The 60,948-nt window shown below is 41.6% G+C and overlaps 2 long non-coding RNA genes and 1 pseudogene across 2 annotated transcripts; all 3 read right to left on the minus strand.

The window, feature by feature from the left end:
* Nucleotides 1-6,524: 6,524 nt before the first annotated feature.
* Nucleotides 6,525-13,117, minus strand: LOC112847835 (uncharacterized). The gene is made up of 3 exons (XR_003221636.1): nucleotides 13,086-13,117; nucleotides 7,102-7,696; nucleotides 6,525-6,730 (listed from the first exon to the last, which is right to left on the minus strand). It is a non-coding gene; the product is annotated as an uncharacterized LOC112847835 (long non-coding RNA).
* A 5,588-nt stretch (nucleotides 13,118-18,705) lies between these two features.
* Nucleotides 18,706-23,449, minus strand: LOC109197429 (kelch-like protein 10; annotated as a pseudogene).
* A 24,938-nt stretch (nucleotides 23,450-48,387) lies between these two features.
* LOC112847832 (uncharacterized) lies at nucleotides 48,388-60,596 on the minus strand. The gene is made up of 4 exons (XR_003221633.1): nucleotides 60,400-60,596; nucleotides 56,406-57,163; nucleotides 54,454-54,533; nucleotides 48,388-48,940 (listed from the first exon to the last, which is right to left on the minus strand). It is a non-coding gene; the product is annotated as an uncharacterized LOC112847832 (long non-coding RNA).
* Between the last annotated feature and the right edge of the window lie 352 nt (nucleotides 60,597-60,948).

Raw genomic sequence — 60,948 nt, forward strand, 5'->3', positions numbered from 1 at the left:
GCAACCAGGTTATTTTAGGTTTTTTATTTTATTTTTCCCCCCTTTAAAGGTTTCTGTTTGTTTTTCAGGTACATTGTACATTATAGGTCACATAAAGGTGGAAGAAGTTTTGGAACTATTTCACTTGCTGTCATTTTTTTACATGACAAAACCCTGGCATTTAAATATGGGTGTGTAGATTTTTTATAGCCACTGTACATGAGTTTTATCCACAGATTAAAATTATCATTATAACAAACAAAGAGAGGAGATGTGTTGTTTAAGTGGTGATGAAAATAATATTAAATAAGTCTCTTAGTGTGTCCGCTGCAGGTGGCTACGGACCTGGATCAACCCCCTCCACGAGCACAGCAGCCGGAGCAAAATGTTGTTAACATAATTGGAACCACACCCAGCCCATGTTTTGGCTGAATATTTCACAGTTTCACCTCCATGTACATCTTAACATCTCATCTTGAAGAACACGCTTCAACGACAATCAATCTCTCCCTGAAGACAAAATGCAGCTCCAGCACAACGGCGTCAACTTAAAAGAGTCAACACCAGGTGAACAGACAGCTGCACTGCCCTAAAACCTTAAAGGGTTCAGCAGCATGCCATTGTGAATGGAAGCATGCGCTCCCAATCACGAGCTGGGAGGTTCACCAGCTACATCACTGTGTGTGAATGGACTTAAGAAAACTATCTGAGTTTCACATTTGCCATACTGGGAGTTGAAATGGCAAAGGAAGAGACTGAAAAGAGAGAAAGAGATGTGGGAGAGAGACAAAAGCTGTGAGAAGTGGGGAGAAGAAAGCATGGAGAAAAATGAAGTCTGTTGTTGTTAATGTGAGAGCACATGAAAATTGAATTCAAAATTCGGGCCGACTGACTCGTGGAGGTTGAGAAGTGTCCGGAACGTCACAGCAAAAGGTAAAGACATATATACTCACACACAAGCAGAGAGACGCGAGAGAAAGGCAGCTTTTAAGAAAATGCCCTTTTGGGTGAGACAGGCCCAGAGGCCCTGCATGCAAGCGTACTAACACACATACATGCAATGAAGAACAGCTTACACTATAGCTTACACTATACATGCGCCTATATCTCTCATTGGTGTTAAAGCAGGGAAAACTTAACAGAGTTTTTGTTATCAAATGCTGAATTTATCCACTGCTGACATTTAACTCTCCAGCTTGCAGGACAATAGGTGAAACGTTTGTGAAAACAGAAAAAAAAAAAGCGAGAGAGTCTGGTATGACCAAGCAGTGATCAGACAATAAATTTAGTTGGTAATACAATGAATTGTGAGATGCTTTCTGCTTGATTGATGCAGCACAAGTAATTTACTGTATGGAGGAAATTCTCTTTTGTGATAATATTTTGAACATGCATTTCTGTTGTCCTGTCAACTTAGCGCGTTATGAGCTGATATGCAAATTACTTGATTGTTACTAGATTTGGAAAGATGACTGGATTATAAAATAAGTGAATAACATTTAGCAGAGGGTTGAAATTAGTTTCATATTTCTAGTGTTTGGAGGAAGGTTTTATCATGGCACACATCTGTTTACATGGGAGGAAACTCCTTATGTGATACGACATTAGGGTTATGTTACATGGTGTGAGGTGTGTGGCTGATGGATGAATGTTTTGGGATTAATCTAGCTGATGATTTTTCTTTTGTTGCAAAGTTGGACCTGCCAATTAGGTTTGGTATGATTTACTCTCCTGAGATAAGGAGCATGTGTCATGACTTAACTACGCCTTTTTATTCCTTATTTTGTTACTTTCACAGTGCACTGAAAGTTTTGTTTGATAATCTCTGTCGTTTGAGCAGATATGCACGATTAGAACGGAAAGCGCTATACGACACATTGTCGGGAAAATGGTTGCAAGTGAGCTTTTCCAAATGAAAATAGGTTCTGGAGAAGGCCACTTATTTGGGATGTAATCAGAGAAAGAGTCCCGGTCTAAAAGAATTCAGCGAGGTAATCCGATCTAAATTCTTCTTTTTCTTTTTGAAATGGCGTCATATTGCTGACAGTGAGAAACTTAATGCGACGACAGATTCTACTGCCAGCAATGAATAAACAATAAAAAAATGGGGACCTGACTGGACCGACAGGAGTTGACTGAGTTGCCTGACTTAACACCACCATGCAAGATCCCACTTCCACCCAGATATGACAAAGGAGTGGATATATGAATGTGTGTTTCTCTGTTTTTGCAGGAGCAGGAGGATGACAGAGTCCAGAGGGTCAGACCACAGGGTCACATGAGAATGTGGGCCCTACAGATCTAACCCTTAACTGCAATTTTTGTGTGAAGGAAACCGTGTTTACAGGCTATGTGTGGGTGATGCAATTAAACCATGCTGTTGGGAAATGTTGAATATTACTGTGAGCATGTGTATTCAATGTGAAACACATGCTGTGTTAAAATCGGTATCACTCCTTTCACAGAAAAGGAGGGTTGACCACATGATTTACAGCAGCACCTCTGGAATCTGTTGATCCAGGCCTGACCTCCACGATGCTCCAAGGCTAATGTGTTGTTTTTTTTCTAAGAATGCTTGTGAAGGATTCAGTACGGACAGACAAATGACGTTAGAGCACATGTGCAGTGATTAAAGGACATTTTTAATGTTGGGCTCATTATCTGACTACTATTGAGCTCATAGTGATGAAATGAGTAAGTGACATTATTTAAGGAAAGTCACTGATTACAGTAATTTGGAATAAACGCATGGGATGATCCATGGTTTGGGGCAAATTATAGCAATAGTAGTGGGTTGAATGACTTGAAAAAAGAAAAAAAAAAGAAACTGCATGTAACACTTGTCTTTGTAGTGCTGAATACTTTATGATCTACAGTTGTTTGCAATTGTGAAGTTTGATTTACCTTACAGATTTGTCTTCTAGGATACAGGCTCCAAGTGGAGCTGGGAGTTGAACAACTTTAACGTGAAAATCACTGGCTAATGTTTTTCTTATGACAGGGTTACAGGCTTGGAGTAAAGCTGCTCGGAGGGACAAGCCCTGGGAATCTTTAAGAGGGAATGTGCAACTTTCTTGTGTATGTCTAATTGTGTGAAGTTGACACATGGCCCTTGCCATGTGGCAAAAGAGGGTTTTCTGGTGTGGTGTCATTGTTTATATTACAGGTGGAATGAGGTGAAGTGATGGAAGAAGAGACTGAGATCCAGATGCAGACTGAGGCTATGACAGAGGCGACAAAAGGATCAGTGAGGAGTGCAGAACGCCTCCAGCTGACGACCCGCAGAGAGCTGTGCCACTGGGCTTCCTAGAGAGCATCGACAGGAGATGGTGGACAACAGAATGGGCATCTGAAGGATAAGGGGAGCATGCCAAGCTCCAACTGACAGCGCAGAGGAAGTTCAGGGATCATCATGATTCCGTAAACAACACAGAAACCAGAAGCTATGGTGGTGACGGGAAATGACTGACAGCAATTTCCCAAGGATTATCACCTAATGCTTTTTCACTGTGCCATGCTGAGGTTGACACTCTACTGAGAGTCTCCCTTTGTGTCATTGCTGTTGTCATTTGCATCATGAACACTTCTACAAGACTGCTGCTAAAATTTTGAGCCATGGGCGTGGTCATGACTCAACAGGAGGGAGCAGTATAGCACCAGTAAAACAGAAACAACTGGATCCAATTTCCTTTTAATTATTCTGTGTCAAAACTGTGCCAGGTATGGAAGGAACGAGAGTACTGGTGGATTGGTATTTCCTGTGTGGACAACAAAGCATACCTGTGACTCCCAGAAGGTTGGGGAGGACTGTGTGCTTTGGTAAAACTGAGTGATCATGTGGAAATCAACAGATATGCACTCCTGAGGCATACAAGTCTTACCAAGGTCCTGGGAACGGCCTTGGCAGAGGAACAGAAGACGATATGTACGATAGTGTTGCAAAACAGACTGACGCTGGACCTGATAACAGCATCCCAAAGTGGGGTGTATAAGCTAATTGATGAGACGTGTTGCACATTTATCCCAGAAGGATATTCCACAGGCGGCAACATCCATGAGGCCCTAAAGAACTTAACCGTGCTGCAAAGGTATGTGGCAGATCACACGCCAGGAGCCTCAACACAGGATGGGCTCGCATGGCTGACTTCTGGACCCTGGTGGCATATGCTACTGAAGATCTTGAACCCAGTATTTGTTGTTTTACTCTCTGTTTGTTGCGGTGACCTGTATTCTCCCTTGCATTAAGAGCATGGTACAAAGGATGGTGACTAATACCTTTATTTACTACGTATTAGCCCAGGAAGACCCAGAGAAGGGCATGAAAGATTGTGTTCAAATGAAGTAAGCATTGAAAATGCACCTGCAAGTGATGCTGTACTGATAGTTGACGACAAAAGCTTTTAAAATGTCAAACAGGAGGGAAGAATGTTAGGTTTAATGTATGTGTTTCCAAAATTAATCTTTAATACCTACAGAAAATTAGAAAAAATATGAGATTTTCAAGATATTATTTTTTCATAAATTTCAGGTCAGAGTTTGCAATAAGCTGCAGGAACCCAGTTTAGCGTGAGAACAGCCAAGTCTCCTCCTCTGATAAACCTCCATCTGTGTCACTGAGAACAGTTCATCTGAATCGGACTGTAAATATGTTCCTATTTGTCACTTCAGTCTTTCCTCTGATATACACAGGAAATGACATCATGGCTCAAACTATTTGTCAGTAAACTATTTCTTTATTAAACATTTACAATTTTAGTTCAACTGTTGCAGTATTTCATAAAAACAACCTGAAAAAAATAAACATTTGCAGAACATATGGATCAAAATACATTCAATAAAAACATGATAACAGGAAGCAGATTTCTTCATCCAACTGCTGGAACAAAGCTAACCACTCAACACCAGCACTACAGTAGAACAGTTTAGAAAGCTTAAAATGTAACGAGAGGCACATTTTCATTCATAGCTGCCTCATCAGATCTTTACAGGAGATTCCACCTGAACTCTGTGGAGCCTGATCTCAAGGGTTTTGAGTCTGACCCTGAAACCAGAAGAAGATCGTTCTGTCTCTGCAGATTCACTGTGATGGGAGTGATTTCAGTCCTGCATGATCAGGGGTCCGTTCTTCGTACCTCGCTAAGTAAGTTAGCCGGATTTGATTGTTGACGATTTCGCGTGATCTTGGATCATTCGGTTCTCCGAAGCTCATCCGGGACTTGCTGTCATAGCAACAGATCCGTAAGCGTAAACCTGCTTGGGAGCAGGCTTACTTTATGTAAACAAGATTAGATCGCGGCCACTCAGGTATGTCCGCTTCATTTATACGAAAGCAACAGCGATATTTCGCCACTGTTTTACCATAAATAAATATTATCAATGTAACTAAAGATAATGCAGCATTTGATTCCGTTATTGATTTCATACAGATACATACAGGTCATTTCCTAAAAAAAGGGAAATGTACTAGTAATCATTCTATGTCATGTAGTAGATTATGTCAGATGTAATTCATATTTTAGGGTAGTAATAGTAAATTACTACGTGCAATCAAGATGAGAGACCACGGCTATAGCGAAGGTGGATTTGGGAAGTCTGTCGCAGCCATGTCCTGTCCGTTTGTACGCGAGCAACCCATTGCGGAAGGTGCAAGATTGATAAGGACAGTTTTCAGAATTCAGCGTATATTGCGGGAGGGAGGGATGGAGGGATGGATGGATGGATGGATGGATGGATGGATGGATATCTCAACTTACTGTGCATGCTTCAGTCACCCCTTGCATGGGAACAGGTAGAAGTGATGGAGTGTTATGTAAAACTACACAAAAAACCCCACAATGTCAATAAATGTCACAGTACAAAAAGCATTTTAATTAAGGCAACAACCAAATATTTTACATTGTACAAATAGCACCAGTTATGAAGGTGCTGCTACTGCACCCCGGCTGCTGGTCTAAGGAAGAGCTGCCCCCAGGGATGCCCTCCACAATGGGTCTGGTGGCATTCAACCCTAGGGCCAGCTCCTCTGCCGGGGTGTGACGAGGGGGTGCAGGACCACCACCTGTCTTTATTTGCTCTGCCCTTTTCTTGGTTGCTGTTATAAACAAACAAACAGATTATTTCAGGGTCTCTTTTCAGGAGACTAAAAGCAATATAAGTGATAAATATTACTATTCTGTAGAATATTCTTATATTTCACTTTTACTTGTTCCCATGTTCTAGTGGGTCCTGTTGTGGCTCTAATGTGAAAGAGGATATAATGTAATATAATATAATAAATTACTTACGAGTTTAATTTGTCAGCAACTTTCTGCCAGCCCTCTCTCCTTGCTTTTGCAGCCTTTGCAGTGTTCCCCTGCGTTTTAATTAAACTCTGAAACTCCTGATATCCCTCAATCAAGAGTTCTTGGTCTGCTGCCGTAAAATACTGAGCGCACTCCTTCGACATCTTCGCCGACCAATCACAGGGTTGCCGATCAATGTTTCTACTATCGATGCGTAGCCCCTTTTAAGCCACCCAGTGATCTCAGATTACTTCATCCAGCTATACTAATCGTCAACAACAGGTGTGTTCGGAGAACCGGATTAGCGAGCTCAAAGTTAGCGCGATGATTTGATCTTGGATGTAGTAAGCGAGGTACGAAGAACGGACCCCAGGCTGATTTTTGCACAGAACGAAACAACGAAAGTCTTTCCCACCACCACAGTGATGACAGGGTTGAGAACTGGATCCATCTGTGTCTAAACTCTGCTTCTAAACAAAGACACAAACACAGTGTAAGTCAGTCCTCCAACATTTTTATCCTGAATGTCGCCTGAAATAAAGAGCATCTCTGCAGACGTCCAATTACATTTTACTGTTTACATTATCACTCTCAGCTCAGTTTAATGTGCTACAAAAACTATAATAGTAACACAACAGTACTATAATAATACTAATTTAATACTACAATAACAGTAATATAATTCTCAAACATCACAAAAAACCTGGGATCCAAATCTGAATAATCACTCAGAGCTGTATTTCCATGCAGTAGAATTGCTAACATGCTAACACAGTTTAATGAGCAGAGTTGTTCCAAACAGTCAGGCTAAAAATGACAAGATACAAATATAAATACATACCTCACAGTAACTGCACTTGTAGAGTCTTTCTGGTGTGGATCTGTTGGTGTGCTTTCAGGTAATGTGGACCTTTAAAAGTCTTCTCACACAGGTCACATTTATAAGGTCTCTCCTCAGAGTGGGTAAACATGTGACGTTGTAGATCTGTGTCTGTAGCAAAGTGTTTGCCACACTGATCACAGCAGTACACATCATGTCCGGTGTGAATGCGTAGGTGTGTATTTCGGCTGTCTATCCGGCTGAAAGTTTTTCCACAAATGTCACAGCTGTACGCCTTAATTCCAGAGTGGGTAACTAGATGCCTCTGTAAGTGGGTACCACGATTAAAAGCTCTGCCACACTGATCACAGCTGTACGCTTTAACTCTACTGTCAATGAGTTGGTGTTTTTTTAGGGAACCCTTCCTGGTAAAAGACTTTCCACACAAGTCACAGCTGAACGGTCTCTCTCCAGTGTGGATGACCTGATGCCGTTTCAGGTTACACTTGAAAGTAAAATCTTTCCCACACTCATCACAGGTGTATGTTTTCTCTCCCTTTCTTCTGTGAGGTTTGTCGGCCTCCTGAGAGCGCTGACTTCTCGCTCCATGTTGGTCCTGCAGTGACAGAGATACAAACAGAGGCAGTGAGTGAAATGCAGTCATGGAACAAACTGAACCTTTAAAGTGAAGAAATGACAGAAAAGAAGCAGCATCTAACTGCTTTTAAATGATACTGGTGACAGTTTATAAAATGAGAAGCTGGCCAAGATGACAGATATTTTTATTTTCAGCTATTATCCATCATGAAGGACAAAAGATTTTAAATCTTGTCCTTCTATCCAACAATTCTCTTCAGCTTATTCTTGTCAGGGTGATGGGGGTCTGGAACCCATCCCAGCTACCGTAAAGAGGTAGGGTACACCCTGGATAGGGATAAGACAGAGGCTGTATCCCAATTCAGGGTCTGCAGCCTTAACGGTCCTCAAGGGCCGCGTACTCAAAGACCGGTGAGGCCTGAAGTGCGAGGCTTGTGAAATGGGACGGTTTAGCCTCTGATGCGCTGTCCAGGTTGCCTAGCAACCATGATACTAACAGCTGGAAACGTGTCATACAGCTTTGTTTGACAGAAATGAAGGAGAACATATTTTGTTCATTTGTTTGTTTGTTTCTACATGAGCTTTGATTTGTTGAGTATCTGAGGCTGAGACCACGGAACTGTAAAACATGATTGTTGGGCTTCATTTCTGTACTGAACAGTCATTTTAAGATTAGCTAGTAAATAACAATTAGCTCATGTTGTTCATGAGACTAAAGTCATCTCACTTTGGTAATGTAAATATAATATGGCCAATAATAAAGTTATTATATTAATCATTATTAGTTATTACAGCAGTGAGTTTGAACTCTGTGTCAAATACTGAGCTGCAGTAAAGATTCAAGTTTCAGTTATTTATATTTCCTATCACCTTAAATCTTCACTCAAAGACAAGTATCTTTGACAGTGTATATGTAGATGTATTATATATAAGAGACAAATATTGTCCGTGTAATATGTTGGCATTACTAAATTTGGCTCAATGCTTACATATATGTATAAAAAGAAAATGTACGAGCTGTGATAACTGTGTCTGATAGAATGAAGAGTAGACTGATATATGAAATATTCCTTTATTGGGTGAGAAAATCAGACCATGTCATAACTGCTTTAAGTCATACAGAATAGATATCAGAGCCTTAAACAGGCTGACTTCTGCTAAATGGGTCAAACTGGGCAGAAAGTATACAAACACATAACATCCTTATAGAATATGATGTAACACCTATAGATCAACTTAGCTCAGAATATATAAAGCATATAAACAATCACAACAATATGATACAACAAACACAGCAGTGCTACTAATCCAAAATACTCAAAGCTTCATAGAACTGAAACAAACATTTATTTTTGCTCCATTCTGCTGCTGATACATACTTTAGGTTTCTGAATATTAAACTTGTTGCTGCCTTTCATAGTGTGTAACTTGAAGGCCCTGAGTACTTTCTCCCACACTGAAAACACTGGGATGATAACATTATTTGAACATTACCTAATAAGACTGATTCAGGACAGACAATTAGTTATGTTAAACTTTCCTAGCAGTCCTTCACAAACAGGGAACAGTCTGTCTATTCTCTCCATCTGTCAGCTGCTGCTGGCTCTTCCTCCTCCTCTTCCTCACACACTGCTGAGTTTGTCCTGGTGGATCATCAGGGGTGCAAAGCCTCACAGATGATGTGCAGCAGTGGGTCCCTCAGTCTGTCCTCACTCTGGACACTTGCAGTTGTCACACATGGAAATCAAATGTGTGATAAGCTGCAGGATTCAAACACAAGTGTAACTTATAAATACATGTTCATACTTTTATTCCACAATCAGAGAGAAAGAAACAGAGAGAGAGTGCAGGACAGACAGACAGGTGACAGTCTCAGGTGTATACACTGCTACAAAACAGCACAAGAGAAGGAGGATTTAGTGTTTGTGTTATTACGAGTGCTAAACAAGAAGAGTTCCCAGATGGTACAGTGGACACATGTGTGACTCCTGTGATTAAAGCATCTTTCTTTCAGCTTAACGAGTGAACCGTCAGCTCGTTCAAACACACGTTAAAGTCCGTTTGGCTCGACACCACCGAACAGAGGCAGCAATATAACATAGCTAACATTAACAGTGCAGTGAATCCTGCTTGTGCCATGATATTCAGGACTGCAAACCGAGCAGCATCACTGACTTTCAGCTTGTTGTGCTTGTGGATATATGACTGACTTTAATTATCCATAAAATCATCACATTCTCTGTAAGATTAAGGTCGACTATTGAACGGCGTATATTTTAAAGTAAAGGCTTTAAAACCAAGTAAATACTGAAAGTACAAACATCGCTAATGTCACATAACTTTGCCGACATGTGGACAACAGTAATGTTTTAATGTTCTTCATTATTCAACATTCGCACATAAATAAGTGACATAATATTCAGTACTTACTTTTAGAAGTTAGTCTTCGTTTTTTTCGGCAAAATTATCCACACCCACGGCCACACTATGAAGTCTGGGATACGTTGCGCCATGAAGGATACACCGACCCATCCTTAAAATTCAAGGAAAGGAAGGACGCATTTGAGGGCCGCATTTCCAGCAGCCTTTGAATTGGGACAGCCTTTGTTGCGTCGCTGTGACGTTATCGGCCTTAAAATGCGGCCTTTAAAGCTGCAGACCCTGAATTGGGATAGAGCCATAGAGACAACCATTCACACTCACAATCACACCTATGGGCAATTTACCATTACCAGTTAACCTAACCCAAGTTAAGCCCATTTCCCATTAGTACCTACTCGGATGGACTCGACATGGTTTGCATTGTTTTCCAAGCTGATCCAAACCTTATTAACGATAGATTTGTGGAATTCTTCAGCCAACGCTGCTCTTCTAAATCCAGTGCCAGTGACTCTGAGCTTTCCAACTTGCTCAAATCCCTTAATATTCCAGACTTTAAAGAATCTGCCAGCCAGGCGGTTGAAGCTGACTTTTATTTTATTAAGCCCATATTGATATAATTGCTCTGCTTTTGCTTAGGATGGTGAAGGGCTCCATTGCACGGGGTTCTTTTCCAGATAGCATGTATGATGTCCATGTTTGTTTTCTTCCGAAGAAGGACAGAGACCCCACCAATGTGGCTTCATATCGCCCACTTAGTCTAATAAATTGCGATTAAAAAAGATCATTGAAAAAGTCTCGTCTTCATGTCTAAATACATTTTTCAATAGGATCAAATTGAGTTTAATCCAGACAGATTTGCTCGACATTGTCAGATATACTACTGACTCTATCATTATGCCTTTCATCTGTCCAAATAAACCCTACAGACGTGAATTCACATTTGCAGAAACCCACCTCTGAGGGCGGATTAGGCCTCCCAGTTTTTAGTCACTATTACTGGGCTTTGAACACCAGGATGTGGGTTTTCTGGAATAATGTTTCAGGAGGGATGTGGTCCTTCCTGGACTTTTATAGAGTCATACAACGCTAAATCCATCTTTGTTAGATTGCCTGATGCTATTTAGTATGTTTTTACTTTGACATACCTACTTACAAACTTCTTAGTAAAGATTTTGTCATAGGTCATTTTGTTAGGGTTTTAAAGCAGGTTACAGGTGCTTTGTCTAAGGACCTTTATATCGACAATCGTTTTGCTTCTTTTTCCTCAGCTGCAAACAAAATGTATCCTCCCCTCTGCTCATCTTGTTTCGATGCTTATAAATTAGGAATTTTGTTCAACTCTCCTCCCATCTGGATCAACCCGTTCATAGTGACTTTTAAGATGATTCAATCATATAAACAGGGATTCGACATGATCTCACCCATTTGACTGCACTTTGTGTTTATATGAAGCTACACCTCTGCCGGACCCTGATTCCACATCTTTTGGACTCTGAACCCTCCATTGTCATGTCTCACTTCACATACAAGATCATTCTTTGTGGAAGCTAGCCTGTCTCCTGAACTTTTGATTTGGACTGACTAACTTTGAACTTATATATAAACACAAAAAAAAGAAAAAAGAAAGACCCCTGGGCAGGTGGAACTCTGAACCTTCTAGCTGTGAGGTAACAGTGCTAATCATTGCACCATCGTGCTGAGGAGGTTGAGGTAAAAGAGCTCCCTCAGCACGGGAAAACAACTGGACCCTTTACTAGAAGTTGAAGCTTTGGAGTTGCTAAACATGTTGAAATTCCACCAACTGTGGTGGTAGAAGCACATTACACATCCAACCAGGTGTAGTCAAAAAAACAAACAAAACTTCATAATGATTCAAACAGGGATGGCATGACACCACTTTTTAATCATACCGATATGAATGAGATACACTCCATTTTCTAATCAATAAAACAGTTTTTAATGTCTTGCTGCCTCTTGTATAGGTTCATACCCAAATTTAAAAACAAAACAAAACACTGAAGCTATTCCGTTGTACTTGTATGCAGGAAATACACTGCACCCATAATATGGCTCAGTTCAGCAGTACTGATCTTTTTATTTAAATTTTAGCACCGTTTAGCTTTCAGCAGTATCGAACATCCATCCTGAAAGTGAGCAACTTTACACAGAACTTTAAATCTAAGTATTTAAGTAATATTACACTAATATAATAAAATTAATTCAAATACGCAATTTGATGCAAATGTCAAAAAGTCTGTGGTTCTTACAAATAAATGAAGCGCAAACTAACATTTATATTCAACAACTTAAAAAACAAAAGCAATTGTAGAATCGACCGTTTTATACTTGTTTCTATCACATTTAACCTGAGATTTGTGTAATTTCTATACAAAACTTTACACAAATATGAAAAAAAGTGTTTTTCATAGTTTTTGAACCACAAAACTGTTTAGTCTGCAACACTGCATTTTACAAAGTAAAGCTTGAGTCTATCCATTGTACGGTCAGACGATGGACAGACGTCCGAGCCCCAGATATCAGCTGTTAAGCTTAAAGTGGGAATGCTTTACAAACGCTCAGAGATGAACTTACACACTGAGATTAAATGGCAGTTTGGCAGCACGTAGTGAGACTCTGATACAATACTGTATATCGGCTCGGTCCATCGCTAGATTCAAATATTGTAAAATCATGCCCATCTCTGGAGCTCGTAAACAAATTTTCATATCATGTTAAGACACTAAGAATGGTCATTAACATTTACCAGGTCTATGCTTTCTCATGTTTTTGTTCTATTATATATTTCTATGATTTTCTAATTAATATTATTCAATGATAACAAATCAAATTCAGTACTTCATAAGGCAAAAACCTCCACTGCTCTGGTCAACAATAAGCTTGGTTGATTGAAGGAAAATATAGATATAGAGTCTATTTGTAATATGAGCTTATTGATATTTCTTTGTTAACGTTGCGTTCTTAAATATCATTAAACATTTTCAGTAAAACAGCCATATTTTTCTCACCGTTTCTGTCGAGCTCATTGTTTCCTCTGTAGTGACTCAGCTGAGTCCAGATGGCTGAAAATGTTCCTCTGCTGCTCCGTCAGACTCTTCTCCTCCTGCTGATCAGCTGGGACACAAAACAGATCTTTGTTAGGCTCCACGCTGCAAGATTGACTTGTTCCAGCAGCTGCAGGATGGTTTCTACAGGCTGAAGAACAACAGTCACTGCAGGAAACAACATCTGCACATTGACTTTCTATTAGAGGAACAAACAGGGCTGGACTGGGACAAAAAAATCGAACCGGGCATTTTGACTAGAGTCCGGCCCACCAGGTATTATAGGAAAAGCCATAAAGCCTGTAAATGAAAACAAACGCTGTTGTGACAGTGATGCTGTGATGGCATCAGCCACACATGAGTAAAACAAGTCCATCCATTCACCTTATTAGTTTGCAGTTGCTTCACTAATATGATTCATTGTGGACATAGTAGCACTGTGTGTTTTTTTTCAAATGTTTTCTGTTATAATGATCATGTTTCTCCTTCTTTGAGTTACCTGGTGTGGGGCGGTGGCTGTTCCCTGTCTGGGCAAAAGGTGTGGCTGAGGACTTTGAGAACAAAACGCAGGACCAACCATGTGTTATCAGAAACAGGGGTGTTATAGGTTTACTTATGTTATTCTGTGCTTAGTTAGTATTAATGTGTGTTTTCCCCCTCTATTGTGTGTAAATGGTTTGGCCAAACCACTATAAAAGCTACCCTCCAGTCTGTTTCATTAGATCAGTTTGTGAGTTAAGTTCTGTCCACGTTTTTTCTTAACAACGTGGACAGAACTTAACTTTGTAGAAATTCTTTTTTTTTTTTTTAATAGTTATATTTAGGTGACCCCTTTTATGGGCCCACTAATCATATTTTGGGTTATTATATTGATGGTTAAAATAAAGAAAACTCATTTGAAGACATTTTTTCCTGTGTCCTCTACGCCTTCGCTGCTTAGTCCTGCACAGATGAACACTGTCTTGTTGGCATATATGTATGATTTCTATGCATTTCACAAGAGATGACCAGATAATTATTTATTAAAAGTTAGACATTTTAAATGAGAATAAGAAAGAAAAGTGTTTCTTTTTGCCCACCAGGAAAATGCGCGGTATGCCCGATGGCCAGTCCAGCTGTTGGAGTGAATGCAGACACACACGGAGACAAACCCTCAGAAATAAAGCTGTTCTGAAATGAGGCTGTAGAGGTTTGGTGCATGCAGAAAAACAGCTGCAGGGACAATGAAAAGACTTTTCTGCTCCAACTTCTCCCAGCATGCTGAGCTAATGATTAGTTGGTGTTTTTCTCCAAACACTCTCTCACTCTTCTCTCAACGTGTTGACAATAAACTGTGAACAGACACCGAGGAGAGCAGCAGAAGACCTCATTCAGGAGCTAAACTCAACATGAACTGAACTCACAGTAAAGTTAGCTCGGTGCTTACCTTTAGATGAGCCCACAAACCGAGAGAAACTCCGTGATGAAGCTGGAACTCTTTCCAAACACAGGAAACAGATCAGGGAGCAGAGACCCACGTGGTTCCCGCTGATCTCAGCTACGATCCAGGAGACAAGGGTGGGCAGATCGATGCAGATATCGATCCAAACGTTGATAGTGGTATATGATCGATACTTTAGTTTGTTTCTCTCTTCTAAGTTCACTACTTTACTGGCTGTGGATGAAAAAGCAGCTCTGTCTGTGCAAACACCTCTTCTAATGCGGCAGACTCACTTTGCTCCGCCCCCTTCTTCCTGCCCTGCTGGGATTTGTTACTGTGCTGTCACGTGACTCAGATACACACACACACACACACACACACACACAGAAAACGCATTTGGGCTGCAGAGAGAGAGAAAGAGGAGCATCATGTGGAGATATTTTATGGTTGTAAATGAAAATGCTGGAGAACAGACTGAAGGCATGTCAGCACCTAAAGCCACAGGGGACCACAACAAGCTATAGAGTTCAGCTTTCAGCTCGTTTGTTTGCAGTGTTGAAAAATAGGCAGCATAGTGGCTCAGGCCTGACAGGAGGACTGGAGGAGTTTTTGCAACCTCAGTCTCTTCCTGTGGGCAGTTTGCATGTTCTCCTTAAATTTCTGGGTTTTCTGTGGGTACTTTTTCAGCTATCCAAAAACATGCACCTTAACGGAAAACTCAAAGTCACCCACTCAAAGCTGACTTAGTTTGAAAATAAAAGAGACCATTTAAAGATTTAACCAATGCTGATTTTTGATTGTATCCAAAACATGTCTAGTTGATGGTAAAGGACTGAACAGGTCTCCAGTAAATCTAATCAGCTTCTAGATGGATGTTTTACTGGATAGATTTGACACAAAGGAGCACAGTAGTTCCATAACCCAGTTGTCCTCCAATAATTTCCACCTACACAGATATGAAAACAGATTTTTAGATGATGCCACATCCTTTCTGTCACTACTGAGTGTGCTGAACATGTAAAGATAGCAAAAAAAGTTTCAGCTGTCCTCCCTACAGACGACAGTTTGCTGAGTGAGACTTTCTGTGAGAAAAAAAGTTTGTTCATTTAAGATCTCGAGCTCTGCTCATTAGAACAAAAGAGCAATGGCAATGATTAGCATTCGGTCCCTGCTGGGATTTGAAACTAGGATCTCTGTTTAGTTACATCAGTTCTGTGATGGAAATTTCTTCTGTGTTACTCAGTTATATACATATGTAATGGCATCACACGTGTGTCAAAGGTTATTTTACACATAGTGAGGCACATAGACACTCGCAGATAACATACACAAGCGTAATAGAGCATGGGACAAGGCGAGGCAAAACAGATACTTCCACTGATTGGTCTGCTTTCAAACAGCTTAGAAATAAATGCACTTCTCTTATTAAAAAGGCCAAATCCGAATACTTTTTGTCTGTTACCACTGAGAATCTCAACGATCCACAGAAATTTTGGAAAGTAATCAAGTCCCTTTCTGTCAATAAAATGACTCAAACCTTTCCTAAATTTGTTGTAAAAGATTCAGTCTCAATTAATGATAAAACTGAAATTTTGAATTGCTTTAATGAACACTTTTTATCAGTGGGTTCCTTGTTTGATTCTGCAGAAACTTTTTTAACAAATTCTTGCCCAGAATTCTCTATGTTTTCTGGAGACCGTTTTAACTTTGTACCTTTTAGTGTTTATGAAGTGCATAAAGCTTTAAAGGCTTTGGATCACAGAAAACCTCCTGGTCCAGACTTGATGGAACCTTATTTTTTGAAGCTGGCAGCGGATTTTATTGCAGAACCACTTTCAATTTTATTTAATTTGTCAGTTAAAACCAAAGAAATTCCATCGGTTTGGAAATCAGCTTTTGTCTTGCCTTTATTGAAAGGAGGTGATCCATCGGTGTTGACTAATTATAGGCCAATATCAAATTTGTGTGTTTTATCCAAAATCATGGAATCGCTAGTTTGTGACCAGTTGAAGGAGTTTTTGTACTCTAATGATATTGTCTCTAAATTTCAGTCAGGCTTCAGGAAAAAACACAGTACTAATACTGCCACTATGAAAGTGATAAATGATATTATTATGGCACTTGATAAGAAATTGTACTGTGCGTCACTCTTTATTGACCTCTCAAAAGCTTTTGACACTGTTGATCATGCTGTCCTAAAAAACAGACTGCTCAGCCTTGGATTGTCAGAACATGCAATAGCGTGGTTCTCAAATTATCTGAATAATAGAACCCAGTGCATTAAACTTGAAGGTCTTTGTTCTAAATTTGTTGCTGTCCACAAGGGGGTGCCACAGGGCTCAGTTTTGGGTCCTCTTTTGTTTCTTTTATATATCAATGACTTGGGTCAAAATGTCTCAGACACAAATTTGCATTTTTATGCTGACGATACAGTTATTTACTGCTATGGATCATCTCTTACTCAGGCCATTGAAACCTTACAGAAAGCCTTTGTTGCTTTCCAGCATTCACTTATCCAGCTAAAATTAGTTCTCAATGCTGACAAGACTAAGCTAATGTTGTTTTCTAAGTCAAAGAAGGTCCCAGAGCCTATTCCAGTGGTGTCCACCCTTGAAGGAAATGTCATAGAGATAGTTCATGAATATAAATACCTTGGTGTCTGGATAGATGACTCCTTTACCTTTAAACCACATATAGAGAGACTTGTAAAGAAACTGAGGCTGAAACTTCGTTTTTTTTTTCCATAATAAACAGTGTTTTTCTTTTGCAGTAAAAAAACGTCTTGTCACTGCAACCTTTTTATCTGTGTTAGATTATGGTGACATTCTGTATATGAACGCTTCTTCTTCATGTCTTCTAATGTTGGATACGATGTATCATGCTTCCTTGAGGTTTATCACCAATTGTAGATATCTGACCCATCATTGTGACTTGTACTTAAGAGTAAATTGGCCTTCTTTGGCCATTAGAAGACAGGGGCATTGGTACACTTTTATTTACAAAGCTATTCTTGGATTGTTGCCTCCTTATATTTGTACTTTGGTCACAAGGACAAATAGTGGTTCTTACTCCTTGCGTTCAAATGATCAGCTGCTGCTGTCTGTTCCCCTTGTTCGCACAGAGTTGGGTAAGAAAGCCTTTGTCCACTCTGCGCCTTTTTCATGGAACCTGTTACAGAAAGACTGGAAACTGACTGAATTGTTGTCTTTAAATGTTTTTAAAACTAAACTCAAAGGCCTACAGACTGCCTCAATAATGTGTAATTGTTTTGTGTAATTTTTAATCTTGTTTGTTTGTATGTATTTGTTTGGAAATGTGCTGCCTCTTGGCCAGGACTCCCTTGAAAAAGAGGTTTTTAATCTCAATGGGACATTCCTGGTTAAATAAAATAAAAAAATAGTGGATGACTGGTTGTGTAAAGCACTTTGGGGTCCTTCGGGACTATTGAAGCGCTATACAAATACAGGCCATTTACCATTTACCATAATCTTCCTTCCCTCTCGTCCTGTCTGTGTACAAAGTGATCAGTTCCCTCCACTTATATCCTCAAAACTCCAGGAATACAACAAGCAACTGGTGAGTACACACCACTTCTCAACGCCAGAAACACTGTTACACACTTAATGGGAACTAACTGATTTCTCTCAACAATCCAGTGTCCATTGAGGCTCAGCTCCTCTGTTAAGTAGCCCCTCAGATGCTGATCAGCAACAGCTGAGTGCCTTTATCTTACAGGTGTGGCTGTTTTAATGGCGGGTAACTCTCCAAGATACCCCCCTGGAAAGCCCTGAAGACCGCTGAACGCACACACTCCACTCCCCTTAGCGGAAATGAGAGATAGGGAGAGAAACAACAACAACAAAAAAAATGGCGCCGGGGAAATGCCACTATGACAAACAGGCAGCGTGCTGCCATTTCATAGGCTCTCAGACCTCTCTGAAAACGTCAAAACTGGAATTGGCTGGGCTGCACTATGAATTCTGGGATATGGTGGGCCACGAAGGATACATCAAACCCATCCTTCAATTGGAGGAATAATTTCTGTTTTACAACTTCAAGATATCTCTGGATATTTTTGTTAAACGTGCCAGTTCATCACAATTAATTATTATTACAAATGAACTGCATGTAATTTCTTTAGTGCACTCATAAACCCATAGCAGACTGTTAGGAGACATTTTAGCACCATCTTGGGGCTTGGAAGGATGGATGGAAGGTACTAAGTACCTGTCTGGTGTGTCGATGCATCCCATATCAAAAATAACCAGTACTGTGTCACTTATTGGACACTGGATTTGAGAGTAGTGAATGTAGGAGAATATCCCACTGTACCTACAATAAATAAAACACATGGATCAGGTCAGTACATCATTACTTTTAGGATAAATTACATGTTAATTTCTTTCTCCTTTCTCCTGCAGAGTGGCGTCCCGGCTCCATTGGTCATATCCTGCCCGACCTCGACCTCACATCTCAGAAGGAAGGACCCTGGAAGACAGTCGGCAATTTGGGTAACACTTTCCACCTGGTGAAACTGGCAGATGAAGTGAAGTTGAAGCGAGGAAGCATGAAGGACAAAGTCATCACATAGACCAGGCTGCTGTCTGTGAGGGTACAGCTGTGCAGCTTAACTGCAGATGTTTCCGTCATGTCTGTGAGTTTCAGCAACAGAAACTGATGGCCTGGTCTGATGCCTGTGACTCATGTCACAGGCATCAGACCAGGCCCCAGTCTTGACATTGTAGTATTCAACATTAGGGGTGGTGGTGAAGCCTTTGTAGCCCCCTGCAACAAACAGGCAGCCATCCATCACAGAGATGCCAAAGTTGCTGCGGGGGCTCAGCATGGGGGGGCATATCCAGCCAGGTGTTGGTGTCAGGATGGTATGCCTCGACAGTCTGCAGACAAGCAGTTCCACTGAAACCACCTACCTATAAGAGGAAAACAGAAATGTGAAGATGAGGAAGCCATTTATTAGACTGACAGACAGACAGACAGACAGACAGATGATGGCAAACTAAAATATCTTCTATTAATAATTTATTTTCATGACTCTGCGTCCTACTGTCTTTGCACATGATCATTGTGCTTACTGCAAATACACGGCCTGAAAAGGTGATGACCCTGAGGCCGCTGCACCTGCTGCCCATTCTTCTGATCAGAGTCCATTGGTCAGCTCTTCGGTTATAAATTAAATGAGAGACACTTAGTTCCAGTGAAACCACCACAGATGTAGATCTGGAGTCATAAATATATGTAAGGGTTCATGTAGACAAGTATACAAAAACACGAGTTTAATATATAGCACACATATTTTAAGGACACCAGACAGCTGGCAGCAAACAGATAAAACTCTATGAAGTGATGCCAAAAAACTTTTTTTCCAAATCTTCACAGTTAAAAGTATTTTGCCTGTTTTATTGAATAAAGATGGCAGTTTATAAAATTCACTGTATGTTAGTGATGAGTGATGATACAACAAATATTAGTGTCTGTCCAATACCAAGTAAATACAGGGCCAGTATTGCTGATACCAATACCAGTGTAGATATGTTTAACCTATAAAGCCAGCTGTGGAGGAGAGCAGTGTGTCATGATATATGAGATGAATTATGAACACATTTGAATGATTTTTACTTCAAACAATAATGAGTCAACACAATAAAAACACACCTGAAATGTAAATGTGCATGTCTCTAAAACACTTTGACTCTGCTTCTGCTGTTTAATGTCCCATAGCCGAGGCTATAAATAAAATAGAGCTAAAAATCAACATTAAAAGGTTAAGCCATTTTTCATGGAGCGTGTTTGAAGTATACTTTTCTTTTACATTTCCATAAAGAAAAAAAGACATTTATATAATTCAGTGTTTAAACATCAATCCCGTCACAGTAGCTCCAGTTTCGGAAAAAAAATAAAAAAAATAATCGAAACACATAAAAGCAGCGCCACCTACTTTGTGGTGGAGGGTCGTGCAGCTAGCATCACTCCGTCGCTTGTGCATGGATGCAATTGCAGTCAACTGGTTGGTGCTTAGTGTTCAACACTCTTGAGTCTGCTGTGCCCATCAAACTCTCCCATGGCGTATATGTACCCGTCCATGGTAGTTACGCTGACGTAGGACCGACATGCATGCATTGGTGCCACCTCCTGCCAATTGTGTGTGGTCAGGTCAAACTCTGCACGGTGTTGAACCGACACAAAAGTTAGGCGCACTCAAATTTTTCAACTGCATCACTTAACACCGCAGTTTTACATGAGCACTTTTTTGTGCTTGAAGTGCTTTGTCAACATTGTAGAAAATGTTAAACTTAATCATCATCTCGGCTCCTCTGACGACCTGTTTGCTGCTGCCTGCTGCTGAAAGGCAGTGGGGAGAGGGGACACTTGGGCAGTGCATTTATTGCAGCATATAATGTGTTTCTGGATACACTGCTGTTTTTTCAGCATTCAAAGATTGATGGCACCGTGTCAGAGCACTGGCTATGAATTTCAGACGGATCAGGCCTCAACTTAACAAAAAAGTTATCAATAGTTCTTTTCTTATTACCCACAGCTACATCCACTTATGTCAGGCCTAGGCTGCTCACTAGGGCTGAGTATCATCACTGATTTCTATAATCCATTCTGGTTCTCAAAGTCCTGATTCAATTCAATTTAGCTTCAGACAGCCAGAATTATTATAATCATCAGAATTGTAAACATCACAGCAGATGCCTTTGTGTCAAAGTAACTGAGAATAAAACACAGAAAAACATGAAGGAGATTTTCCAGGTCTGGCTTTTTATAGCAGATAACCTTAAAAATATTCTGCAATTTTGCATAATTTTAAAAAGTTTAAATTTCTTCAGTATTGAACAGCAGAAATTAGGCTTTCTTGTCCGAGGTCATTTAAGTGAAAAAAAGAAAAGAAAAAGACAGCGGCCGACAGCGCTGTAAACAACAGTAGACTGGTGGGTAATAAGCGAATGAATAAGTCAGAAAACAGAGATTTGAGACGGGAAACTGTTCTTAAAGTATACAGAGAGAGAGAGAGAGAGCTGTGCATGAAGTGTGATTTTTATTGTGGTGGAAGCAAAACAGCAAAACTCAGAGGGAATTCATGACGACATTGATCAAATGTGAAGCTGCTTCTTTTGCTGCTGGCTCGGTGAATATTGGTTGGTTTAGAGACAAAACCTGCAGCTCAGAATCAGCGCAAAAACACGTAAACACAGAGCGGACCCGACGCATCAGAATCGGTGAGCTCCGACGGCGTGTCCGTCTACGGGCCGTCGGGTGAGAAAGCCGAGAAAGACAAAGCTGATTCTGATGCGTCGGGTCTGCTCTGTGTTTACGTCTTTGTGTGGAGTCCGTGTACCTGCTCTCATTTGCTGTTTGGTGGTTGTTGAAATAGTTTTGTGAGCTTTAACCTGAGATTCCGGCGTTTCTGGCAAAACACAGTTATATTTAAAAGTCAATTCAGGATTTAATGAATCGATATCGCTTTATTCAAGCTACTCACCTCTCTCTTCCAACTGCACTTTCAACTGGACCACGGCCAATCACAGAGGTCCCGCCCCTGACTATCTCTGATTGGTTTAGTCCACGATAGGGGCATAATGTCTGTCTGTTGTTGACCACACGGAGAGTTGCAGAGATTTTTTTTTTGTTGTTACCTGAACAGTTGGTCACACTGGTGCGACCAAATATTTTTTTTAGTCGCACCATTGAAAAATTTGGTCACATTTGCGACCAAATTGGTCGCACTCTAGAGCCCTGTCCATCCACGAAAGCGACACCCTGATAGGCTTGAAGTACTTCGCTAACATTAGGTATATTCACCCAGCGGTTTGCACTGATGTTGTAGGCCTCTATGCTATTGATGAGACTGTCTTTACTGCAGCCTCCAACAGCCAAGATGATAGAGGAGGGCAGGTGAGGACGGGCCAGAGGGTTGCAGAGCATGTGGTCGGATACCTTTAACCTGAGGTCAAACATAGCCTCTACAGTACGGATGAGAATTATTCGACACTCTTTACTCCTGTTCACTATTTCATGTCCAGATAAGATTCCCATGATGTAATGTGGATTAATCAAAGCCAGCCTGACCTGCACAGAGACACGAGGACAAACCTTTGAATTAAACTGTCTATAACAGGGCCTGTCATTATGTTGCCAACACATTTCCTAAACAGGAAAACATTATTAGCTAACTTGTCCAAATGTATAATAATGAATACAATTAAAAGAAGCATGAAAAACGTGAATACATACTCAGATGTTCATAACTATTTTTAAACAGTTCTCAGATATATGAAAAACTGTAATATTCATGTTTGGGCTACTGTAAATTATGAGTTTAACTCTATCCTTCCTATTATTTTAGATTAAAATCCTCAAATACATTTGAGCAGTTGCTCCCTTACTTACTTTGGACAGAAGCAGAGGCATGTACTCTCTGCGTTGATCTGGTGCAAAGGCGATCCAGCGAAGGACGGCCTCGTACACGGTTTTCTCCTGCTTCACAATGAGCCGGTCATTCTCAATGATTTTAACGAGTTTGTTTGCGGAGAGTGTCAGGAATTCATCAGAGTGGCGACGATATCCTCAAAATGGTTCAGTATGAAGAGGAAGTCCTTCTCCCTCAGCTGTGGGTTGTAGTAGAGGTCTCTAAACCCCAGATGCCGATGCAGTTCTGTGGGGTCATTTGCTTCTCCCAGAAGTCGCTGCAGGCTTGTGCGATACCTGTTATTCCAAACCTGTCTGCTGCTATTAAAAGCTCTTGCACATTATCTGTTCTCACAGGAAGAACTCCAGTGTAGGCACATTCAATGATGAGCTCCACTGCTGGTGGACTCCGCGGCGAGCTTCCTCCCACCAACCAAAGACATGTCCCACTATGTGTAGAACAACGTTTGACACACATGTGATGCCATTACATATGTATATGACTAAGTAACACAGGTGAGATTGTTAAAACATGTAAACAATACTTAAAATTAGAAGACATTTCCATCACAGAACTGATGTAACTAAACAAAGATCCTAGTGTCAAATCCCAGCAAATGCTCTGATTCATTGTCATTGTTCTTTTGTTCTAATGTGCAGAGCTCGAGATCTTAAATGAAAGAACTTTTTTTTTTTTTTACAGAAAGTCTCACTCAGCAAACTGTCGTCTGTAGGGATGCCATCTTTACGTGTTCAGCACACTGAGGAGTGACAGAAAGAATGTGGCACCATCCTAAAAACATCTGTTTTCATATCTGTGTAGGTGGAAATTATTGGAGGATAACTGGGTTATGGAACTACTGAGCTCCTTTGTGTCAAATCTCAAAGGATTTGAGATTTGACTCATAAAACATTTATGAGTAAATTTGATCTCTAGCCACAAATCACCATCTAGAAGTTGATTTACTGGAGACCTGTTCAGTGCTTTATCATTAACTAGACATGTTTTGGATAGATTCAAAAATCAGCATTGGTTGAATCTTTAAATTGTCTCTTTTATTTTCAAACTAAGTCAGTTTTCAGTGGGTGACTTTGAGTTTCCAGTTGAGGTGCATGTTTTTGGATAGCTGGAAAAGTAACTTTTACTTATGTAGTTTGTGCAAAATAAATAAATCAAGTCCAGTTTTACTCTCATATCATCCAGCTTTTTGATTAGTTGTCTTCTTTCAATATCATACTTCTGACAATGCAATAAAACATGTTCTATTACTTCCTGTTCCCTACTGCAGTCACACTCCTCTGTACAGTGTTTTCCTATTAAAAGTAATGTGCTATTAAAACCAGTGTGTCCGAATCTAAGTTGAGAAATAACCGTCTACACTCTACTTCCTGTACTTCTCATGTCTCCCACTTTCCTTTGGATCTTGTAAAACCATCACCCTTTCCTCTCTTCCTCCCATTGCTTTTGCCACCTTTCCTTCATTTTGTGTTGTTTTCTACTCTTAATCTTCATCCTACTAACACTAATAATCATATCTGTTACTCCTCTTTCTCACTCTCTGCAGCTATGTGCCTGCAGATGAGTCACGTGACAGCACAGTAACAAGTCACAGCAGGACAGGAAGAAGGGGAAAAGTGAGTCTACTGCATAAGAAGAGGTGTTTGCACAGGCAGAGCTGCTTTTTCATCCACAGCGAGTAGTGAACTCAGAGGAGAGAAACAAACTATTAGTGATGAACAAATGAAGCTTTCTGAAACACTCAAGCTTGTATTGAAAAACGGTTCATTACTCGAAGCTTTTCAACACAGTCCTCTCTGGTGACATCTGGTGGCCAAAAATATGAAGCGCAGCTTGAATCCACACAATAAAACCAACTGCTTCATTACGATTGCCCACTCTACAGAGTGGAATTCTGTCTGATATTGTACTGCTGTTGTGTTGCTTTGAACGTGTATTTTCTGGGGGTTAAAAAAATGTGGTTTATTTGTGTAATAAATAATTTTGACCAGCAAATTTTCCTTGTTTAAACATGCACCATTGTGTGGTCTTTCTTTGCTTTTCACTTCTTGATGTTGGTAAATACAATATTTGGAAAACACCACGTTACATATAATATACATATAATAATGTACAACACATTGTGGAGTATGCTTCTGCTGTGAGGTCCTGCCTCCATGCACTTATGCAATTAATTGCAAGATGGGTGTATTTATCAATAATATTATATTAGGGAAATTTCCTATACTTATTTTTGACCTGGGGGTAGAATTGATTGTGAAATGGAAAGGGAAAATGCTTATGAATTTGGAAATCAAAAACATGATGCATTTAAGGTAACCCTTTTTCATTTTTATTTAAGAAGAGAATTTGTTCCACTGTGCGATGGCCGAACCTCTTCTTTCGTGGAGATAATTTCTCCTGCATTAAGGAAAATCCCCTCACATGGCACAGAAGAGGCTGGAGTGCAGAGAAACTGGTAGAGATGCAGTTATACACCTACCTGGGCCCCACAAACTATCAGCTAAAGAGAATAAATACATTAAATTTCTGCACATTTGGCAGACTAACATTTTAAGATTAATTAAAAAATTATATATATATATACATATATATATATATATATATATATATGTATATATATCATCCGTAGTGCTGACGGAGCAATACTGGAAGAGCATATGGGAGAAGGACGCAACCCATAACGGCAATGCTCAGTGGCTAGTGGATCTGAGGGCAGACCATAGCGACCTCCCTGAACAGGGTCCAGTAACCATCACAGTGGCAGACATCCAAGAAAGGGTCTCCAGTATGAAGAGTTGGACAGCACCAGGGCCCGACATGGTTCACGCCTACTGGCTGAAGAAGCTGACTGCACTCCACGAGCGTCTGGCAGCACAAATGAACCAGCTGCTAGTTAACGAGAGACACCCGGAATGGCTAACCGAAGGTCGGACGGTCCTGATCCCCAAGGACCCCAAGAAGGGACCGGTCCCATCCAACTACCGACCAATAACCTGCCTCAGTACTACATGGAAGCTCCTGTCAGGCATCATATCGGCTAAGATGAACAGGCACATGGGTCAATACATGAGCGGGGCACAGAAAGGGATTGGCAAGAATACCAGAGGCGCAAAACACCAGCTACTGGTAGACAGAACAGTCAGCCGAGACTGCAAGACCAGACTGACCAACCTGTGCACAGCCTAGATTGATTACAAGAAGGCCTATGACTCAATGCCCCACAGCTGGATACTGGAATGCCTAGAATTGTACAAGATCAACAGGACCCTAAGAGCCTTCATCAGGAACTCAATGGGAATGTGGCACACAACACTAGAGGCCAACTCCAAGCCCATAGCACAAGTCACCATCAAGTGCGGGATCTACCAAGGAGATGCTCTGTCCCCACTGCTGTTCTGCATAGGCCTGAACCCCCTCAGTGAGATCATTAACAAGACTGGCTACGGATACCAACTACGGAACGGAGCGGTTGTCAGCCACCTCCTGTACATGGATGACATCAAGCTGTATGCCAAGAGTGAACGAGACATCGATTCACTGATACACACTACCAGGCTATACAGCAATGACATTGGAATGTCATTCGGGCTGGAGAAGTGTAGTCGGATGGTAACAAAGAGAGGGAAGGTAGTCAGAACTGAGGGGATTGAACTACCAGAAGGCAACATTGCAGACATAGAGGACAGTTACAAGTACCTGGGGATCCCACAGGTGAATGGGAACCATGAAGAGGCCGCTAGGAAAGCTGCAACCACCAAGTACCTGCAGAGGGTCAGGCAAGTCCTGAGGAGTCAGCTGAACGGTAAGAACAAGATCCGGGCCATCAACACCTACGCCCTGCCCGTGATCAGGTACCCTGCTGGGGTAATAGGCTGGCCAAAGGAGGAGATAGAAGCCACTGACATCAAGACAAGAAAGCTCCTTACCATGCATGGAGGGTTTCACCCCAAGTCTAGCACCCTGAGGTTGTACGCTAAGCGGAAGGAAGGGGGCCGGGGACTGGTGAGTGTCAGCACCACAGTCCAGGATGAGACAACGAACATCCACGAATACATCACGAAGATGGCCCCAACTGACAGTGTGCTCAGTGAATACCTCAGGCAGCAGAAACCCAAGAAAGAGGAGGAAGGCGAGGAACCATCATGGAAGGACAGGCCCCTGCACGGTATGTACCACCGGCAGATAGAGGAGGTGGCTGATATACAGAAATCCTACCAGTGGCTGGACAAAGCTGGACTGAAAGACAGCACAGAGGCACTAATCATGGCAGCACAAGAACAAGCTCTGAGTACAAGATCCATAGAGGCTGGGGTCTATCACACCAGGCAAGACCCCAGGTGCAGGCTGTGTAAAGATGCCCCAGAGACAATCCAGCACATAACAGCAGGGTGCAAGATGCTAGCAGGCAAGGCATACATGGAACGCCATAACCAAGTGGCCGGCATAGTGTACAGGAACATCTGTGCCGAGTATAACCTGGAAGTCCCAAGGTCAAAATGGGAGATGCCCCCAAGGGTGATGGAGAATGACCGAGCTAAGATCCTGTGGGACTTCCAGATGCAGACGGACAAAATGGTGGTGGCTAACCAACCGGACATAGTGGTGGTAGACAAACAGAAGAAGACGGCTGTAGTGATCGATGTAGCGGTTCCGAATGACAGCAATATCAGGAAGAAGGAACACGAGAAGCTGGAGAAATACCAAGGGCTCAGAGAAGAGCTCGAGAGGATGTGGAGGGTGAAGGTAACGGTGGTCCCCGTGGTAATCGGAGCACTAGGTGCGGTGACTCCCAAGCTAGGCGAGTGGCTCCAGCAGATCCCGGGAACAACATCGGAGATCTCTGTCCAGAAGAGCGCAGTCCTGGGAACAGCTAAGATACTGCGCAGGACCCTCAAGCTCCCAGGCCTCTGGTAGAGGACCCGAGCTTGAAGGATAAACCGCCCGCAGGGGCGTGCTGGGTGTTTTTTTTTTTATATTAACATTAAATGTAAAGAGTCAAATATAACTTTTTCTAAAGTTATTTGATGATATTTATATTATGAAAAAAAGATTTTTGACATTTTAAGTTTTTCCCGTTTCCAGATAAAACAAACACGCACAAAACAAAAACAAACAGCCAGAACACAAAGCTGGAAAACCCACCAGGTTGACCAAAATCTACTCAAAATACTCCCACACAACAGAACCTCCTCTCTTCCTCGCTGGCACCATATCAGTGGTTGATGATCAGTGATCAGTAGTTTGCTATCTGTCACCATCAAAACACTCCACAAATCCCGCGAATGATTCACTTCCTTATAAACCAGTGAATCAGACACCGAAGCAGTCACGTTCTAAGTGAAGCTTCGGACGTCACTGATCACGTGACTCTGGCCAAACGAATCAAACTTCGACACAGAGCTTCTGAAGCAGTGTGTTGATTTTTTTTGACACACGCACCGGAGCGTCAGCTTCAAGGTAGACTTGTAGTCAAGACCGCCTAATCCGAGACCAAGACAAGACCAAGACCAGAGGGTATCAAGACCAAGACAAAGACCAAGACCAGAGGGTATTGAGACCAAGACAAGACCAAGACCAAGACCAAGTTGAGACGAGACCAAGACCGAGACCGAGTCGAGACGAGACCAAGACCAAAACCAAGACCGAGACAAAAAAAGTCTTTAAACTGCAGCCAGATGCTGCTTCGTTTACAGGTGTCAGGCATATTTATGTGTTTTTGCTTTCGCACAGCCCTCCTCACCGCTGTCTACTGTCTCACTCACTTGCTGAGAGGACAGACGCACGGCTCCACTTGACTGTCGCGTCTCTCACCCTCTCTGTTTTTCACATAATGATATTATCCTATATCCTCGCATGTGATTGGCAACAATATGGAGGGATTGGAGCATAACTGAGCCACTGTGTGAGAGCTGAGCAGCGAAAGGAAATTAAGTGAGGGTAGAAATGACTGAAAGATTATTAGGCTCTGTTTTGAGTTTTGTTCAAAAAAGAATGACTTCATATAGGAAAAAAAATAAATATCACATATGCAGGACACCTTAAACTAGTTTTTTAATTAAGCAGCAAGGCAGAACAAAGTCGGGCCTGTATCAAGACACAGGGACTAAACCCCAATTCAACCAGACCCAGAACTGATCTGGAATTAAAACAGGACTACAACAGTTCAAAATCAGGACTACTTAGGACTTAACCAAGACAGAACCAGAATCAGAACTAGATGATAGTAGCACTGAAAATCATCATAGACCTGCACTACACTTATTTTTTTAATTCTACCAAAGTACGCTATTTAGATTCTGAAAAGTTTATATAATTATTTAGCCTTGTTGTGCAAACAAGCCTGCATAACTTAATAAATATAGAATTTGAAAAGTAACAAATGGTATCTAAAAAGAAACAGGTACTAGATACATGTTCTGATGAGTTTTGGCAAACAACCATTTGACTAACATGTGTGTCTCACCTGCTCTTGTTCCATCTCTGTTCTGTCCTCATTCTCCATCTCCCTCTCTGCTCCTCTCTCTCCCTCTCTGCTCCTCTCTCTCCCTCTCTGTTCCTCTCTCTCCCTCTCTGCTCCTCTCTCTCCCTCTCTGTTCCTCTCTCTCCCTCTTTGTGCTGACAATCAAGCCAAACACCAACATCATCAAATATACAGTTGAAACCAGATATTTACATACTCTTCAGATAAAAACACAAACACTTTTTTAATTGTAACATCAAATCAGACTAAATGTTTATTTTTTTAGATTGATAAATATAAAAAACATATTTGTTAACTTTAAGAGTAAAGAGAAAAACTATCTGTATTTCTTAATTGCAAATGGCACCAAATTGTATTCAAAATTGAGCCACACTTATGGAGCTCCACAATTCTGTTCCTGGTGTTTTGGTTGACATCTCTTGATTTTCACATGTCACAGAAACAGGCTCTGTGTTTTGCCTTATATGCTTCCACAGCTGTGCCACCAATTTACTCACATGGACTCTACTAACCTATCAGAAGCTTCTTAAGCTCAGAATGGAATGTCTGGAGTTTTTCTTATTAATTAACAATAAACTTAGTGTATATGTTCTCCTAAATTTGATGAAAGGGATAAAAATAGACAGCTCTGTCTCTCTTTATTCTGTCATTAAACTAATTCAAAAGATTAGTTTATTTATCTAAAACAAAAGTTTACTCTAAATTAATGTTTAACAGTAAAAAATAGTTTTTATGTTTTCTACCTAAAGTGTATGTAAATATCTTGTTTCATCTGTGAATATACTGCTGTGTATTGAAATTCCTCTTGTTTTGCATAGATATACTGAACAACATACAAAGCATAATATATAAAATAACATCTACCTGAGTTTTTTCTTTGAAAGAAGCTTCTTATGTCCATTGTTGTGTTCATCAGTACACAATTGAAACCGATTTAGAGAGTTTGTTTAGCCGTGGAGGGTAACAACTGAAAATATGAAATGTAAGCTAAGACTCTCTAAAAAATCAGCATTGTTGTTCGGCTTTTTATTTATCCATTTGTTGATTCACTCGAAGAGCAAGTAACGCAACCAACTGATCAGTTTGATATCAATCTTTTGTGATACACCGTCATATTTACATTATTAGTTCAGTACGAATGATTTGCTTTGGTACCTGGTCAAACTTAAGCTGTCCTCTGTCTGCAGCAAACTCGCAGGCAGCAGCTTCTCCCTCCTCGCTCACATGCGTGCTGTGCTCAGTCGCCTAGTGCCTGAGCTCGGATCATACCAAAATTAGGGGGAATTTACGACGGTGCCCCATGCTTCTGAAAAAATGACCCGGGCTTAAGCCCAGTAAGCCACCCCCCCGCTCCGCTAATGGTTGACTCCAAATCTCCCGAACACTATGTCGATTTGAGAACGGAAGACCGAAACAGCGAGACCAAGACCGAGACAAGACAAAAGTCCGTCGAGACCAAGACAAGACCAAGACAAAAGTCCATCGAGACCAAGACCGAGACCAAGACAAAAGTCCGTCGAGACCAAGACGAGACCAAGACCACGTAAAAGTGGTCTCGAGACCGGTCTCGAGACCAAGACCGGTCTCGAGACATCCAACTCTACTTCAAGGAAGCCATGACTACCAATCAGTAAACTTATTAGAAACTAAAGTGTGTGATTGTGTTCAAATGAAGAAATTAAAATACGCAAGAGTTACCGACTTTACAGTGTGGCCATTGTTTTAGCCATCACAGGCTATTTTATTTCATATGTGCAATATCTCTAAACATCTCAAAATATCCGGTCAAAGTGACACTCAAAAACTACTCCATGCATTTATTATTTCTAGACTGGACTACTGTAATTCGCTATTATCAGGATGTCCTAAAATCTCCCCAAGAAGCCTGCAGGTAATCCAAAATGCTGCAGCAAGAGTACTGACAGGGCTTAGTTGTTGTTCCTAGAATATTTAAAAGTAGAGTGAGAGGCAGAGCCTTGAGTTTTCAGGTCCCTCTTCTGTGGAACCAGCTTCCAGTTGGGATTGGTGATGCAGACACAATCTCTACTTTTAAGATTAGGCTTAAAACTTTCCCTTTTACTAAAGCATATAGTTAGGGCTGGACCAGGTGACCCTGAATTCTCCCTTAGTTATGTTGCAATAGGCGTCGGCTGCTGGGGGATTCCCATGATGTATTGAGTATTTCTTCCTCAGTCAGCTTTCTCACTCACTATGTGTTAATAGACCTCTCTGCATTCAATCATATCTGTTATTAATCTCTGTCTCTCTTCCACAGCATGTCTTTATCCTGTTTTCCTTCTCTCACCCCAACCGGCTGTGGCAGATGGCCCCGCCCCTCCCTGAGCCTGGTTCTGCTGGAGGTTTCTTCCTGTTAAAAGCGAGATTTTCCTTCTCCTTGTCACCAAAGGGATTGTTGGGTTTTGTATGTATTATTGCAGGGCAGGGGGTCCACTACCTCCATGATCCAATCTGGAGCCACAAACCTAAGGGTACATCTTTCACCATCTTACAATGCTGGGATTGCAGCCATTCCCCAACTCTCTGTGAATGGTACTCATGGAATTTGATCAGTGGCTGTTGATCAATGGTCATGATTTGCATATTAATGATGAAGAAACTGACCTTACAGCCCATTGTTCATTCAGTGGGCTGTTTTCCGTCATTGTGCAAATGTACTGTTTACTAGGTTTGGGAAACCTGCAGTCAGCTGAGATTGAAAAAGTCACTTGGAACACTGAAAACGCCACGTCCAGATGAACAGAATCAATTATTTTGGTACAAACAATTCATCACAAAAAAGACTCAATATTCAGAAATGCTTTAAACTGTGCAGCAAATATGTATGACAAACTCAAAACAATGTAACTTAAAACATACTGCAAAACAGTGCTGGCTCTCATTTCAGTGGGAGAAATTTTCATGGACATGTGCAACTAGAATTTTACGTTGGAGGAAATGGGGTCAATGCAGTTCTTAAGCATGTGTGCAAATGTCCGATGGATGGATGGATGGAACTTTATTAATCCCTCGGGTCGGTTCCTCCGGGCAATTCAGTTTCCAGTAGCACCGACAGAAGTTGCATGTTACAGATACGCTAAGGGAAACAAGAGTAAGGATATAAGCACACAGCCCCACTCCACTGACGACTTGCTGTTGGCCAACACCCTCAACGACTTTTACTGCTGGTTGATGAGCCATCAAGCAGCCTTGACACCTCCACCTTCCCCAACAATAGAGACACTTTGGTCCATCATCCCCCCACCTCCCCACTCCCACCAGCACAGAGCCATCACCACCATCAAAGACTTCACCCACAGGAGTCCCCTCCTCACTCCACAGCTATGAGGATTTCACACCACCTTCTCCCACTACAGCCCTTCATATTCATGAAGCAGATGTGAGGAAGCAGTTTAACCCTTTAGACCTACCACAGAACCAAGTCTGCCTGAGTTTATCTTTATATTTTTACATGTTGTGCTGCCATTTTTGGGAGTATTTCAAGTTGCTATACAACCATTATATCCCAAATTTTAATCATGTGTATGCATTAAGTCAACAGTAACTACATCAATTCCAAAAGTGGTATTTTTACACAAATTTCTAGTTAAAGAAACTTCAGAGGTTCATCCCTCAAAATTGTAAAAGTAAAAATGTTGCATAAAACAGTTTCCAACCAGACAAAATTAATTTTGAGTGTCTTCATAGTTTTATTTTTGAGATACACCAATTTGTATATACTGCAGCCACAAACTTTGTAATTCTCATTTACATGACTTATTTAAACATTCTCCTCTTGAATGCAAAATTCTTAAAAACATCTTTTATCCTTTAAGAGTAAATAAATCTGAAAGCTGTTCCATCCTAAAAGAGTACAACAATGTGTAGTTTATGATGTTCTAAAGGTTTCAGCATCTTTTTGAATTTGTCACATCTGGAAAGGTATTAGTGAGCTTTCGTAACGTACTGTGAGTGATGCTCGTCAGCACACAAACCCAGAGTTTCTCTACAGCAGGGATGTCAAACTCAATTGCACATGGGGCCAAAACTCAAGGCACACTTTAGGTCGCGGACCAAACAAGATAAACTTTAAATATTTTCCTCTTCGTAAAAATATATCCTGTCAAAATTAAGCAAGTTAGAAATATGAACATGCTGCCAAAAACCCAGAATAAATAAATGAAAGCATATACAAGGTTCGAGCCACATGTAGACGGAGCTGGAGCATTGCTTCAGGAATGGAACTAATAAACTGTGCGGGCCATTCAGTGTCGTACTTTGCCTTGAGTGTCCCATTACAGTGCAACTCCATCTGAATCTGCACAGGTGCAGTTTTCACTTAAATAGGTTGAGAAGCAGCTCGAAATTCTCTTTTTGTGCTTCAAAGTCACCAAAGCGCCGGGCGTACTGAGTGCGCTCAGTTTATCAGCAAAGTGCGCCGACTTAGTTCAACATTACTTAGCAACAGGGAAAGTGAGGCAAGTTGCACTGGTGCATTTGTGACAGCTTCACTTGAAATGCCTTCACCGCATCATACATGCCATATCCATGAACTGACAGATTTCCTTGCTGAGCTCAAAAACTCTATTGAGAACTTTTCTCTAACTCAGCCAGCGTACCTCTGTATGATAAGGAATGTCGGCAAACTCTGAATCTATTGTCCACATAAAAGACTGAAATTGAGGGTGATTTAAACCTTCAGCTCAGATAAAATTTACAGTTTGCGTTACGGTGATCATTACATGCTCGATTTTTAGGACTTCACCACACATTGTTTCCTGGTGTATGATCAGTGATCTGCTGTTAACTCACCTGTACATTTCTCCTCCTGCACATCTTTACTCTCATCCTGCCGACTTGTCCACTTTTTTTCACCTCACAACACCGGCGCTCCATCTGCTGTCCAACAAGTTTGTCCCAGGGCAGTTTCATGTCGCACTCACATGCGTTTTCAAAAATGTCTTTTCCTGTCGTTGTCCCGTCCATCGATTTAATGTTCAATATTTCCTCTCCACGGATGTAGATGGCCAGCCGTGCAATGTCCATCATGTCTGTACTTTCATCCACAGCAAGAGAGTATGCAATAAAGTTCTTGCTTCTTTCACACAATTGTGTTCTTAAATCAGTGGCCATCTCACAAACCCGATCAGCAATCGTATTTCTCCTCAGGCTCACATTTGCCAAAATCTGCGTTTTGTCTGGATAGAAGACGTCGCACACCTTCATCATGCAGCGGGCTCATTTGGCTGTCTCCTCTGCTACAATAAAATTTGCTTTCACAACAGCTTCACTTTGTGATTTACCAGTTTACTAGCAATGTAAACTGCTGGTAAACAGTTTACTAGCAATGTAAACTGCTGGTAAACTGTTTACCAGCAGTGTTTGTAAACATATATTCAGTCTCCCACCGGTGCTGAAAGGCTCTGTTTTCAGAAATAACTTTTCTCTTTGCCATTGTGAGGGGCTAGCTTTGCAATAACAGAAGTTTGACTTGAATGACGCGGGAATGTTCCCAGGTAGCCTAACGTTTGGGAAGGAGGCTGCAGTACTGCATTAGGGGATCTGCTGTTTGTGTGTTATTAGCACCTCATATCGCTGGGCTATGCATAACAGTAATAAAAAATCTATATAAAATGATCTTGCGGGCCGGATATGAATGTACGCTGGGCTGGATGTGGCCCGCGGGCCTTGAGTTTGACACATGCGCTCTACAGGAACACACAGAGAGTTATTCCCTGTGATGTAAGGACACGTTGAGCATTGTGCAGTAAATCCAGATCATCCCAGTTAAATGATTACATGGATGTGATTGTGATCGTCAGAGCAGCACTGATCAGTGTCAGGTTATAATGTCCACAGTGTACACAACCACTAAGTTTGAGTGTGTGCTGTGAGAATTCAGTCAAAGCATTTAACTGGGGTGTGAAAAAACAAGCTGAACTCTACAGCTTGTTGTGGTCCCCTGTGGCTTTAGGTGCTGACAAGCCTTCCAGCTGTTCTCCAGCATTTTCATTTACAGCCATAAAATATCTCCACATGATGCTCCTCCTTCTCTCTCTCTGCAGCTCAAATGCGGTATTCTGTGTGTAGCTGAGTCATGTGATGGCACAGTAACAAATCCCAGCAGGGCAGAGAGAAGGGGGCGGAGCAAAGTGAGTCTGCCGGATAAGAAGAGATGTTCGCACAGACAGAGCTACTTTTCTCATCCACAGAGAGTAAAATAGTGAAACCAGAGGAGCATCGATGATACTAAAGTATCGATCATAAACCGCTACCAACGTTTGGATCGATATCTGCATCGATCTGCCCACCCTTGTCTCCTGGATCGTAGCTGAGATCAGCGTGAACCACGTGGGTCTCTGCTCCCTGATCTGTTTCCTGTGTTTGGAAAGAGTTCCAGCTTCATCACGGAGTTTCTCTCGGTTTGTGGGCTCATCTAAAGGTAAGCACCGAACTAACCTCAACACTAGATTTACTAACCCTTCTCAAATTTGCGTAAATCCCTTGACACACATACAAACGCTGCAAATCTGTGTTTATTTGACAGTGTAAAACAAAAGCAGCCAGAATAAAAACTGTACCAAGAGTACAGTCTAAAAGGCTCACTATACAAACAATCTGGAGACATAAATATGGACACGTGTATTGAAAAATATTGATGTGTATATTAGGGCTGCCATGATTAGTCAACTAGTCACAATTACGTCAACAATCAAAATCGTCAACGGCTAATTTAATAGTCGACGCTTCATTTGAAGCTTTTTAAGATCCCAAAAGACGCAGGAATAAGTAGTAGGTTTTAAGATTGTAATAACCGACTGAAACAGAAGATGCAGCACTGCATGTACAATGATGCCAGCTGCCGTAAAAACCCCAAGAAAAAGAAGCAGTTTCCGGTATCTAGCCGCGTCCAAATTCAGCAACCACATCTTCCTGTGCCTGCATTTGTAGGTCGATTACGTTACAGCGACAAAGGATGTCCAAATTTTTATTTATATATATATATATATATACGTATATACAGTTAAGCCCATAATTATTCATACCCCTGCCGAATTTTGACTTAAAGTTACTTTTGTTCAACCAGCAAGTTCTTTTTTGAGCAGAAATGACACAGGTGTCTCCCCAAAGATAATAAGACGATGTACAAGAGGCATCATTGTGGAAAAAAATATTTCTCAGGTTTTATTTATATTTTAGCAAAAAGTATCATGTCCAGAATTATTCATACCCTTCTCAATAATCAATAGGAAAAAAGCCTTTATTGGCTATTACAGCAATCAAACGCTTCCTATAATTGCAGACCAGCTTTTTGCATGTCTCCACAGGCATTTTTGCCCATTCATCTTTAGCAATGAGCTCCAAATCTTTCAGGTTGGAGGGTCTTCTTGCCATCACCCTGATCTTTAGCTCCCTCCACAGATTCTCAATTGGATTCAAGTCAGGACTCTGGCTAGGCCACTGCAAAACGTTAATGTTGTTGTCTGCTAACCATTTCTTCACCACGTTTGCTGTATGTTTTGGGTCATTGTCGTGCTAAAATGTCCACTGGTTCCCAAGGCCAAGTTTTTCTGCAGACTGCCTGATGTTGTTGTTGAGAATCTTCATGTATTGCTCTTTTTTCATGGTGCTGTTTACTGTGATTAGGTTCCCTGGTCCACTGGCTAAAAAACTCCCCCAAAGCATTAGGTTCGCACCACCATGTTTGACAGTGGGGATGGTGTTCTGTGGGTTGAAGGCTTCTCCATTTTTATGCCAAATGAAGGCAACATCATTGTGACCAAATAATTAAATTTTTGTTTCACCTGACCATAACACTGAAGACCAGAACCTTCTTCTTTGTCCAGATGAGCATTTGCAAAGGCCAAATGAGCTTTGGCATGCCTTAGAAGTGCCTGGAGAAGTGACGTTTTCCTTGGTCTGCATCCGTGGAACCCAACAGTGTCCGTTGGACTGTCTGCCTTGAGACATTGCCACCAGCAGAGCCCAGATTCACCAGAATGGCCTTGGTGGTGATCCTTGGATTCTTTTTCAGCTCTCTCACTATTCTCCTGGCCAACACAGGTTTCACTTTTGGCTTCCGACAACGTCCTCTGAGATTTTCCACAGTGCGGAACATCTTGTATTTTTTAATAATACTTCGCACTGTAGCCACTGGAACTTGAAAACATTTGGATATGGCCTTGTAGCCCATTCCTCACTTGTGAGCAGCCACAATGCACAGCTGCAGGTCCTCACTGAGTTCCTTTGTTTTAGCCATGAATGTCCACAGACCACCTGCAGAGAGCTGCTGTTTTTCACCTGTTGAGTTGATCAAAACAGCTATTTCCAATTAATCAGGGTAATTAGGATGCTTTAGAACAGCTTTGACTATTTGGAATGGTATGGAACTTTGGATTTTCCCAGAGACTGTGACAGTTTGTGAAGGGTATGAATAATTCTGGACATGATACTTTTTGCTCAAATGTAAATAAAAGCTGAGAAATATTTTTTTCCACAATGATGCGTCTTGTACATCATCTTATTATCTTTTGTGAGACGCCTGTGTCATTTCCAGTCAAAAAATAACTTGCTAGTTGAGTAAAAGTAACTTTAAGTCAAAATTTGTCAGGGGTATGAATAATTATGGGCTTAACTGTATATATATGTATATATATATATATATATATATATATATATATATATATATATATATATATACAAAAAAAAAAAAAAAAATCTACACGCCCCTGCGGGCGGTTTTATCCTTCAAGCTCGGGTCCTCTACCAGAGGCCTGGGAGCTTGAGGGTCCTGCGCAGTATCTTAGCTGTTCCCAGGACTGCGCTCTTCTGGACAGAGATCTCCGATGTTGTTCCCGGGATCTGCTGGAGCCACTCGCCTAGCTTGGGAGTCACCGCACCTAGTGCTCCGATTACCACGGGGACCACCGTTACCTTCACCCTCCACATCCTCTCGAGCTCTTCTCTGAGCCCTTGGTATTTCTCCAGCTTCTTGTGTTCCTTCTTCCTGATATTGCTGTCATTCGGAACCGCTACATCTATCACTACAGCCGTCTTCTTCTGTTTGTCTACCACCACTATGTCCGGTTGGTTAGCCACCACCATTTTGTCCGTCTGCATCTGGAAGTCCCACAGGATCTTAGCTCGGTCATTCTCCATCACCCTTGGGGGCATCTCCCATTTTGACCTCGGGACTTCCAGGTTATACTCGGCACAGATGTTCCTGTACACTATGCCGGCCACTTGGTTATGGCGTTCCATGTATGCCTTGCCTGCTAGCATCTTGCACCCTGCTGTTATGTGCTGGATTGTCTCTGGGGCATCTTTACACAGCCTGCACCTGGGGTCTTGCCTGGTGTGATAGACCCCAGCCTCTATGGATCTTGTACTCAGAGCTTGTTCTTGTGCTGCCATGATTAGTGCCTCTGTGCTGTCTTTCAGTCCAGCTTTGTCCAGCCACTGGTAGGATTTCTGGATATCAGCCACCTCCTCTATCTGCCGGTGGTACATACCGTGCAGGGGCCTGTCCTTCCATGATGGTTCCTCGCCTTCCTCCTCTTTCTTGGGTTTCTGCTGCCTGAGGTATTCACTGAGTACGCTGTCAGTTGGGGCCATCTTCGTGATGTATTCGTGGATGTTTCTTGTCTCATCCTGGACTGTGGTGCTGACACTCACCAGTCCCCGGCCCCCTTCCTTCCGCTTAGCGTACAACCTCAGGGTGCTAGACTTGGGGTGAAACCCTCCATGCATGGTAAGGAGCTTTCTTGTCTTGATGTCAGTGGCTTCTATCTCCTCCTTTGGCCAGCCTATTACCCCAGCAGGGTACCTGATCACGGGCAGGGCGTAGGTGTTGATGGCCCGGATCTTGTTCTTACCGTTCAGCTGACTCCTCAGGACTTGCCTGACCCTCTGCAGGTACTTGGTGGTTGCAGCTTTCCTAGCGGCCTCTTCATGGTTCCCATTCGCCTGTGGGATCCCCAGGTACTTGTAACTGTCCTCTATGTCTGCAATGTTGCCTTCTGGTAGTTCAATCCCCTCGGTTCTGACTACCTTCCCTCTCTTTGTTACCATCCGACTACACTTCTCCAGTCCGAACGACATTCCAATGTCATTGCTGTATAGCCTGGTAGTGTGGATCAGTGAATCGATGTCTCGTTCACTCTTGGCATACAGCTTGATGTCATCCATGTACAGGAGGTGGCTGACAACTGCTCCGTTCCGTAGTCGGTATCCGTAGCCAGTCTTGTTAATGATCTCACTGAGGGGGTTCAGGCCTATGCAGAACAGCAGTGGGGACAGAGCATCTCCTTGGTAGATCCCGCACTTGATGGTGACTTGTGCTATGGGCTTGGAGTTGGCCTCTAGTGTCGTACGCCACATCCCCATTGAGTTCCTGATGAAGGCTCTTAGGGTCCTGTTGATCTTGTACAATTCTAGGCATTCCAGTATCCAGCTGTGGGGCATTGAGTCATAGGCCTTCTTGTAATCAATCCAGGCTGGATTCTTCGATACCCAACATCCACAATGACGGCGAAACAACTAGTAGCTCAGTGTTCCAACATTCGAAAGAAGGGACTGCTCTCACAGCTAGAGATTGACGAGGTACAACATAAAAAATGCTACGGCAAGGAGGAGTCAGGACGCCAGGTCAGGGGGGAGATATCATCACCCCCACCCGAGATTGGGTACATAGCCCCAAGTGCGATAGGAGAAGGATCGTTGAGTGTGAGAGGAACTGACCTGAAAGATAGGATCATGGCCAAGCTTGAAACCTGGATCCCCCGTAGCCGGTTACCAAGATTACGTGAAGTACCCTCAGAAGGTCTGCTAGATGATGTTAATGCAGCACTACGGAGAGCAGCTGGATAGCGTAGTGGTTAGACTACACGCCTTTGGAGCAGAAGTTCGATCCCTGCCTGGGGCGTCTGTATCCAGTAAGGGTCCTAAGGCTAGACCCCCTATGCTAAGTGAGCCTACCGCAGACATGAGCGAGACAGATAAACATGAAGGCATGCCGGCTCGGACGTCGCCCGGATCAACAAGGTCCGCGTCAGGTGTTGAGGAACCAGGGCACCCTGACGACAAGTCAGCTGGAACAAGAAGGCATCGGTGGGCAAGAGACGAAAACAGGGCGTTGTTGGAATGCTACTACGCAAGTAACCCTGGCGGAAGGGGTTACATGAATAGGATGAGGGACCTATATATATATATATGTATATATGTGTATATATATATAAATAAATAAATTCCCCATTCGCCCCTGTGGGCGGTTTATCCTTCAAGCTTGGGTCCTCTACCAGAGGCCTGGGAGCTTGAGGGTTAAACCAGGCCTCTGGTAGAGGACCCGAGCTTGAAGGATAAACCGCCCACAGGGGCAAGTGGGGAATTTTTTTTATATATACATACACACACACACACACATACATGTGTGTATATATATATATATGTATATGTAACTTCACATCACTAGCAGCCTCGGGTTTAAAACTAGTGTTAATTGAGGGAGTTTGAAGGTTCAGTTTGTTTCACGACTTCATTTCACACTGTCCCGATCCTTTTGAGTTCGAGAAAAAGCAATCAACACTCCAGTTTGTATCTCTGTCACTTCAGGACCAACGTGGACCGAGAAGTCAGCGCTCTCAGGAGGGTGACAAACTTCACAGAAGAAAGGGAGAGAAAAAATACAGCTGTGACAAGTGTGGGAAAGATTTTACCGTAAAAGCTTCCCTAAAAATGCATCAGGTCAACCACACTGGAGAGAGACCGTTCAGCTGTGACGAGTGCGGAAAGTCTTTTACCAGGTCTGGACACTTAAAAACACACCAACTCATCCACACTGGAGAGAGACCATTCAGCTGTGACGAGTGTGGAAAGTCTTTTACCAGGTCTGGACACTTAAAAACACACCAACTCATCCACACTGGAGAGAGACCATTCAGCTGTGACGAGTGTGGAAAGTCTTTTACCAGGTCGGGACACTTAAAAACACACCAACTCATCCACACTGGAGAGAGACCGTTCAGCTGTGACGAGTGTGGAAAGACTTTTACCGAGTCTGGAAACTTAAAAACACATAAAATCATCCACACTGGAGAGAGACCGTTCAGCTGTGATGAGTGTGGAAAGTCTTTTACCCAGTCTGGAAACTTAAAAACACACCAACTCATCCACAGTGGAGTTAAAGCGTACAGCTGTGATCAGTGTGGCAGAGCTTTTACTCACAGTAACAGCTTACAGAGTCATCTAGTTACCCACTCTGGATTTAAGGCATACAGTTGTGACCTTTGTGAAAAAACTTTCAGCCGGATAGGGCACCGAAATACACACCTACGCATTCACACCGGACATGATGTGTACTGCTGTGATCAGTGTGGCAAACAGTTTGCTATAAACAGAGAGTTACAACGTCACATGTTTACCCACAATGAGGAACGACCTTATAAATGTGACCTGTGTGAGAAAACTTTTAAATCTCCATATTACCTGAGACAACACCAACAGATCCACACAAGAAAAACTCTACAAGTGCAGTTACTGTGAGGTATGTACTTTTATTTTTATCTTGTCAGCCTGACTGTTTGAAACAACTCTGCTCATCAAATTGACTTAAACCCTTGAGATCAGACTCCAGAGTTCAGGTAGAGTCTCCTGATCTGATGAGGCAGCTATGAATGAAAATGTGCCTCGTTACATTTTTAACTTTCTAAACTGTTCTACTGTAGTGTTCATGTTGAGTGGTTAGCTTTGTTCCAGCAGTTGAATCAAAAAATCTGTTTCCTGATATCATGTTTTTAATAAATCCATCAATCCATGTTTTCTGCAGTTTTTTCCAGCTTGTTTGTGTTATGAAATCCTGCAACAGTTAAAACAAAATTTTATATGTTAAATAAAGAAATGGTTTACTGACAAAGAGTTTGAGCAGTGATGTCATTTCCTGTATATCAAACCAAAAACTGACGTGACAAATGTTCTCAGTGACACAGATGGAGGTTTATCAGAGGAGACTTGGCTGTTCTTACACTGAACAGGGTTCCTGCAGCTTACTGAAAATTATGACCTGAAATTTAAGAAAAAAAAAATCTTTAAAATCTTTTATATTTTAACAAAATTGCTGTAGGTATTAAAAATTCTGATTTGTGTTTGAGATATAAAAAGATTAATTCTGGAAAATAATCTCTTAAAGTTGTGGTTTGATTTGCTCAGTTTATCAGAGTTTCCTTTGTTGGCACTGCCTCAGAGCAACACCTGACGTTACCAGTGTTTAAAGTCATAGTCAAATTAGCATGCCTTTCACAAGGACATGTTAGCATGACCTTGTGAAAACTGCTTGACAATGCTTCTCTGTGTTTTCTGCTAACTGCTAGGGCATAGAAGGACGAAACTCCCAGGATGACCAGTGCCAGGACCTTCCTGATGGAGAGAGTTGTGTGTGGGGGGGGGGGTGGGGGCTATTAAAGAGAAGCTGAGGCATCCCAAGGATAAAGCATAACTGAACTTTAATGTTTGATGTGTGTTTTGGCTCTCCTGCACAGTAATTAATAGCTTGAACACAGCAGAGCTTGATATAAAGACCCGGGTGACAACTAACTTTATGCTGCTGATTATACTTGGCCCTAAAATACCTAGAAATATGGTATCTAACCAGATACTTGCTCTGGATGGCATTACCTTGGCCTCCAGTAACACCTTGGAGTAATATTTGACCAGGACATTAAACAAATATTTAGGGCTGTGTGATGGACGGAGTTGAAAAAGCAGAAGGAGTCACAAGAATTATTATAAAAACACGGTTTTCATTCATTTAACCCAAAAATTATTTTTAGAAAAGTAATTATTGTTGAGCTCATAAAAAAGGTCAAAGAAACAAAACTGAACTCAGGCAAAGAACTGCAAACTTAACAAACCAAATGACTGCACAAAGAAATATAACCGACCTAAACAACCATAACAGTACTAAAACAAGAAATGGCACAGAAGGGTAAATATAAAGTCTGATCAGACCACTATGACACACGAGGAGTAACTAAACAAAACACAGTAAACAACAAACATGGCAGTATAGTCTGGTTTGTTAATAAACTCAACACAAAAGAAGGAACTCAAAACTACTAAACCCTAAACTCAAACATTAAGTACAAATACTTTGTTTTAAAAGTAGAATGGGAGGGAGAGCCTTCAGTTTTCAGGCGCCTCTTCTGTGGAACCAGCTTCCAGTTTGGATTCGTGAGACAGACGCTATCTCTACTTTCAAGATTAGGCTTAAAACTTTCATTTTTGCTAAAGCAGGCTGCCGGGTATTCCCATGTTGCATTGAGTTTTTCCTTTCCAGTCACCTTTCTCACTCACTGTGTGTTGATAGACCTCTCTGCATTGAATCATATCTGTTATTAACCTCCGTCTCTCTTCCACAGCATGTCTTTATCCTGTTTTTGTTCTCTCACCCCAACCGGTCGCAGCAGATGGCCCCGCCCCTCCCTGAGCCTGGTCCTGCCGGAGGTTCTTCCTGTTAAAAGGGAAATTTTCCTTCCCACTGTCGCCAAAGTGCTTGCTCATAAGGGGTCATATGATTGTTGGGCTTTTCTCTGTATCTACTATACAATATAAAGCGCTTTGAGGTGACTTTTGTTGTGATTTGGCGCTATATAGATCAAATTGAATTTAATTGAATTGGTTCTTTAGTAGGTCTAGAGGGGTTAAACTGTGTCCTCACATCTGCTTCATGAATATGAAGGGCTGTAGTGGGAGAAGGTGGTTTGAAATCCTCATAGGTGTGAAGTGAGGAGGGGGCTCCTGTGGGTGAAGTCTATGATAGCATCGATGGCTCTGTTGTGGGGGGAGTTGGGAAGGTGGGGGTATGAGTGACCAAAGTGTCTCTATTGTTGGGGAAGGTGGAGGTGTCAAGGCTCCTTGATGGATCATCAAAGCGGCTGTAAAAGTCGTTGAGGGTGTTGGCCAACAGCAAGTCGTCAGTGGAGTGGGGCTGTGTGCTTCCTGAAGTGAAAATCTGGCATTTAAAGATAAATGGGAAAAACTCGCTCACAGCTGACTAATGTACATTTGCATGCATGCTTAAGAACTGCATTGACCCCATTTCACCCAAGGTTTAAAATTCTGCCTGCAAATGTCAGAGGTGTACTGGTCTGTGTCCATATTTTCTCCAGCATACGGGGGATTCCCATCATAATAAGTCTTTTGGTAAGAGGAGATAAAGAACCTAATCAAAATTTTCCATCCAAATTCACTCCATCTTTGTGAGGGAGTGCATTTCCATTGTCGTTTCCGTATTTGAGTCCATTCATCCTGTGTTATGCACACTAGTAGCAATAGTCCAGTCTAGAAGTAATAAATTAATTAACAGCATCACTCTGAGACAGGATATTTTGAGATGTTTAGAGATATTGCGCATATGAAATAAAGCAGCCCTACATATTTGTATAATGTCCTGATCAAATATTACTCCAAGATTCTGACAGTGTTACTGGAGGCCAAGCTAATTCCATCCAAAGCAAGTATCTGGTTAGATATTACGTTTCTAGGAATTTTAGGGCCAAGTACAATCAGCAGCAGAAAGTTAGAGGTCACCCAGGTCTTTATATCTTTAAAACATTTCAGCAATTTAATTAACTGGTGTGTGTTACCTGGTTTTATGGATAGACAAAGCTCAGTGTCATCTGCATAGCATCTACTGCAGGGGTCCCCAATCTCAGTCTGGTGTCCCTGCAGGTTTTAGATCTCACGCTGGGTCAACAGACCTGTATCACATGGTCAGCTCATTACCAGGCCTCTGGAAAACTTCGGCTGTGTCCCAATTAAGAGACCACACGCTTGAAGTACGTGCACTACGTGCACTACATACGGTGCGTACTATAAGTGCGAGAAGTGCGGAAGTGAGAGGCTTGTGAAATGGGACGGTCTAGCCTTCGTCGCTCTGTTCAGGTTGCCTAGCAACCATGATACTAACCGCGAGAAACGTTAGATACAGCTTTGTTTGACAGAAATGAAGGAGAAAAAATGTTTTGTTGGTCATTCATTTTTCTCATGACATCACTTTGATTAGTTGAGTATCTGAGGCTGAGACCACAGGACTGTAAAACATGATTGTTGGGCTTCATTTCTGTACTGAACAGTCATTTCAAGATTAGTTAGTAAATAACAATTAGCTAATGTTGTTCATGAGACTAAAGTCATGGTAAATGGCCTGCATTTGTATAGCCCGAAGGACCCCAAAGCGCTTTACACTACATTCAGTCATTTACCCATTCACACACACATTCGCACACTGGCAATGGCAAGCTACATTGTAGCCACAGCTGCGCTGGGGCGCACTGACAGAGGCGAGGATGCCGGACACTGGCGCCACCGGGCCCTCTGACCACCACCAGTAGGCAAACATGGGGTTAGTATCTTGCCCAAGGATATTTGGCATGCAGCCAGGAGGCAGCCTGGGATCGAACCGCCGACCTTCTGATTAGTGGCTGACCTGCTCTGCCACCTGAGCTACAGCCACCCCATAAAGTCATCTCACTGTGGTAATGTAAATATAATAAGGCCAATATTATATGTGTTGTCAGATCATTATTAGACAGACAGACAGACATATATACATACATACATGTATTACAGGATATATTACAGCCGTGAGCTTGAACTCTGGGTCAAAGATTCAAGTTGCAGTTATTTATATGTCCTATCACCTTAAATCTTCAGTCAAAGACAAGTATCTTTGACGGTGTATATATAGATGTTTTATATATAAGAGACAAATATTTTTCGTTTAATATGTTGGCATTACTACATTTGGCTCAATGCTTACATATATGTGTAAAAAGGAAAATGTACGAGCTGTGAAAACTGTTTCTGATAGAATGAAGATCAGACTGATATATTAAATATTCCTTTATTGGGTGAGAAAATCAGACCATGTCATAACTGCTTTAAGTCATACAGAATAGATATCAGAGCCTTAAACAGGCTGACTTCTGCTAAATGGGTCAAACTGGGCAGAAAGTCTACAAACACATAACATCCTTATAGAATATGATGTAACACTATAGATCAACTTAGCTCAGAATATATAAAGCATATAAACAATTACAACAACATGATGCAACAAACACAGCAGTGCTACTAATCCAAAATACTCAAAGCTTCATAGAACTGAAACAAACATTTATTTTTAGCTCCATTCTGCTGCTGATACATACTTTAGGTTTCTGAATATTAAACTTGTTGCTGCCTTTCATAGTGTGTAACTTGAAGGCCCTGAGTACTTTCTCCCACACTGAAAACACTGGATGATAAAATTATTTGAACATTACCTAATAAGACTGATTCAGGACAGACAACTAGTTATTTTAAACTTTCCTAACAGTCCTTCACAAACAGGAAACAGTCTGTCTATTCTCTCCATCTGTCAGCTGCTGCTGGCTCTTCCTCCTCCTCTTCCTCACACACTGCTGAGTTTGTCCCGGTGGATCATCAGGGGTGCAAAGCCTCACAGATGATGTGCAGCAGTGGGTCCCTCACTCTGTCCTCACTCTGGACACTTGCAGTTGTGTCCAGAGTTGTTTGTCTGTCTGTCTTCAGCAGGGACAGGGAAGCTGGTCAGAGTTGATGGGAAGATGGATGGAGCCAAATACAGGGCAATCTTGGAAGAAAACCTATTGGACTCTGCAAAAGACTTGAGACTGGGGCGGAGGTTCACCTCCCAGCAGGACAACCACCCTAAACATAAAGCCAGGGCAACAATGGAATGGTTTAAAACAAAACATATCCATGTGTTAGAGTGGCCCAGTCAAAGTCCAGATCTAAATCCAATCGAGAATCTGTGGCAAGATCTGAAAACTGCTGTTCACAAACGCTGTCCATCTAATCTGACTGAGCTGGAGCTGTTTTGCAAAGAAGAATGGGCAAAGATTTCAGTCTGTAGATGTGCAAAGCTGGTAGAGACATACCCTAAAAGACTGGCAGCTGTAACTGCAGCAAAAGGTGGTTCTACAAAGTATTGACTCAGGGGGCTGAATAATTATGCACACCCCACTTTGCAGTTATTTATTTGTAAAAAAAAAAGTTTGGAATCATGTATGATTTTTGTTCCACTTCTCACATGTACACCACTTTGTATTGGTCTTTCACCTGGAATTCCAATAAAATTGATTCATGTTTGTGGCTGTAATGTGACAAAATGTGGAAAAGTTCAAGGGGGCCGAATACTTTGCAAGACACTGGATTAGCAAAAGATCAGACAAGAGAGGGTTTACAGGAAACACTGTTAAATGTTCAGTTTCTATGCCATATGTTAAAACAAGTTCTAGAGTGTGATTAACGTGATGGGTGGGCTCTATTACATTCGAGATCAACGAAAGTGGACAAGAAAAGATTGAGACCCATCAGTCAAGGCAACATTTTTCAATCTCTGCAACATTCAGATTTTAGGGGCAGAATTTCTCTTAACAACATAAAGCATGGATCCATCCTGCTGCTGGTGTAATAGTGTGGAGATATTTGGTTGGCACAATTTGGGTCCCTTAGTACCAACTGACATCATTTACAGACCACAGCCTACCTGAGTCTCAGTCCAATAGAGCACCTTTGGGATGTGGTGAAATAAGATTCACATCATGGACGTCCAGCCGAAAAATCTGCTGTCATGTCAACATAGACCAACAACTTCTGAAGAGAGGCAGTGCCAACAAAGGAAACTCTGATAAACTGAGCAAATCAAACCACAACTTTAAAAGATGATTTTCCAAAATTAATCTTTTTATATCTCAAACACAAATCAGAATTTTTAGTACCTACAGCAACTTTGTTAAAATATCAAAGATTTTAAAGATCTTTTTTTTTCATTAATTTCAGGTCAGAATTTTCAGTAAGCTGCAGGAACCCTGTTCAGTGTAAGAACAGCCAAGTCTCCTCTGATAAACCTCCATCTGTGTCACAGAGAACATTTGTCACGTCAGTTTTTGGTTTGATATACAGGAAATGACATCATGGATCAAACTCTTTGTCATTAAACTATTTTTTTATTTAACATTTAAAATTTTGGTTTAACTGTTGAAGGATTTCATAAGACAAACAACCTGAACAGAAAAAAAAAACATCTGCAGAACTGCATGTAATTTCTTTAGTGCACTCATAAACCCATAGCAGACTGTTAGGAGACATTTTAGCACCATCTTGGGGCTTGGAAGGATGGATGGAAGGTACTAAGTACCTGTCTGGTGTGTCGATGCATCCCATATCAAAAATATCCAATACTGTGTCACTTATTGGACACTGGATTTGAGAGTAGTGAATGTAGGAGAATATCCCACTGTACCTACAATAAATAAAATCAGGTCAGTACACCATTGCTTTTAGGATAAATTACATGTTAATTTCTTTCTCCTTTCTCCTGCAGAGTGGTGTCCCGGCTCCATTGGTCATATCCTGCCCGACCTCGACCTCACATCTCAGAAGGAAGGACCCTGGAAGACAGTCGGCAATTTGGCACTGTCATGGAGGTTCAGTGACAAAACCTAAGGGCTAGAAACTACAAAAATACTAAATAATAAAGAATAATAAATACAAAGATAAAATCATGAAAAACTACAAAATCACAGAACATAAATATCAAAAACATAAACACTGGGTCACTGGATCCAGGACCATGACAGGCTCATTATAATGTGAGTTCCACCTGCTGCACGTGCCCATATCAGCACTGTGACATTTCCTCTTTCTCTTGATCCAGATGAGTGTTTTAATACCAACTATTTCCTGTCATTCCCTGATGGTTTAATGGCTGTTTGTAAAGATGAGGTCAATTATAAGCAACCACACCGATGCTGCACCTCCCACTGCTGCTGCCGGGAACCCGTCTGAACATGATTTAATTGAGCTCCATGGACTGAAACTGTTCTCGCTGCATCCCAAAAGATTGAGTCTGTTCATTTGGATGTAGCGTTTTCTGTGGTTTCGTCACTCATCCAAGTGACTTCTTTAGCCTCAGCTGACTGCAGGTTTTCCCAACCTCATAAACAAACAGCAAAAAAAAAAAAAAAGCAGCAACATCACACAGTCCTGTCTAACCTGCAAAAAATGCCCTCTGCATGGATAAGAAGTGGAAAACACTTTCCACCTGGTGAAACTGGCAGATGAAATGAAGTTGAAGCGAGGAAGCATGAAGGACAAAGTCATCATATAGACCAGGCTTCTGTCTGTGAGGGTACAGCTGTGCAGCTTCACTGCAGATGTTCCCGTCATGTCTGTGAGTTTCAGCAACAGAAACTGATGGAAGTTCTCGTATTAGACTTCAGATTTGTTTACAGATATCGTTACTAATTTCTTACTAATTAGTAATTTACTAATTTCTTATTTTGTGGGTTTTATTCTGTTTGTATTTGTGTGATTAGCTGATGCAATCCTGTTGCTGATGTTTGTTAATATAAATAGTTCTATTTTCCTGATTAAATAGATACATTTTAAAAATTGTGTGTCTTTGTGTGTTACGTGGCACTTTGCATTAGTTTGTGGAAAATTTGTTTGGCAGCGTGCCGTGCTCGAGTTCCATCATCCCTCCGCCCGTCAAACACTTCTTTAATCTCTTGCACGAGCAGGCACATGTGAGGTACTCTCACTCGAACGCCAAGGATGGTGGCAGGGAAGCAGACTCAGCAGACGTGTTGGGTTTCCAGAGTCGAGCAATTTATTTACAGTGCCCTCCATCATACGTGAAACTTAACAAAACGACCAAGCTTTTGTAACTCCATCAAGCACTTCTGCTCAATCAAATACCATTAGCAGTTTATTTTGCACAAGTTCAATTTCAAGTTCAAATTTAATTCGCCACATGCAGTGGCAGGTTGCCCTGCAGTGGAATGAACCTGCCCCCAGCCTTACACACACAACACAGACATCACATGGGGATACAAGTCGGAGAACGGTTGCATTACAGAAAAAACACTGAAATGTACACTACAATGGGAAAGTACAAGAGGAAAAAAAGAGACCTCTACTCATACTGGGCTATAGGAGGACAGCATGAGAACAGGAAGCAAAAAAACTCCTCTGCACAGAAAGCACATAAATGACCACATGTACAACATTATAGAGCACGTGACCAGCAACAGGGCTGGGTAGGGGATGAGGAGTAATCCTAGGCAACACAGCAGCCATCCTGCCACTGCGCCGACTCTCCAGCGTGGGCCCAGACCCGCCTCGTGTTCCCAGGAGGCAACAAGCATTGAAGGCATTGGAAGGGGAGGGGGGATGTGTGAGTGCTTATCAGTGTAAGTGTATGTGTGTGTGTGTGTCCAGAGTTCAGCTGAGACAGTGTCCTTTGCCCTATCAGGCTAAGTAAACAGGCAACACAGGGGGCTGTGCATAGAGTGGGAAGAACAGTCAACACACAGTCGTTATCAGGGAGTTTTTGTTTGGCTCCAGCCTTGAGCCCACAGCTGGTGCCGAGGGGAAACTTCTAATTCAAAGTATGATGAAGCTTCATTCCTCCATTTTATCCTCGTCCTCACTGGGGAGTTCCAGGGAGTAACGAGGAGCTGCACACTCAGCCATGTTGTTCAGCCCATACACCACACAGCAACTCAGTGCACTGCGGGAGATCTCCATGTCACAGGAATCAGACCAAGCCCCAGTCTTGACATTGTAGTATTCAACATTAGGGGTGGTGGTGAAGCCGTTGTAGCCCCCTGCAACAAACAGGCAGTCATCCATCACAGGGATGCCAAAGTTGCTGCGGGGGCTCAGCATGGGGGGGCATATCCAGCCAGGTGTTGGTGTCAGGATGGTATGCCTCGAGCATGTGGTCGGATACCTTTAACCTGAGGTCAAACATAGTCTCTAAAGTACGGATGAGAATTATTCGACACTCTTTACTCCTGTTCACTATTTCATGTCCAGATAAGATTCCCATGATGTAATGTGGATTAATCAAAGCCAGCCTGACCTGCACAGAGACACGAGGACAAACCTTTGAATTAAACTGTCTATAACAGGGCCTGTCATTATGTTGCCAACACATTTCCTAAACAGGAAAACATTATTAGCTAACTTGTCCAAATGTATAATAATGAATACAATTAAAAGAAGCATGAAAAACGTGAATACATACTCAGATGTTCATAACTATTTTTAAACAGTTCTCAGATATATGAAAAACTGTAATATTCATGTTTGGGCTACTGTAAATTATGAGTTTAGCTCAATCCTTCCTATTATTTTAGATTAAAATCCTCAACTACATTTGAGCAGTTGCTCCCTTACTTTGGACAGAAGCAGAGGCATGTACTCTCTGCGTTGATCTGGTGCAAAGGCGATCCAGCGAAGGACGGCCTCGTACACGGTTTTCTCCTGCTTCACAATGAGCCGGTCATTCTCAATGATTTTAACAAGTTTGTTTGCAGAGAGTGTCAGGAATTCATCAGAGTGGCGACGATATCCTCAAAATGGTTCAGTATGAAGAGGAAGTCCTTCTCCCTCAGCTGTGGGTTGTAGTAGAGGTCTGTAAACCCCAGATGCCGATGCAGTTCTGTGGGGTCATTTGCTTCTCCCAGAAGTCGCTGCAGGCTTGTGCGATACCTGTTATTCCAAACCTGTCTGCTGCTATTAAAAGCTCTTGCACATTATCTCCAATGCATGGCTCCATTAAAATCCAGACTGCCTAAAACTAAATCTGAGCCCTGGCTGAACGACATGACCCGAATTGTCAGACGCGACTGCCGTTGAGCTGAGCGCAAGTGGAAAAAGGACAAACTACAAGTGTCATTCCAGATGCTGAAGGACTGTTGGCGTCAATATCGAAGAACTGTAAAAGACGCCAAAAGAAAACACTTATCTGACATTATTTTGTCAAACTGCCACAACCCGCGTGTTGTATTTAAAACCATTAACTCTGTTCTTAGTGCACCATATACTGACTGTATCGAGCCCTCATCAGAAGCCTGTGAAAATTTTTTTACACTTTTTTATTGAGAAGGTCTCCTCCACAAGGGCTCAAATGTGTCCTTGTGCTCATGACCTCTCAGTCTCTGTTTCCCGCTCTGCTGTCTTTGACAGGTTTGAGCCTGTGACTCTGTCCTTTTTAAAGGAGACTCTTGGTCGTCTTAAGCCTGCAGGGTCTCCAAATGATGCTGTCCCTCCTCGACTTTTAAAAGAGGTGCTACCTACAGTTGGTCCTTTGGTTCTTAAGCTGGTAAACCATAGTCTGATGTCAGGTGTTGTCCCTAAAGATTTTAAACATGCAGTAGTCAAACCCCTGATTAAAAAACCTGCTCTTGATTCTACGGTTCTTGCAAATTACAGGCCTATCTCCAAACTACTCTTTCTTTCCAAAATTCTTGAAAAGGTAGTTTACAGCCAAATAATGACCTTCCTGGAAAAGCAAAATGTGTTAGAGGTTTTCCAATCTGGTTTTAAACCCTTTCATAGCACTGAATCAGCCTTTTTAAAAGTTTTTAATGACATATTTTTAGCGACTGATGGTGGGGACTGTGTTGTTCTTGTGCTTTTAGATTTGACAGCTGCGTTTGATACCGTGGGTTATGCCATTTTATTCTCTCGTTTGGAGCACTGGGTGGGCATTAGGGGCACAGCACTGGAGTGGTTCAGGTCATACTTGGCGGGGCAAACTTTTTGTGTCAGTCTTGCTGACTATGTGTCGTCCTCCGCTCCCCTCTTGTGTGGTGTCCCACAGGGCTCAGTTCTAGGCCCCCTCCTCTTCTCTTTATATCTGCTTCCTCTTGGTTCTGTACTGAGAAAGCACGGCATTGCTTTCCACTTTTATGCTGATGACTGTCAGATCTATGTCCCTCTAAAGAAAAAAGGCAGATACCTTACACAACCATTACTTCAGTGTCTCGATGACATTAAGGCTTGGATGTCTGTTAACTTTTTAAAATTCAATGATAAAAAGACAGAGGTAATGGTTTTTGGTAGCCCCACTGAGACCCCCAATGTGTATGTAGATTCCCTGGCCCAGTTTGTTAAGCCAACTGTCACAAACCTGGGGGTCAAAGTGGACTGTGATCTGAAGTTTAATAATCAAATTAAGGCAGTGGTAAAATCTAGCTTCTTCCAGCTCAGGCAGCTGGCAAAAATAAAGCCAATTCTTTCACGGCAGCACTTTGAGACAGTGATCCACGCACTTGTTAGCACTCGGCTGGATTACTGTAATGCACTTTATATTGGGGTCAGCGCATCATATATTAGTCATCTACAGAGGGTGCAAAATGCCGCAGCTCGTCTTTTAACCGGCAGTCGAAAGTTTGAGCACATTTCCCCTGTTTTAGCTTCACTTCACTGGCTGCCCATTTCTTTTAGGATTAATTTTAAAATTCTTTTATTTGCTTTTAAAGCTCTCCATGGCCTTGCCCCATCGTATCTCTCCGAGCTGCTACAGCCTTATACACCCACCCGCTCTCTCAGGTCAGCTGATCAGCTGCTCCTGAATGTACCCAGGACTGGGCGTAAACTTAGAGGAGATCGTGGTTTTGCTGTAGCAAGTCCAAAACTGTGGAACGAGCTTCCTTTAGAGATTAGACAGGCCAGTTGTTTATCTGTTTTTAAGTCACTCTTGAAAACCCACCTCTTTACCCTGGCCTTTGACACCACGTGAGATGTTGGTTTTTATTTTTATTTCAGTTGTTTTATCTTGTTTTTGTTTTAATATAGGGCTGTTTTAATTTTATGTATTATGTGTTTTATTTATTTATTTTTGCTGTTTTCTGTTATTCTATTGTTTTAATTTATTTTCTGTACAGCACTTTGTTCCTGTGCTGGGAATTTTAAAGTGCTTTATAAATAAAATTGGATTGGAAAATTGGATTATCATTCAATGATGAGCTCCACTGTACCAGGTGTCATATCGGCAATGTCAAAGACCCGACAGTCTGGGGTTAAGCAGTTCACAAAGAGAGCTCTGTGAGATGAGGGGAAAAAGTATTAATATGAGGTCCCCCCCCCCATTCTGCAGTCATTAACTCACCTGAAATATCGGCTACAGTTACACAGGATTATCTTGTGGACTTGAAATTCATCGTCTACTCGAATCACGGCGTCACAAAGCTGTTGATTCAAGCAGAGTTCATTATACACCAAACTATTTCTCTTCATTTTTGCTCTTCAGTATGAAACTTTCACTTTTCCTGACTATTAGAAAAGCTCTTGTCTTTGTGGTGAGCTGAAGGTGAGTGAATGCACAGTGACATCACAGAACGGTTACTGAACATTCTAAACAGAAATGAGCCAAACTTCCCTGTTATAGTTTTAATAATGCCCATTTGCATGCATTTGTGCAGTGTAGTTTTACTACAGCATTTGTGTTGATGGGGCCAAATTCGTGTTTTATACTACAGTTAATGTGCACATTGAGAATACCGCTCTTAACCATGTTTTATTTTATACACTATAAAATGTTACAACATAAGCTCAGTTGGCTAACACCAATACACAAAAACACTTTAAGACACTTTAAGTCTGAAATAACATTAGAGGTGTTTAAAAAGACAAATCAAGAGGCAAGAACATAAGTATGCATGATTAATGGCAAATAATAAATAAGTAAAAATTGGACTTGACCCCTTAAATTGAGTATGGGTTGAATTGTATTTGGAGTCACATGCAGTTTTCTGTAGTCAGGACTCTTCCTCCATCCTTACAGCTTCCAAGGAGGATGTGAAAGGGTCTGTTTCCCCTTCATCTACCTGTGATTTTATATTAACAAAACCCACTGTGATATCTGTAATATAATATTTAAACTGGAGAATTTCTTAGATGGTGGATTAATCAAACCTAATAAAAAGACCCAAGAAGGAAGAGGCCTCCACTTAAAAAAATAATTTTAAATAATAACAGAAATGTAATCTATGGTCTCTAACCTGTGAAAAGGTCCAAGTTTCTTCACTGCATTAAATAAAAGGCTTGAAAAATCTGATTTGCACATAGGACTTTTTTTTTTTTTATTGTGGATTTAATTTAAGTATATTTGCAATTTATTCTATTGTTTAATTATATAGTGTATCAGACAACTGAAAATTAAATATGAGTTAAACAAATAACAAATAGCCTTCTCGCAGAACTGTTCCTAAATAAAATGAAATAAACTGTTCCAAAATAATGACTTTGGTAATTTTTCGTAAGCTCATCCTGCAGGTTTGAGTTAGCAGGTGGGCTGGTGACTGTGAGAGGATTGACCACACGTGTTCTCTGGCTGGAGACACAGCTGGGAGCATTTTTGAAATCCAACATGGAGCTGAGATAAGCTGGGAAGGAGCATACGGGAGATTTTGTCGAGGCAAAGGGTTATCAATCAGTGGAGAGAAGAGGCCGCCTGCTGAGGGGAGCAGGGCCAGACTCCCAGTTATTCTGGGCAGCAGGGAAAGGTCATGGAGACTGTGGATGTGGGATTTGAGTTCTGTCCTCACCTGAGCTCACCCTCAGCAGTTTCTGCTTATACTCCTGACGAAAACAGGACGACATAAACAGGTATGAGCGAATTATACCTTTCTTATTATAAAAATATGTGTAGGCAGGAAACCTCTAGAGGTGGATGCACCAAAATGCAGAGTTCCCAACTTCAACGAATAACTGTCTGCCAACTGTGATAAGCAGCTTTTTACAGTGTGCTGACCCTCTGACCTCTTTTACTTCTTGCCCTGTCAGACATGCTTCCAGCTATGTGTGCATGTTTTTAGTCAGTGGCTGCTTTCAGGGCTGAAGCATTAGCTGTAAACTGCTTCTAAACTTCTAAACATGTTTACAGTCCGATATAAAAAGCAGTTTTTATCTCCTCAGGTAATGTAAGTCACTGAACTTGACCTCAAACACATCCAGATGTTGTTACCTTTAAGTATTTTTCCTGCAGTTACCTGTGAAATAATATGGCATGCTGTATGGTAACTGTTATGATGAGTTCAGACATCAGTACTTAACGCTTACCTTCAGGCTCTCATTAATAATGAGATGAACACAAGCATTCATACATCGTTTCCTAGGGGCTTGTTTTGCTGATGACTGTTGCATCTGTCACGAGCGCCTCCTTCTAGCTGCTGATGTATTCAGTGAGCATGCCGCCTGTCCTCCAGCACTGTGGACAGGCGCCCGGTGTATTCTGCCAGCTGATGTTCCTCTAGATAAGTTCTGTCTTAACATTTATTGGTCGGCTCTGAGTCTTTGGGGGAAAGAATTCTATGTGCACAGAGTCTTGTCCATACATTCTGACTTTTTAACAGAAAAAATGTCACAATCAGTCAGAAAGTCTATTCTTTCTACTGGGCCGGAGTGAATGTCCATAGAACGAACCGCCTTCACCTCACTACTCTCAGCGGTGAGAGAAAAACAGTCCCCATTACTATTTACAGGTGAAGCAATAGGGGTACAGTCAACATCACTCACCACTGCCTGCTGTTCTGACCAGTGGCTGGGCTCCGGCTGTAGTGTGGAATGATGGCGGAGGCACCGCTTCCTGCTGGATGAGGGGGCTGAGGCGACAGGAGAAACTGGTGACAATGGAGAAATGACGTCCTCGTCCTCATCCTGCGACCACATTGCCGCCCAGCAGGAGGCGGGTGAGCTAAGCGGCAAGTAGTGGAACTCTGTGGCTGCGGTGTGGAAACACCTCTCCCCCGCGGCGATTGCTGCTGTGCAGCGGACGACTCCGCGGCGAGCTTCCTCCCACCAACCAAAGACATGTCCCACTATGTGTAGAACAACGTTTGACACACATGTGATGCCATTACATATGTATATAACTAAGCAACACAGGTGAGATTGTTAAAACATGTAAACAATACTTAAAATTAGAAAAAAATTCCATCACAAAACTGATGTAACTAAACAGAGATCCTAGTGTCAAATCCCAGCAAATGCTCTGATTCATTGTCATTGTTCTTTTGTTCTAATGTGCAGAGCTCGAGATCTTAAATGAAAGAAGAACGTTTTACATAAAGTTTCACTCAGCAAACTGTCGACTGTAGGGATGCCATCTTTACGCGTTCAGCACACTGAGGAGTGACAGAAAGAATGTGGCACCATCCTAAAAAATCTGTTTTCTTATCTGTGTAGGTGGAAATTATTGGAGGATAACTGGGTTATGGAACTACTGAGCTCCTTTGTGTCAAATCTATCCGGTAAAACATTTATGAGTAAATTTGATCTCTAATCACAAATCACCATCTAGAAGTTGATTAGATTTACTGGAGACCTGTTCAGTCCTTTACCATTAACTAGACATGTTTTGGATAGATTCAAAAGTCAGCATTGGTTGAATCTTTAAAAGGCCTCTTTTATTTTCAAACTAAGTCAGTTTTCAGTGGGTGACTTTGAGTTTCCAGTTGAGGTGCATGTTTTTGGATAGCTGGAAAAGTAACTTTTACTTATAGAGTTTGTGCAAAATAAATAAATCAAGTCCAGTTTTACTCTCATATCATCCAGCTTTTTGATTAGTTGTCTTCTTTCAATATCATACTTCTGACAACGCAATAAAATGTTCTATTATTTCCTGTTCCCTACTGCAGTCACACTCCGCCGTACAGTGTTTTCCTGTTAAAAGTAATGTGCTATTAAAACCAGTGTGTCCGAATCTAAGTCGAGATATAACCATCTACTCTCTACTGTTTCTTCCTGTACTTCTCATGTCTCCCACTTTCCTTTGGCTCTTGTAAAACCATCACCCTTTCCTCTCTTCCCCCCATTGCTTTTGCCACCTTTCCTTCATTTTGTGTTGTTTTCTACTCTTAATCTTCGTCCTACTAACACTAATAATCATATCTGTTACTCCTCTTTCTAACTCTCTGCAGCGTTGTGCCTGCAGATGAATCATGTGACCCCACAGTAACAAGTCACAGCAGGACAGGAAGAAGGGGAAAAGTGAGTCTACTGCATAAGAAGAGGTGTTTGCACAGGCAGAGCTGCTTTTTCATCCACAGCGAGTAAAGTAGTGAACTCAGAGGAGAGAAACAAACTATTAGTGATGAACAAATGAAGCTTTCTGAAGCACTGAAGCTTGTATTGAAAAACGGTTCATTACTCGAAGCTTTTCAACACAGTCCTCTCTGGTGACATCTGGTGGCCAAAAATATGAAGAGCAGCTTGAATCCACACAATAAAACCAACTGCTTCATTATGATTGCCCACTCTACAGAGTGGAATTCTGTCTGATATTGTACTGCTGTTTTGTTGCTTTGAACGTGTATTTTCTGGGGGTTAAAAAAATGTGATTTATTTGTTTAATAAATAATTTTGACCAGCAAATTTTCCTTGTTTAAACATGCACCATTGTGTGGTCTTTCTTTGCTTTTCACTTCTTGATGTTGGTAAATACAATATTTGAAAAACACCACGTTACATATAATATACATATAATAATGTACAACACATTGTGGAGTATGCTTCTGCTTTGAGGTCCTGCCTCCATGCACTTATGCAATTAATTGCAAGATGGGTGTATTTATCAATAATATTATATTAGGGAAATTTTCCTATACATATTTTTGACCTGAGGGTAGAACTGATTGTGAAATGGAAAGGGAAAATGCTTATGAACTTGCAAATCAAAAACATGATGCATTTAAGGTAACCCTTTTCATTTTTATTTAAGAAGAGAATTTGTTCCACTGTGCGATGGCCGAACCTCTTCTTTCGTGGAGATAATTTCTCCTGCATTAAGGAAAATCCCCTCACATGGCACAGAAGAGGCTGGAGTGCAGAGAAACTGGTAGAGATGCAGTTATACAATCTACCTGGGCCCCACAAACTATCAGCTAAAGAGAATAAATACATTAAATTGCTGCACATTTGGCAGACTAACATTTTAAGATAAATTGAAAAATAAAATATATATATTTTAACATTAAATGTAACGAGTCAAATGGAAGTTTTTCTAAAGTTATTTGATGATATTTATATTATGAAAAACAGTTTTTGACATTTTGAGTTTTTCCCGTTTTCAGATAAAATAAACACGCACAAAACAAAAGCAAACAGCCAGAACACAAAGCTGGAAAACCCACCCGAATGACCAAAATCTACTCAAAATACTCCCACACAACAGAACCTCCTCTCTTCCTCGCTGGCTCTATATCTCTCAGTAGAAATATCAGTGGTTTGCTATCTGTCACCATCAAAACACTCCACAAATCCCGCGAATGATTCACTTCCTTATAAGCCATTGAATGAGACACCGAAGCAGTCACGTTCTAAATGAAGCTTCGGACGTCACTGATCACGTGACTCTGGCCAAACGAATCAAACTTCGACACAGAGCTTCTGAAGCAGTGTGTTGGTTTTTTTGACACACGCACCGGAGCGTCAGCTTCAAGCGAGCCATCACTACAAACTATACCACTACCAACGTTTCCGTCACCTGGGTATTTTTAAAAACGCAGATTTTTCTATGCGTTTGCACCTTTCGTCCACACGTAAACGGCGTTTTCGGTCACTGAAAAACGCCTGCCAGGGTGGATACTTTCGAAAACTCCGTTTTTGTGTTTATGTATGCACGAGGAAAACGTGAAAAACGCAGCGTCAAAGGTGTGGTCCTATTTTGACGTCACACTGTGACGTTTGTGTTTCGGTGAAATGAATTTTTTACAATGGCAGACTTTGACAAAATACTGTTACTGTTAATTTTGTTCTCTGCACTGTTTAAATGCTTACATATACAGTTGCTGTCCCTGCACACAAAGGACGCAGTTCTGCTTCTATGCGCCATCTTTGTTTACTCTTTCCCACCCAGGCTTCTAGAACTCTGATCAGTGATGGGAATAACGGCGTTACAAGTAACGGCGTTACTAACGGCGTTACGTTTTTCAGTAACGAGTAATCTAACTAATTACTATTCCTATCGTTACAACGGCGTTACAGTTACTAACAAGGAAACGCGGTCCGTTACTATTTTTCAACAAACAGACGGTTGACGCTGTGTTCAGCTTACCGCATCTTCTGGACGCTACAGCTTTAAGCAGCTGCGCGCGCTCCCGCGGACGCTAATCACGAGCACTGTACAGCACAACACCCGGAGCTCAGGGGGCAAAACAATCGCATGAGTGCTGCTGTTTGACTGAGGAAGAATAAAGTAGTCGTGGTAAGCCAATCACATGACCACTTAAAGACAAAGCAACAAGGTGATATATACCAGTTTATAAATTGTGTCGATAGGCCACGTAAAATCAGAGTCATGATAAACAATATATACGCGGCGTTTTTTCCTCAATAGTTTCGCCACGTTAGCGCTAGCAAGCACTCTCTGCTTATGAGCAAAACAAAAAAAAAGTTTTAGGAGTGACGGCGAGAGAGAGAGAGAGAGAGAGCAGGAAAAGAGAGAGAGCGAGTTTTGAGATTTGTGACGTTTAGCGTGTTTGGAGTGTGTAGTTAATGTGTTGTCTTGTGTAGTTAGTGTGTAGTGTTGTGTATAGTTTTGTGTTGTGTGTCAGAACAATGAGGCGACTGCTGTCTCCAGGTAGAAACAGAGGTGATACACCTG

The sequence above is a fragment of the Oreochromis niloticus genome, linkage group LG9 (genome assembly GCF_001858045.2).
Source record: "Oreochromis niloticus isolate F11D_XX linkage group LG9, O_niloticus_UMD_NMBU, whole genome shotgun sequence".
Classification (NCBI taxonomy): Eukaryota; Metazoa; Chordata; class Actinopteri; order Cichliformes; family Cichlidae; genus Oreochromis; species Oreochromis niloticus.